Source organism: Vitis vinifera, chromosome 18 (genome assembly GCF_030704535.1).
Source record: "Vitis vinifera cultivar Pinot Noir 40024 chromosome 18, ASM3070453v1".
NCBI classification, from domain to species: Eukaryota; Viridiplantae; Streptophyta; class Magnoliopsida; order Vitales; family Vitaceae; genus Vitis; species Vitis vinifera.
In genome coordinates, this window is record NC_081822.1 from 35,211,716 (window position 1) to 35,282,997 (window position 71,282).

Sequence of the window (71,282 nt, forward strand, 5' to 3'; positions counted from 1 at the left end):
GGATAATTGATTCTGGTGCTACAGATCATATGACTTTTGATTCTAGATAGGTTTCACCCCTTAGACCTTCCTCACAAAAAATTGTTTCCATAGCCAATGGTAACACAACCCCAGTCATTGGGGAAGGATCCTTAACTCTTACTGATACTTTGAATTTGGATTCTGTCTTAGTTGTTTCATCTTTAGATTACAATCTTTTGTCAGTTTCTCAAATCACCGCAGCCTTATCTTGTATTGTCATTTTTTGGCCTGAATTTTGTGTGATTAAGGACATCCAAACAAGACAGACGATTGGTTGTGGTATTAAGCGGGGAAAACTCTATTACTTGGACTCGCAGTCAAAGGATTCAAATAAGTTGCAACAAGCCTTGATGGCAGATGGATCTGAGGGGGAGAAGAAAAAGTCTGAAATTTGGTTGTGGCATCGACGTATGGGACATGCTTCCTTTGGTTATTTAAAAAAATTGTTTTCTAGTTTGTTTGCAAAGAGTGATATTTTTGGTTTCCGTTGTGATATTTGTGAATTGGCTAAAAGCCATCGTATTTCGTTTCCGTTAATTTTGAACAAAAGTCTGTTTCCTTTTATGGTTATACATTCTGATGTTTGGGGCCCATCCAAAGTCCCAACTTTGAGTGGCTCACGTTGGTTTGTTACTTTTATTGATGATTGTACCAGAATGACATGGTTATGCTTGATGAAGACCAAAGATGAAGTGAACTTGTTGTTTAAAAAATTTCATAAAATGATTGAAACTCAGTACAATGCAAAGGTTCAGGTTCTGCGTAGTGATAATGGTGGAGAATATCAAAGTTCTGATCTTCAAAAGTATTTGGAAGGACATGGCATCATTCATCAGACTACTTGTTCCAATACACCCCAGCAAAATGGAGTCGTTGAACGGAAAAATCGGCACTTGTTAGAGGTTGCTCGTGCTTCCTTGATAGCAGCAAAAACACCGATATCTTATTGGGGAGAAGCAATCACATCTGCCGCATACTTGATCAATCGGGTACCTTCCAGCTTAATTAACTTCCAAACACCTCTCCAAACTCTTACTAATGCCGTAGTTGCCCCAACTGTCCCAAATCTACCTCCTCGTGTTTTTGGTTGTGTGACATTTGTGCATCTACACAAACACCAACGCACCAAGTTAACTTCCCATGCATTGCAATGTGTGTTTGTTAAATATGCATTGCACAAAAAGGGATATCGAAGTTACCATCCTCCAACTCGACAAATGTATATTACAATGGATGTGGTGTTTCATGAAGATTCGATGTATTTTTCATCTGAGTCTGAACTTCAGGGGGAGTACCATAAGGAAATTCAGACTCTCGATTATGATTATCATATCTCTAAGGAGAATGAATCTGGATAATCTGAACTAGTGAACCAAGAAGCGGGTGAGTTGGATATGAGTGGTCAACAATTTGGGTCCGAAGATGTCTTCACTGAAATACCAAACCAATCGTCGTCTGTTGAAGGTGTTCTTAATTTGGAATCTGATCCATTCATGAAACGGTTACCACACCGTCATAATAGAGGTATTCCTAAACCCATATATGAACCTGAATTGTCTACCAAAGTCAAATATCCCATAAGCAACTATGTGTCTAACCATCGTTTGTCTGAATCAAATAAGTCATTTGTAAATCAATTATCTACTGTAGCTATTCCTAACAGTGTGCAGGAAGCCTTAGCTGATCCAAGGTGGAAAACAACCATGAATGAAGAGATGAAATCATTGCAGAAGAATGAAACATGGGAACTCGTAGAATGTCCACTAGGAAAGAAGCCAGTTGGGTGTTGTTGGATCTATACTGTGAAGTACAAGGCAGATGGTAGTATTGAACGATTTAAAGCAAGACTGGTAGCAAAAGGGTACACTCAAACTTATGGAATTGACTACACAGAGACATTTGCACCTGTAGCTAAGATCAACACAGTTCGAGTATTACTGTCTTTAGCTACAAACCTAGATTGGCCATTACAACAGTTCGATGTGAAAAATGCCTTTCTGCATGGCAAGTTATTTGAAGAAGTATATATGGATCTTCCACCAGGATGCATGGTGTCAGAAAAGCAATGTCAGAAGGTGTGCAAATTGAAGAAGTCATTGTATGGGTTGAAGCAATCCCCGAGAGCATGGTTTGGAAGGTTCACAAAGTCAATGAGAGCTTTTGGCTATCGTCAAAGTAATTCAGATCATACTTTGTTCCTGAAAAAGCAACATGGTAAGATTACCGCACTCATCGTATATGTGGATGACATGGTAGTTACAGGAAATGATCTTGAATAAAGAAAAACTCTGCAAAATTATCTATCTAGAGAATTCGAAATGAAAGATCTAGGTTCTCTAAAATATTTTCTTGGGATTGAAGTTTCTCGATCACGTGAAGGAATTTTTCTGTCTCAAAGAAAGTATGCCTTAGATCTTTTACAGGAGACTGGAATGTCGGGATGTCAACCTGTTAATACACCAATAGAAGAAGGTCTGAAATTGTGTGTTGAGCCTAATCGAGTATCAACCGATAAGGGAAGATACCAGAGACTTGTGGGGAGATTAATGTACTTAGCTCATACAAGACCAGATCTTGCTTATCCATTGAGTGTAGTGAGTCAATACATGCATAATCCTGGAGAGCAACATATGAATGCAGTTATGCGTATTTTGAGGTATTTGAAGAATGCTCCTGGGAAGGGAATTTTGTTCACTAAAAATGTTAATCATCAGAGTATAGAAGTATATACTGATGCTGATTGGGCCGGTGCAGTGGATGATAGGCGATCTACATCTGGTTACTTTACCTTTGTAGGTGGTAATCTTATGACATGGAAAAGTAAGAAGTAGAATGTCGTCGCTCGTTCAAGTGCAGAAGCAGAATTTAGAGGTATGGCTCTAGGACTCTGTGAGGCATTATGGCTAAGACTTCTCTTACAGGATTTAGGTTACCTATCTAGGCAACCAATCTGATTGTTTTGTGACAATAAAACCGCATGTGACATTGCTCATAATCCAGTACAACATGATCGTACAAAGCATGTCGAGGTGGATAGATTCTTCATTAAGGAAAAGTTGGATGATAAGATTGTGGAATTGCCTAAGATTCGATCAGAAGATCAATTGGCTGATATCCTTACCAAAGCTGTCTCAAGTCAAGTGTTCTCAAAATTTTTAGACAAGTTGGGCATGTGTGACATCTATGCACCAACTTGAGGGGGAGTGTTGAGATATTAGGAATGCTTTCCTTATATTATTGTTTCCTTATATCATTTAGTGTTGAGATATTAAGAATGTTTAGATATTAGGAAAGTTGAGATATTATAAATATTAAGATATTAGGAATATTGAGATATTAGGAAAGTTGAGATATTAGGATATTAATTGTTATTTCCTTGTATCATTCCTTCTCATTCTTAGAATGGTAATTACCCTATATATATTCTCTGTACATGAACGAATGAAAGTATGAATGGAAAAAACTACCATTTATCAATTTGAAGTTTGAGACTCAAACCTATTCTCCAGTCAATCCTTCTTCTTTCCTCCATTTCTCTTTCACTCCTATTCTCCGTTTCCCTTTCTCCTTGTCTCCGTTTCTCTTCCAATATCCCAACTTTTATTTATGATGGTTGAACTATTTCTTTCTTCTAAGATCAAAACATTACTCATTGACACCAAAATCCAGACTGTGATTGTTGTAAAGATTCTTAGTTAGGGTTTCAGTTTTTGTTTTAATTTTTTTGTTCTTTTTTATTTTTTGCATTCTTGGTCTTCTGTGTTATTGTTTATGTTTTATTTGGTTTATGGGAAATCATAGAATTTATGAAGGTTTTGGCTTTAAAATATCAAAAAAATATTAAAACATAAATGACCAAAAAAAAATAAAATTGAATAATGTTAAGTTTTTGGTCGAATTTTTGTTTGACCGATTTTCTTATTTTCTCAATTTCTGATTTTCACAGTGAAAAGATGAGAACACTCAAGAACACTAATTGAAAACACCGAGAACATCTTTTTTTTTTTTTTTTCTTTTTAGAACATTGGCAAAAACACGGAAAACATCATTTTTTTTGTTTTTTGAAAACCGGGCTTTAGAAAACACGAAGAAGACATGGGAACAAAAAACACTCTCTTATTAAACACATTTTGTGTGTTTTTTGTTCTCAAAAACGAAAAACTATTCTTGAAAACATTCACCAAACATGCCCTATTTTTTTGCAGTAATTCTTTTTCTTCTTTTTCTTTGCGGGGGAGGGGGAGGAAATTTTGGCGAGCTGTTAGAAAAGGAGATCTTGTGGCAGTTGGAGTTTAGGTTGCCTCATGTTCTCTCCCTCCCTCTCTTTTTATATTTTAGTTTCTTTGCAATAACTTGAACTAATTTCCTTTGAGAATTTCGATGTTCATTTTCCCACACTTTGTTTTTGTTCCTAAATTTAATCTTGCTTTTATGTCTTTCAAGTAGTTATTTAGGTTGAGGAAAGAGGGCCTTAAGTCTTCCTTTTTACCCTTGAAATGATCTTCTCACTTTGGATGATTATTGATTTAACTAGCTTATAATTTGGTCCTCTTTATTTTTTATTGAAATCGTCATACCTTGATGTTGGAAATTGAAGATTCGGGCCCCTTTGATGGAGTGTCTAGTGGAGTGTGTGGGCATAGGAATGAATTAACAGAGACGTGAAAGCTTTGATCAGTCCATAAAATATGAATGAAAGGTTATCACCAAAAATCAAGCATGCATGCATTGATAATAGACAAGTAAATGAGGGAAAATGAACTTCAAATCTTACTTGGCAACGATACTACTATAATGGGATATTCCTCAGCATACTGGTTATTACTTAATTTGGTATCAATAACTATGCTAAAACCTTGCCCATTACTGAAAATGGATAGGGAATAAGCAAAAATATTATAATATGTTTGTAATTGATTCCTTTCATCATAGTAAATCATTGCCCAAATTGGCTTAGTTAACTAAATGAAAACCCGATTTCTTATATTTCAAATGAACCAAAAAGGATACAGTAGGAAACAGCTATGGAACCAATATGTAAGAGGATAAAAAACAACAACAATTTTGATTGAAAGTAATCCTTGAAATAATCAATGGCTAAATACATCTGGTTGAAATAATCAATGGATTCTGAGACACAACAATCTCATACCATCATCATATGACCGCATCCCTTCGGCCATGAGTTGCCAAACCAAGCCTCCACCAATTCCTCCACTTCTTGCAAAGTTGTAGATGTTGGTATAAACAATATTCAAAAATGAATCCCTTGCACTTAGACTTTTATAAATTAATTAAACATGTTTTATTTAAAATTTTAATTCTATTGTACGAAGGAATTAAGAAAAAACTTTTATTCTAGAAAAATATCAATTTTAACCTAAAATAATTTAGTATATACTTTATCAATGGTAAAATTTTAATGAACAGATTTTTATTTTATAAAAAATAAAAATGAATAAAAAATTATAAAAGTTTAAAACTCACTTAGCTTGAAGTGGCTAGTTAAATATCTCATACTAAACAAATTAAATAATTTTTATATGAGCAGATAGTACTTCAAATGAAAAATGAAGAGAAGTTACAATTACTTGTTAAAAAATTGACAATACTTAATTTATCATGTAAGAATCAAAGAACAATAGCAACTATTCATACACTCTTGTTGTAACAAAACTTATGATTATTTTTCTTCCATGTATACGAGGTTACTATAAATTCATTTCCCACTTGTCATGTGATTCAAATAGAACCTACTAGATGAAATTTCTCTCAACATATTTCCACATCACAATTTTTCTTTCATTTTTGATTTTATTTTGAATTTGCATTGAATAAATTTCAACCATAGATACACACTAACAATATTTAAATAAAGATGATAATGTATTTAAAATTTTAATAAAAACTGAGTTGAATTTTTCAACTTACATTTGATTTCCTTCTGTTCACCTAATGTTGGCATTAAAATGCCAAAAAATAAAAATAAAAATCATTGTCTTCGGGATTTTTTCTTGTGAGCTTATCCTCAAACTTTCTTTAAAAACTAAGTTGATTATTGTTGTGCTCACTTAATGTTTGCATTAAAATACTAGAAACTTATTCTTGTGAGCTTATCCTTGCACCTTCTTCGAAAAATACAAGATTGGATAAGAACAAAAACTTCTAATAAATTATATTTGACATATTGATAATTTAATGGGAAAAAACGTTAAATTTTATAAATGTAAAAGGATGATATAGTTGGATGACACATTTATACAAACATATGAAAAGAACGTTTATAGTCAATAAATGAAAACCAGGTAAATATTCAAAAGGCTAAAATCATAATTGATTGGAGCAAAAAAAATTAGTTCATCCTATATTTATTTTTTATCACCATATTCTTATCGAGCTTCTTAGGCATCAAATATAAAAATTCTCTATTTAAAATCAAAATAAAATAAATAAGATATTGTCAACTGTAATTTTAATTCAACTATTTTTGTTGCTAGCTAGTTCCTTGATTTTTGGTACTTCGATTTCTCAAATAACACAAAATTTCATTTGAAGGGAGCACTCATTAACAACATGAAATTCAAAATTACATATGCAACAACCCAACCCCAAGCTTAAGTAAATTTGTAATTTTATTAATTAAGAAAATAAAAACTTTGGGCTATTTAAATATAATTGGATTTTAATTTTGAGTTTGGGTTCAAGTTAAAAAAAAATTAATGAGCCAAATAAATTAATTGGGCATTTATATTCAAACAATTAATCTTTAGTATTAAGATTTAATTGAATTGAAAAAAAAATAGAAATAAGATAATAAAGGGAGTAAAATAGTCATTTCTCATTAGAAACCTAGGTATGAATATTCACTCTTCTTTACAAAAGTCTTTTTGTATAGAGAGCAAATGTAGGGTTTGAAATCAATCTTTGAATGTAAGCACGTATAGATTTAATATTTACTTTCATTTTTAATTTTCATGGGAATTATTAAATATGATCAAATTTTATGAAAAAATTAAATAACATAGGATTCTAATTAATTATAAAGTCACTACCATTAAAAGTCTTGTGGAGTCTAATTTTTAAAGTGATATGAAAAAACAAGCCCATTATACGTGGGTCGGTTCTTGTTTGGGCTTTCTTAGTTTGCTGCATTTCTAGTGTGTTATAAATGGGCCCAGCTTCGCCTGATCCTCATATCGTTATTAGCAAAGCTTTAGAATGTCTTATTATTACATGGTTGGATATTAAAATCTTGGCGCAGCCCATTTATAATACCGTCAATGTTTTTCTTTTTCTTTTTCCTTTTTTATTTTGGAAATATGTAGGAGGGTGCCCTTTTAGAGTGTACAAGTTCTGGGGCCCATGATTATGTTGATGGAGAAGATTAAGGAAGACCTCAAGTCCATCGTCTCTATAAAAAGCGTACATAGTAAATTCCTTGCATATGAATCAGCCTGTTTGATGTGGGGCGCAACTGCTATCGCTACAGCTGGTGATGTGTTGCTAGTTGCTGCAGGGAATGTGCTGCTGTGGCTGCTTAATTATATTGGTGCTGCTGTTGACGTTGTTGCTCCCTCTTCAAGAATATGGGTACAAGGCGAGAGGAGGGCTTACCCAGATGAAACCAGAGCAATCCAAGACACAAAACTACCGTGCGGCATTTCATCAACCAGGTGGTGGGCATTATCAACTGAAAAAATATATCAACTGGAGTTTATTATTTTCTATATATTGCATAAACTTTAAAGATATTATGGTCCGTTAACATTGAAAATTAATTTATATTCATTATTTTTATAAATATAATATCAAATATAAATCAAAAAGTATAAGTTACAAATTTCAAAGGGTGTTTATGAGTGGATCAATTTTTGGTCTCAATTAAAAAAGCTAATTGAAAATAATATAAATATAATATGTTTTTATTTTATTTATTTATGGTGAGGATTATAAAATAAATTGTTATTTTTTAATTTTAAATAAAGTAAACAAATAAGATAAAATAGAAATTAAAATCAAAAGAAAAAAAATTAAAAATCAAACAATATAAAATATTGAAAGTGATTGAATAAAAAAGAAAAAGTTTACAACTCAAATAAGATCAATCTAGAAAATACATTACATATTAAAATATACGCATAAAATGCATTTCATACTGTTAGATGGTAAAAGTCCAAGTAAAAAATCGTAGGTTGATGACCTGAATTGCATAGGTTGCTTTCAGACCATTGGGACTTGTTAGGGTTCAAAGTCAAAAATAGGACTAATAATATTTAGTAATATCATCTCAAGCCTATTCCAAAATATGGCAACATGGTAAAATTAAAAATTAACATAATGCTTAATAATTAAAAAAAAAAAAAAAAACCACTGCCCAGATTGGCATAGTTAACTAAATGAAAACCCGATTTCTTATATTTCGAATGAACCAAAAAGGATACAGTAGGAAACAACTATGGAACCAATATGTAAGAGGATAAAAAACAACAATTTTGATTGAAACTAATCCTTGAAATAATCAATGGCTAAGTACATCAGGTTGTGTTTATAAAGTCCTAGTTCATAAGCACTAAATTCTAATGCTAACACTCTCCAAGTGCTTTCAGCCTGCTGCTTCAATGCAAGTACTCCATATGCGCGCTTGATAGTAACTTGCGCTTGATAATAACTTCTCATGTCCTATATATTTATACCCGATCAAGGACTGCCATTTTATTAGATTGTTGAGTAATGACGCTGCTTGTTGAAGGATTTTGAGACAGAACAATCTCATACCCATCATCATATGACTGCATCCCCTCGGCCATGAGTTGCCAAACCAAGCCTCCACCGATTCCTCCACTTCTTGCAAAGTTGTAGATGTTGGTATAAACAGCATTCAAAAATGAATCCCTTGCACTTAGACTATATCCCGGGTCTTTGCTTGATTTCCCAAATTCAGAAAAAACCATTGGCTTATTTATTATTGTCTCTGAGTCTGTCAAATGGCTCGTCATCCATCTTAGCATGAAAGCCATCTGTGAGCTGTCATCCTTCCCAGACAGCCTATTGGAAATCAGGCATACAAGATGTTAACTTCAACATGCATGTTCTTAATAAACTTATAATTATAATTGTTAGCGAGAAGTAATTAGAATGTATTACTCACCAAATATCAGGATATGCATGTATGGTTGAGAAATCAATCTCCTTAATAAGATGATTGCTAATAAAATCTGTGCCAACTTGGTAACCAGGGTTTATTGCCTTCTTTTCTGGCATTGAATCTCCATAGAATCCTTCCATGCCTACTGTCAACAAGTGATTGCTGTCAATGGATTTTACAAAGCTTGCCATTTCTTGAATCCATCCCTGTCATATTGAAAATTGTGATTAGTTTAAGGAAGCACTTCTCGACAATTATAAACATGTGCACCAAAGGCTACCAACTAATGTTATGGGGTGTGTCAAGGCTCACATTTAGGGTTTTTCCAGAGTAATCAACTTGGCAGCGTGGCTCGTTTATCAGTTCCCATGCCATGATTGTGGGTCATCTTTGTAAGCAACTCTGGTGATTGTATTGATCCTTGTTAGCACTCTCTGCAAGAAATTAAGCCAAAATTAGTATCAGGAATCAAGTCATTAGGAAAAACAATGCCTGCCAGAGTCTTCAGCAAATCTAAGTTAGGTATTTATAATTTGTACCTTAACGTGGTTCTTATAGTAGCCTTTCACGACTTCATTAGCGTAAAAATCATCATCACTGTTCACTGGAGCACCAGCATTTCTAGCCCAATTCACGTACTGAGGCCTTCCTCCAAAGTCTTTGTAGTTGTTGCTCAAACTCAAAATCAAGCGGACTCCATTCTTTTTTGCTTCCGAGATCACAAAGTCAAGTCCCTGAATATTTGTTGTCATATTTAAGTATCAAAAGAGTTAGTAACTTAAATCTATACATAAATGGCCAAAAAAAATTTAAAAAAGGATTTCTGGAGATGTTGGAACCTGAAAGACACGCTCATCATAAACTCCAGGAGATATTTGAAGAGCTTGGGTGCCTCCATCGTTGAATGCCCATGTCCTACAGACACTCAGCCGTGCAGCTGCAGCCTGGCTAAAAACATCCGACACTTTACTCCTTTGGCTTGGATCTGCAGCCACGTTCATCATCCAGTATGAGTTAAACCCGTTGAAGAAGAAAGGGGAACCATTGAGGATGAATTGAGTATTTCGAGTTTGAACAAATCCCGAAGATTGAAGAAGTACTCTAGCTTCACAAGCTAGGGCAATGAGTAGGGAAAGCACTGAAAAGGAGATGATTCTACTGAAGTAGGCCATTGTAGTAACTGGGTTTTGTTTTAGGAATTCTTGTTGGTCTAGATATGAAGCACTTGTGTTGAGTTTGCTGCTTATTTATAGCAAAAAAATGGAGAGAGGAATTTGATAATTTAGGAAAGCTTTTAGCAGAGGAGAGGCTGCGTCATATTCCATGTGAAATCATGAGGAAAATTGAGAGGTGTAATCAGTAGAGAGAGATTGTGAAGAATGAAAAATTAGAGGAAGAAGATATCGTAGTTGAAAGTGTTGGTTAAAAGTTAGTTGAAGAGAACATGGAATTGTTAAGGCAGTTATAATTAAAGATTTAACCGAAATTCCTTAAGATGAGGCTCAAAATTTGTTGTTAAATATGGCAAATATGCTGCTGATGGTTTCAATCCATGTGGGCTGTTAATGACAAAGCCATCTGTAGCCTACCAAGAAATTAAAAAAACTGTGCCCCCTGGATAACCTCATATTCCCTTCAGAAGTTGTTACTTTATCTATCTCACATGGTGTGAGGCCAACCTACCTTCACAATGATGAATCAACACATGGAAAGTGTCACATGACTAGAACATGGACTGAATTTGGGCATATGATAAAATAAATATAATATCTTAATATGTACTTTGCAATGGGCTAATATATATATATACTAGATATCATTTTTAATATCTTCACCTAATTATTTGTTCCTATATAATTCTTTTTTTTTTTTTAAAAATAATCACTATTCAACAATCCAGATTTATGTATTAGAAAGCTTTAGTTCAAAACTCATGTGACCATAATGAGATGGCTGAAGTACCATTTTCAAATCTTTTTCAGGGAATGTGGGAGTTATTCGAGGGCCATTTTTAAATCTTGAGAGGCTGCAGACAGCCATGTCATCAACGGCCCACACATGTTTCCTATGTTTAGTAAGATATTTTGACCCACATCTCATCTCTCATCTCTCATCTCTCTCTCTCTCTCTCTCTCTCTCTCTCTCTCTCTCTCTCTATGTATGTATGTATATACTAAAATTATTTGTTGTGGAAGTGCAACTTTTTGGGGGAAAGGGGGAGTTATTCTACCGCCATTTTTAAATCTTAAGGGGCTGCAAATAGCCATGTCATCAACGGCCCACATGTATTGCAACCGTCAGCTGCATGTTTCCTATATTTAGTAACATATTTTTATCCTTATCTTAATGAAATTGCTATTGAATCTTTAATCACTGATGCCTCAACAATTCCATGTTCTCTTCAACTAAAACTAACCAACACCTTCAACTGCCCTATCTTCTTCCTGTTTTCCTTCATTGTTCACAATCTCTCTCTACTGATTACACCTCCCAATTTTCGTCACCATTTCACGTGTAAAAGCTTTCCTAAATTAGCAAACTTCTCTTTTCATTCTCTATCTATAAATAAACAGAGAACTCAACGCAAGTTCCTCATGCGATCTAAACCAACAAGAATTCCTGAAACAAGCCCACTTAGTGTAATGGCATACTTCTTGTAGCCCTCGTTTGTAAAGCTAGAGTGCTTCTTCGATATTCAGGATTTCTTCAAACTCAAAAATACTCAATTCATCCTGGACTGTTCCCCTTTCTTCTTCAATGGATTTAACCCTTACTGGATGATGAACGTAGCAGCAGACCCAAGCCAAAGGAATAAAATATCTGTTGTGTTTCAGTAAACTGCAGCTGAATTTTTGGAAAATTTTGTGAGCACTATATTTTTGGAAAGCAAACAAGAGTAGTGATATTTGAGACTGCAATATTCCACTGTACTGAAGGTATCTTAGATTATTTCCATGCAGATGATTTGGGATCAGCCTGAGTAGCATCTTTAGAAGGTATGCACTATTTTGTTTCTTTTGTTGATGACTTCTGTAGAAGGGTTTGGCTGTATGTAATGTAAAAGGGTTGGGGTGTATGCCATGAAAACTAAGAATGAAGCTTTGGGAGTGTTTTTTAAATAGAACGAGATGATTGAAAGTCAGACTAGTTGGAAGATCAACTATCTAAGATTAGAAAATGGAGGTGAATAAAAAAAGTGATCCATTTCTCCATGTCAAAATGAGAGCATTGTTCAACATTTCACAATTATGACATCGTTGGAAAAGAGTACTCGATATATGTTGCCAAATGATGGAAAAGAGTACCCGATATAATTAAAGGTAGAACTCTTATTAAGGTACGGTCTAAAAAACCTGCAAATGATTATGATTCCTTATTAAGTTTTTGGTTGTCTTTTTTTATGTGAAGGAATCTAAATTAAATTTGAAAGCCAAGAGATCATTATTCATGGAGCTCTGTATAGGTGTGAAAAGATATTATCTTTGGTGCCCATAAATCTAAATTAACTTTTGATAAATCTTCTCTATTGTAACAATTGTTGATACCTCGCGCTCCTGGTGTTTCACGTAGTTGCCAAATGGATGGATGCGCGACCTCAACCAAAATAGGTTCTTGATTCAGTCGTTATACCTACAAAAAGGGCATCCGGACGGGGTGTCCGGATGCACCCTCCGATGGTTTTGTTAGCCATGGTTTGGGAGAGGGACAAATCAGTTGACCTTTTACTAGGTATAACAAGCTTACTTCCTCTGTGTGAAGGTTGATATATATAGTTCCAGGAGCATTGTTCCTCTCATTAATGGTGGGGAGATATTTTATGTTTGTCATGATGACATTAGGTGGCAGCATGACCATCATCACCCTACGGGCGGCTGACAGGGATCGTGACAGGTGATGCGGCTGTCAGAGATCGTGGGAAGTGATCATGTGGAATGATCGTAGGAAATGACTTGTTGTCACTTCATCCTGTCCTCTCATCCTACAGGTGGCGGAATGTGGGCCATGACAGGCTGTTGTGGTAACGTGTGAGACTTGCTTACTTCAGTCAATAATCCGGACCATTGTATCCGGATGGCATATGTTGATCATCCGGATGTATTGTGTAAGCCGTCCGGATGATACGTTTATAAATGTCGTTTGATCTTCCTTGAGGTAGTCCGGAAAAGCGTGCCATGTGTGCTTTATAGGAAGATCCGGATGAGGGTGACTCGGATGACAATTAGTGCCATGTGTCACTGTAAGATGCGTGCCACGTGTCACTGCAAAATGCGTGCCACGTGTTCTCGGAGGGAGGGGTCCCTATAATGCCCCCATTTTTAACTTGCCTATTTTGCCTGAGCAAAAAGGGTGGTTAAAAAATAATTGGTTTTTTTGAAACCGAAGTCGACTTTTTGTCTGGTTGGGCCACTGATTCGTGCCCAATTGGTGTCTCAGCTGATTCGTGTCCAGCTGGTGCTCCTTGATTGAGGGATTAATCAACAAAATTTGTAACCTATAACACCATATACTAGGGTAGCAAAGAAAAAGCTACTATAGTATAGTGGCTCTAGGATCGTCCACTGGGAAAGATTAACAAGCTATCAATGATACCAATTCCAAGTGAATTGGTTTTGTTTCATTTCATGGTTAGCTTAAGAAGTAAAACACAAACTTTGATTGGTAAAGGTTTAGACTTAAACTAACTAACATAACAGAAGTTTGGAATAATTTAGGAAGAAAAGCATTCCTTTGAGATTTAGGTTCACTGGGGTGGTTCCTCATGCAAAAGACACGGCTCTGGTCAGATGGTTCATTTCCTCGCGTTAGAGATTCAACATATAGTCAATTCTCTAATTGGTGATGTACAGAGACTCCTTCAATTAGATTTCACTTTAATTCTCTCAATGATGCAACTTGCAATGGTTTAAGCCTCTCACTAAGCCTTAACCATTCAAGGTGATCTTTAACCTTGGATTACCCGTCAAAAGCTCGCAAGAGATAACTAATGGATGTCTCCTAGGAGTCTAAAAGCTTACCAAGTGTTGACTATTCTAAAAAATCCTACCTTGAAGTCACCTCCCAGAGGCTCGCAAGGGGTAAACTAGTGCATTTCCATGGTTGGAAATCACTTGCCTTACCAAGTGTTGGCCCAGGTGACTTTAAAGTGTTTTAAGTTAACTAAAAACATAAAAATCACTAAAGGATTTCACTTTCTCTTCATTAATAGCTAAAACCACAGAGCTTTGCATTCTTGCACTTGGAACCTTCCTCGGCAACCTTAGCTCCAAGGAATTAGAGGTTTAGTTACTCATTTTCTAGGGAAAACTCCTCAGAGAGTTCATAACTTAGTAAGAAAATGAAAATACAAAGTGAGAAGGTAAGGCAGTAGAAAGAAAATAAACTTTACTTGCTTACCCAAACTTTTACAGAAGGAACTCTTCTCCGAGAACAGGCTCCCGAGAGGTATATATATGAACATAATATAAAACTAATTATTACATAGATATTTAGTCTTTTTACTAACTTAAAAACTAAGGAATCATGTAATTGGTGGCTTACAAGGAGTATTTTGGGATTTAGACAACAAAAATCTAATGGAAAATATCTCCCAATGTTGGTAGTAAATATCGGGAGGCTTCAGGAACCATTTCGCAGGAGAAAAATGGTGTCTGCGAGATTTCGCAGACACTCAAGAGGGCTGCGAAATAATTTCGCAACACCAAGCTATCTTCACAGGGCTGCGAAGTTGGCTTCCACCTTGAGGTTCCCAGCTTCCTTCTCGCGGCATAAATCGGGCATCGTCAGAAGGAGAAACATCACACTGTTCAAAAAGGCTGCGAAATCACTTCGCAACAAAAGGGTGATTTCGCAACACTTTGCAAAATGCTTCCTTCAGCTCGGAGTGATTGGCTTGTAATGGCTACAACTTCTTCGTTTCAACTCCGAATTGCACACCGTTTGAAGCATTGGATTGTTGACTTCCTGAGCTTTGAAATGATATATAGCATGCATCATTTGGACATCAGAAAGTGCTCCAAAAGTGGCTGCTACGACTGTCATCAAGAATATGCTTTATGGCAGATTCTTTTTGCTTTTTCTCCTTGCAATCCGGATTTACTCTTGGCAAATGACTTCTCAACTTTGCCCAAGATTCCTCAAAGCTCTCCTCAGACTTGACTTGCTTTGGTGATCAAAATACTAACAAAAACACCAAAACTTACACAAAGTGATCAAAATTGCTTTAAAGGATCCTTAACATGCCAATTGAGTTAAAAGACCTAAACTACTACTCAAAAGTGTTTAAAAGGATTAATTATAGATCAAATAGCACTTTTTGAGTAGTAATCAGCCACGTGGCGAGTGGGGGTGCGGGAGCCAAAAAGGCTTTTATGATGAGCCGCCGACTCTGGGTATTCCCAGGCAGCATGTCGTTTCAATGATGGCGTTGTTGGGCGTTTGGCTTTCCGAAGGGCTGTCCCCTTATAAATAGCATACTGTGCCCACTGTTACTTTTTTCCTACTGCGTTTTTTCTGAGATTGCTTCTTCTTCCTTTTGTGCTCTTCTTTACTTTTTCTGAGTGAAAAAACCTTAGAGTTTTTCCTGCTGGTGCTTTTATGTCGCAACAACAACCTTTCTTCTCCACATTTCCATTTGGTACGTGCATTTTTGTTCTTGTTTTCCCTTTGTTGCGCTTGTTTGTTCATTAGCTTGGTTTCTGACTTGCTTTGGGCAAATCGCTTGCGACTGTGTGTTGAATGTTTGGGATTTGTTGGTTTTCTGGGTTTTTTTCGAGGGTATTCTTGACTGTTTTGGTTTAGGGTTTGTGAGTTTTCTGGATCGCTTGTGTTTAACCGTTGCGCTTCTTGTATGTAGGTTTTTGATTCAGCTTTGGGCTAAGAAATGTCTTCAAAGAAGAAAACTGTTTCATCTACTCGGGTCGGCGATGCTCATGAAAAAGCGACGGACAAACTGGATGTGAAGGAATTCCAGGACCGGTTCTGCATTCCAAATGGCGTGATTGTGGAATTGCTGAATGATGAGGAGGTGTTTGTGCCGACTGAGAAGGCTGAAAAAGATACTATCATCTTCTCAAAGGAACAATTCAACGCGGGGCTCCGGTTCCCTCTGCCGGCGTTGTTCAAGGAATTCCTCCATTTCACCCAGATTCCACCCGCCTTCATTCATCCCAACATCGTCCGGGTGCTGATGAGATGCAGCATCATAAACATGCTGTACAACCTCGACCTCACGCTGCTGGAGGTGTTTTTTGTCTATTCTCTGAAGAAGGTAAAAAAATGACATCTTCAGCATGTCCGCTCACTTGCCCTCCCTTCAATTGGTGACGGAGCTGCCGGACTCGACGAAGGGAGGTGCGAAGGGACACGTGGTGGTCCGGGGTGCATGGGCGGGGTCGAAGCATCCGGCGAGGCCCTTATCTCCAAACTACTCCTTAGTGATTCCGGGTAAGTTTGCTTTGCGACTTTTGTCCGGCTTTTACTTTGTTGTCTTTTTGTTGATTTTTCCGGACGGTATTCTCATCTTTTGTTGCTGTCAATGCAGGTCCGGAAAAGAGGGGCCACATCGTGGACTGGGTGGAAAAGACGTCTTTTGCCTGTCTCAATAAGTTATTTGAGATAGACGCCAAGGAGAGGCACTACAAGACGCTGCTTTCTATGCGGAATCTAATGGCGGTCGTCCGGAAGTCCCAGGATTATGTCGTCAATATTCTCTCCAGGAAGCTGCCAAAGGAGGTAGTGCCTGGGGAGCATTATACTATGAAGGATCTCCCGATCTACCAGGAGTTTAAAGAGGCTGACGCTGAAAAACGCCGAGCACTCCTGGATGATCGGGAGAAGAGAAAAAATGAAGGAACCCTTCGGAAAGCTCCCGGACAGAAACGCGGCGCAGCCTCTCCTCCAAAGAAAGCTCCAGCGAAAAAAAGGAAGCTGGTGAAGATGGGAAGAGAGTGAAGGAGCCCACTCCTCCCAAGGAATTTGCTCTTCCGCCAATTACTCACGAGGCGGAGGTAATAATAGAGGAGCCAGTGAACCCTGCTCCTCATTCTATCTCAAGCGGACCTGGACACGTCGCGGGGTTGAACCACTCGAGTACCTCCTTGGTAGCGGTTGCCCGTCTGGCTAATTTGGCTGAGGAAGCTGCGTCCATAAACCATCCGGGCTCCCCTAATCCGGATGTCGATGCAGCTGAAGCCGTTTGTGCGACCCCGATGGAAGAAGCAGGGGCAGAAAGCCAGAGTCAGCCCTTTGACGATCCGGACCGTCTGACTCTTGTTCTGGTGAAGGGGCCACCTTCAAAGAGGCCGCGTTCGGCGCGCAATCTAAGGTCCGGATTCATCGGGCGGCTTCAAGATCGTCAGCAAGAGATTGAAGTTAGTTGCTCATCCGCCTACGACGCTCATCCGGAGGGGGGCGAAGTAGAGATGGCAACTGAGACTCCAGCCGTCCCGGTGATGGTCCCGGATGAGGTTGCACCTAGGGAGACCCATTCGGCCGTAAATGTTGAGGCCCCGAATCCGGAACAAGAGTCGCCTTCTGTCGCCTCATCAGGTGGGGATCTTGTTAATGACGCGGCTTGCACATCCGCTAGCCCTTTTAGCTACGCGGAGTTGGAAGATAAGCTGAAACAGATTCCACCCGGTTTGACTACTATCATACCTTCAGCCAAGATGTTCGAGATGGTGGAAACGGTATACTGTTTTTGTGATTCTTGATTCTTTCTCATTCTGATATGTGTTTGTGGTGTGATTTATAACTTTGCTTTTCTCGTTTGTGCGCTTGGATGCAGCTGGTAAGTGGTCTTCGCGGCATGGCTCAACAACACGATTTATTCAGTGACTTGCTGCGAACCATTGATTATATGAAGGCCTTCGCGTCCCGACACAAAAATAGTGAAGATCAGCTGCGCCTGAGACTGGCGGAGGCTGAAGCCAGTTTATCCACCGCTCGGGGGGAGAATGAGGCCCTCCGGGCGGATTTGGCTGAACCAAAGAGCCGAGAGGAATCGATGGAGGCCCGCCTGCATGAGGCAGAGGATGAGATGGCCCGGTTGAGGGGGGAGGTGAGGCAACTCCAGATAGAGGCTTCAATTGAAAAGAAGCAGAAAGAAGATTTGCAGCTGCGCTTAACAGCGCAAAAAGAAGAGCTAGAGTGGGAGTTTGCTGCAGAGAGGGAGGAACTTGAAGCGGACTATAAAAAACAAGTGGATGATACGTTCATCTTCGGCTATCGCTGTTGTATGAAGAAGAATGGCATAAAGCGAGATGTCCCTTCAATTCCTCCGGGTGAAGAGAAGAAACTTCTTGACAAGCCTGCTCCCTGATAGCTTTTCTTTTTGCAATTTTTTCCGTAATCTTCTTTCTGTATTTTTTGTGTTCCGGAGACCTCCTTGTACATACATTTACATATATCAATAAAACACTTCTTTTTTCCATTTGAACTTGTCTTGCTTTTTCATTGATAGTACTGTTTTAAATTGGACACATTCCATGGTCTAAGTAACGGAGTTCCGTCTAACTTTTGTAAATGATAGGCTCCACTTTCACTTGCTTTAAACACTATATAGGGTCCTTCCTAGTTAGCTTGGAACTTCCCTGCGCCTACTTCAGCAGTGTTTTCAAAAACTTTTCTAAGGACTAGTGTACCATTTTTGAAGCTTCTGGGCTTTACTTTGCGATTGTAATGGGCGGATGCTCTTTGTTGATAGTCTGCCATCCGGATGGCTGCGCTCTCCCTCACTTCATCTGCCCAATCCAAATTTCTTTCTAATTCCGTGTTTGCATCGTTCTGCTTTGCCGCGTCAGTCTGGATGGTAGGTAGACCTATTTCAGTAGGAATGACTGCATCCATTCCATATGCGAGGGCGAAAGGAGTGTTTCCTGTTGGTCGTCCGGGTGTGGTTCGATAGGCCCATAGGACGCCGGGTAGCTCCTCCACCCACTTTCCTTTGGCTTGTTCAAGCCTTTTCTTTAAGGCAGTGATTAGGGTCTTGTTTGTGGCTTCTGCTTGCCCATTACTTTGAGGATATCGCGGTGTGGAGTATGAATTCCGGATGTTCAGCTCCGAACAGAAATTCCTGAATGCAATGCTGTCAAATTGTGGACCATTGTCAGCTATGATGGTTTGCGGGATTCCAAAACGGCAAACAATGTTTGTCCATACGAACTTGGTGACATCTTTGTCTTTGATGCTAGCATATGCTTCAGCTTCCACCCATTTACTAAAGTAATCAGTGGCGACAAGGAGGAACTTTTTCTAGGCAGGCGCTGCTGGGAGGGGTCCTACTATATCCATGCCCCACTGCGCAAAAGGCCATGGGCCTGAGACTGACTTCAACGTTGCTGATGGCATATGTGGAATGGGAGCATACCTTTGACATTTATCACACCTTTTGACATATGCTGCCGCGTCTTTCTTCATTGTTGGCCAATAGTATCCTTGCGAATGAGCTCTATGTGCCAGAGATCGTCCTCCCGAATGATTCCCGCATATTCCCTCATGCAACTCAGCTAACACATACTGGGCCTTTGAATGCCCTAGGCACCGAAGGTAAGGTCCTGTGAAGGATCGCTTGTACAGGTGCCCCCCAATCAGGGTGAAACGGGCAGCTTGCACCCGGACTTTGTGTGCCTGTTTGAGATCTCCGGGTAGAGTGTCTATCTGGAGATATTCTGCGATGTCATACGTCCATTCTTACCTGTCCGTTTGGTTTGCCTCAATGGTATTGCAGGTGGAAATTTCTGTGACAGGGGTTGGGTTGCACATGTATAGGCAATAGAATGACTTCTTTGATAGGGAGGGAGGCAGCTATGCCGTCCAAGGCGTCAGCGCGCCTATTGTCAGCTCGCTTGATTTTTTCGATTGTCCATTCGGTGAATTGCTGCAAGGTGTTTCTTACTTTAGCTAAGTATCGCGCCATGCGTGCGTCCTTAGCCTCATATTCCTTCTGGACATGCCTTACCACGAGTTGTGAGTCGCTATAGATCCGGAGTTTGGAGACTGATAGAGCAAGGGCGAGGTCCAATCCGGACAAGATGGCCTCATATTCTGCTTCATTGTTAGAGGCAGAGAATCCCAACCGGATGGCTTGCTCCAAATGCTCCCCAGTTGGGGACTGTAGTAGGAGCCTAACTCTAGAGCCTGATGAGCATGAGGCTCCGTCAACTCGCAGAGTCCACCATTCTTGTTTACTTGATTCGTGGTGTTGGCTGGGTCTTCGGGAATATTCTAGCATGAAGTCAGCCATTACTTGGCCTTTCATGGACAATCTGGGTTGGAATTCGATTCCAAACTCGCTCAATTCAATGGCCCATTGTAGCATTCTCCCGGTTAAATCTAGCTTGTACAGAATGTTGCGAAGGGGCTGGTCAGTTAGTACGATCACTGGATGAGCTTGGAAATAAGGGCGGAGCTTCTAGGCAGCGCTTCGAAGGGCTAAGGCTGTTAACTCCATTTTTGAATATCTGGTTTCTACGTCTGCCAATGCCCTGCTGACGTAGTAGATAGGTTTCTGCTCCTTAGGTGAGGGGCAGCGGAATAGAACGGCGCTGATTGCCCATTTTGATACAGCCAGATACATGTATAATTTCTCTTTTGGGATGAGACTGCTTAGGATGGGTGGGTGCATGAGACAGTGTTTAATTTTTTCAAAAGAGTTTTGACAATTGTTCGTCCATCCGTGTGTTCCAGCCTTTCGTATTGCTACGAAGAAGGGCCGCAACTCATCAGTGAAGCGGGCTATGAAACTCCCTAATGTAACGAGCTTGCCCGTGAGGCGTTGCAACTCCTTCTTGTTCCTGGGGGGAGGTGTTTCCATGACTGCCTTGATTTGGTCTGGGCTCACCTCTATCCCTCTTTGGCTGACCATAAAACCCAGAAATTTGCCAGCACTTACGCCAAAGGCGCATTTGGAAGGATTCAGCTTCATGCCATACTTCCTCAAGAGGTGAAAAACTTATTGTAAATGAAGAACATGCTCCTCTTGGGTTTTGCTTTTAACCACGATATTATCAATATATACCTCTACTGTGTGACCTATCAGAGGTTTGAAGATCTTTGTCATCAGTCTTTGATAAGTGGCGCCAACGTTTTTGAGTCCGAACGGCATGACTTTGTAGCAATAGAGGCCGTGTGGCGTTATGAATGCTGTCTTTTCCTCGTCAGCTGGGGACATGGGAATTTGGTGATATCCGAAGAAGGCATCCAAGAAAGAGAGCATCTCTTGCCCGGCAGTGGAATCCACAATTTGATCTATTCGTGGCAAAGGAAACTGTCTTTTGGACATGCATTATTGAGGTTGGTGTAATCTACGCAAACCCGCCATTTTCCTTCTTTTTTGGGTACCACCACCACATTGGCTAACCAATCCGGATAAGCTACTTCTCTGATGAATCCGGATTCCAGCAATTTGTCAATCTCATTCCGGATGACTTCTTGTCTATCCGGGTGAAAGCGCCTAATTTTCTGTTGGACGGGTCTGACAGTTGAAAAGACGTTAAGCCTGTGAGATGCAATAGAGGGATGAATTCCCTTCATATCAGAATGTGCCCATGCGAAGATGTCATGGTTTTGTCTGAGAATATTTTGCATGCTCTGAGTTTCTTCGGTTGTCATGAGGGAACTGATGTTCGTGAGGTGAGTGTTTTCCTCCGAAATTTGGATTGTTTGTAAGGGATCTGCTGTCGGGGGATCTTTGTCCGCCGGACCCAATAATTGCTATTGGTCATGTGCATGGCTGGGTTCAGGGGGAGATGCATCTTCCTGGTTGGCCCCTGCTTCTCGTGTTATCTGATAGCATTGGCGAGCGGCCAGCTGGCTGCCATACAGGTCAATTTGCCCTTCGTTGGTGAGAAAACTCACCATTTGATGATATATAGAGGGGATGGCTTTCATGTAGTGTAGCCATGCGCGCCACAAGATGATATTGAAGGGTGATAACTCTTGTACCACCGAGAATTGTACGTTGAGAGTGACTGAGCCGACTTGGACCGCCAGTACAATGTCTCCCAAGGACGTAGTTGATGATCCGTTAAATCTGGACAAGATTTGTCCAGGGTTTTCGAGGCCTGCGAGACTGTGTCCCATGTGGCTAACGACCGATGCTTGTATAAGGTCGGCCGAACTGCTTGGGTCAACTAAGATACGCCGCACATCGAAGTCTCCTATTTCCAGGGACAAGATGAGGACGTCGCGATGTGGCTGCAGTGTCCGGGTGGGATCTACTGGTGGGAAAATGATTGTCCCATCTATGGGGCGAGGGTCCCCTCCAGTTAGCCCAAGCCGGATGGAATTGATGCGTTCGCGTATTGATGCGGCCCGCAACAATTTTTGCCTCTTTCGCCTAGAGTCGTACTCCTCGTCAGATGGACCTCTGTTAATATAGTTTATAACGGCCTTGGGGGCGGCTGGGGCCCTGGGGGCTCTAGGATTGTGATGTTGAGAAGTGACTTTTCCTTCAGTATCTGAGCGGAGATATTGCTTTAGATGTCCTGCCTTGATGAGCTTCTCGACCAGATACTAGAGGCTCCTGCATGTTTCTGTCGTGTGACCGTGTTCCTTGTGGAAGACACATCTCTTGCTATGATCCCTTGTGGATGGGTCTGTTCCTTGGGGTCTTGGCCACCTGAAGTCAGACAAACCTTGGATCATAGGGAGAAGTTTTTCATATGATATGGAAAGAGGCGTGGGGGGCGGCCTATCCGGGAGACTCGGTCCCTCCTGCCTCCGATCGGACGACCTTGGCCGATCCGGAGGTTTAGCATTTCTCTCCGCGTCACCTCTAGATGGTCGTCCGACAACCAAAACTTGTTGGGTGGCTGCACGCACGTCATCTTCGAGCATCGAATATTTGTTGGCTCGTCTGAATAAGTCATCCATCGTTGTAGGAGGCTTTTTAGCCAGTGATTCGAAAAATGGAGTGTCTGGACAGATGCTTCGCTTGAAGATCTGTAGGACAACATCCATATTGCAAGCCTCTACTTGAAGTACGGCTTGGCCAAACCGCTTCACAAATTCCCTCAAGGATTCGTTATCTTGCATTTTTATGTTCTGCAGGGTGCTGATATTTTGCTTGTGTCGAGCGGAGCACAAGTATTGTCCCACGAAAGCTTCGAACAGGTCCCTGAAATTGCCAACAGAGTTGGGAGGTAGGTGATGAAACCATGAGAGGGCCTGTCCTTGTAGGCTGGCGGGAAATACTTTGCATAGTAGTGCATCGTTGCCAATATCAAGTGTCATGAGCTGTCGATAATGCATGATGTGATCGAAGGGATCGCTAGTCCCATCGTATGTGGAAAATTTTGGCACGAGGAATCCCCTTGGGGGCTCGTAATGGATGATATGAGAGCAGAAGGGCGTGGAGAGCATGTCATCCAGCCTTCTGCTGATGGAGCTAATGGGTGGCTCATTTGGGAGGTTTCCCCCAGCCTGCTGTACCGCTGGGTGCGAATGAACTTTCCGCATCACGGGGGTGACTATGGGGTCACGATGCGGGTGTACGTTCTGCACCATGGGGGTGGCCATGGGGTCAGGGCGTGGTGCCCAGGTTGTGGCTACTGGTGGCCTTGACCTTCCAGGCTCTTGTGGGCCTAGTCTTGTGCGCATTGAATTTGACAACTGAGGTCTTCTATCGAGTTGTCTTTTTGCTGAAAAGTGAGTAGAGTCTGAGCTTTCCTCACGGGGAGCTCAAGGCATAGGCGTGTGTGGCTCATGAGGCCTCACGTTGCATGCTCCTGGGATGGCTCCTGTGGTCCCAGGATATATTGATTCTGGTTCTTGTTGAGGCCTCGAGTTTGCTACTTGGCCTCTTGAACGCTGACGTCGAGGAGGCCCTGATGTTGAAGCCTGGATGCGTAATACAATGTTTTCTTCTCTCAATCTTTCTGTCTCCTAGAGGAGAGCTTTCAGTTGTCGTTCGCTTGCCAACTGTCTTTTTTCGATGGTCTGACGCCATTCAAAATCATCTTCCTCTCTCCTACCAGATGAACGACTTCGGGAAGGTGTGGCCATCTTTGCTAGTGACTGAATGAAAAAGTTTTCCCACAGACGGCGCCAATGTTGATACCTCGCGCTCCTGGTGTTTCACGTAGTTGCCAAATGGATGGATGTGCGACCTCAACCAAAATAGGTTCTTGATTCAGTCGTTATACCTGCAAAAAGGACATCCGGACGGGGTGTCCGGATGCACCCTCCGATGGTTTTGTTAGCCATGGTTTGGGAGAGGGACAAATCAGTTGGCCTTTTACTAGGTATAGCAAGCTTACTTCCTCTTTGTGTGAAGGTTGATATATATAGTTCTAGGAGCATTGTTCCTGTCATTAATGGTGGGGAGATATTTTATGTTTGTCATGATGACATTAGGTGGCAGCATGGCCATCATCACCCTACGGGCGGCTGACAGGGATCGTGGCAGGTGATGCGGCTGTCAGAGATCGTGGGAAGTGATCATGTGGAATGATCGTAGGAAGTGACTTGTTGTCACTTCATCCTGTCCTCTCACCCTGCAGGTGGCGGAACGTGGGCCATGACAGGCTGTTGTGGTAACGTGTGAGACTTGCTTACTTCAGTCAATAATCCGGACCATTGTATCCGGATGGCATATGTTGATCATCCGGATGTATTGTGTAAGCCGTCCGGATGATACGTTTATAAATGTCGTTTGATCTTCCTTGAGGTAATCCGGAAAAGCATGTCATGTGTGCTTTATAGGAAGATCCGGATGAGGGTGACTCGGATGACAATTAGTGTCATGTGTCACTGTAAGATGCATGCCACGTGTCACTGCAAGATGCGTGCCACATGTTCTTGGAGGGAGGGGTCCCTACAACAATCATGTGAAGAAAAATTGTTCTCAAGAAGAGAAGACTATGGTACTTCAAAACATGTGGAGTTCTGAAAACATCAATTGACCTAGAAAATGTCAATGAGACGACTAGTAAGTAACCTTGAAATGTCAAATAAAGATATCATACATGAAGAAGATACTGCAACTCAAGTACTTCCACAATAGCAAGATTCAACTATAGTTACTAGACCAAGAAGAGATATTCAAATGCTTACTTGATTTGTTGATATGATAGTATATGTATTTCCAATAATAGATGAGGATGTACTTCTTCTTACAAAGAGGCAGTGAAAAAATAAATTTAGTAAACATTGGAGGCATGCAACGGAAGTAGAAAATGTAGTCCCTTCAAAAGAATGAGACGTGGGAGTTATCTCAACTACACAAGGGTAAGAAAAAAATTGGAAGCAAATGTGTATATACAAAAATAAGACAATTTCTAGGCTAAGGGTTGTCCTCAAGAAGAAGGCATTGACTATGATGACGTATTTTCTCCAATGGTAAAGTATTCCTCTATCCAAATTTTGTTAGTCTTGGTTGTATTGTTGGACCTTGAACAAGTTCAGCTTGATATAAAAACAACATTTTAAAATGGTCATGAGAAAGGAGAGATTCATATGAATAAGCCGGATGGTTTTAAGGTTGTCTGAAATGCAAATTGAGAAATTCGCTATATGGATTAAGCAACTCCAATCCAAGCTAGACAATAGTACACAAAAAATCAATTTGATCATAGTGTATGTTTTCGCAATCTATATGATGGATCTTTCATATACTTGCTCCTATATAATGATAATATATTGGTAGCATCCAACGAAAAATGGAAATTGAAATACTGAAAACTCAGTTAAGTCAACAAAATGGAATAAAAGAAAAAGAAAGATTCTTGGCACAGAAATATGCAAAGATAGAGTCAAAGGCTAGGGTAGTTTGACACAAGCAATATTTGAATAAACAAGCACGTACAAAGTGGCATGACTAAGTAATCCAAACATGTAAGTACCCACTTGCTTCTCATTTCAAGCTTGGTGGCATAAATGCAAAACATGAGTACCTATCGCAAGTTCCTTGTTCTAAAGCAGTAAATAGCTTGATGTATGTTATCATGTGTATGAGGCCTGATATTTCACAAGTTGTTAGTTTGGTTAGCAGGTATCTGGATGATCTTGGTGAAGGACATTGGCGAGCTATGAAATGGATTTTACAATATGTACATTCTGCACACTTTAGATGTTGGCTTGGTTTTTTAGTAGGATGATGGTATAGGTAAATGTACTGTTAGTTATGTCAATTCTGATTATACAACTGACTTAAAATAAATGTCAATTAATTATAGGTCATGTATTTACTTTTGCTACAGACTTGCAAGTTGGAAGTCTACTCTATAATCTTATAGTTGCCTTGTCAAATAGAGGCAGAGTATATGGTATTCTCTGAGGTTGTTAAGAAGGTGATTTGGTTACATGGACTGCTTTAGAACTTTGAAGTTGTTCAAAAACGTATTAGTGTGTATTTTGGTAGCCAAAGTGTTATCACTTAGTTAAAAATCAAGCTTATCACATACATTTGAAGCATATCAATGTTCAATTTGACTTTTTAGTGAAATTATTGAAGGAAATATTTACATCCAAAAAACTGAAACTGCAAATAATCCGGCAGATATCTTTATTACGGTGGTACTAACATTCTAGTTCAAGCATTGTTGAACTTGATTTAAACCTTGGAGTTTGAATGCCTTTCGGGTGTACGGGCATCTAAAGGTTCATTTGGAGGAGATGATAATTAGTTCACTTGTGAAGAAGAATTTTGGTAGTTGGTAGTAGAGGACTAATTTGCCAAGGTGGAGATTGGTCAGTTTTTGACTTAATTAGTGTTTGTTATTTTTTTGGAATCCTTGTCCCACATGATTATAAATTGGTTTTGCTAGGGTTTCAGGGCCTATAAATAAGTCTAAGTCCGCGCCACTGGCTTATGAATTGGTTTTGCAGGGGAAACACACCAAATACTTTGCTCCTTTGGCTTGGGTCTGCTGCAATGTTCATCATCCAGTGAGTTAAACCCATTGAAGAAAAAGTGGGAGCCATTGAAGACAAAATTTAATATTTCGAGTTTGAACAAATCCTGAAGACTGAAGAACCCTAGCAACACCGGCTAGGGCTACAAGATGAAAAAGCGCCAAAAAGAAGCGGATTCTACTGAAGCATGTCATCGTGCCTAATTACAAGGTTGGCTGATGAACATTAATTGTAAATATAAGATAAGGCTCAGAATATGTTATTAAATATAGGATGGCCTTTTGATGACAAAGCTATTCTCAGACTCCCAGAAATTGATGGAAAAGCTATGAAATGCAATGACTAGTGCAAGTTTGATCCAAAAATACACATTTATAGACAGACATTCCGATAGGGTCCAATGGAGTGTGTGGGCATAGGAATGGATTAATGGAGCCATGAAAGCTGTAATCAGTCTATGAGATACAAATGGAGGGTTATCACCAAAAATAAGCATGCATGCCTTGATAATAGTGGTTATTACTTAATTTGGTATCAATACCTAGCCTGTTACTAAAAATGGATAGAGAAGAAGAAAAAAATATTATAATATGTCTTTAATTTGGTCAGTATATCTTTACACTGTTAAAGAAGAGAATTAAGATTTAAAACTTCTCTTCTGAAGTTGAGTTACGTACAGCATTTGCAGTTTGAGTTTAGAACAACAGATATCAAAACTAAAAATCTTTTCTCTTATGCAATAACAACCACTTTTTCTTAAGATGCTTATGAATTAAAATTTACAAGTGCATCAAGGGGCAGTAGTTCTGTAAATTGATTCCTTTGATGACAGTAAACCATTGGCCAGATTGACGTTGTTAACAAAATTAAAACCCAATTTCTTATATTTGAAAATGAATCAGATAGGACAAAGTATGAGGATCAAAAACAAAAATAAATATTACAATAATATTTATTACTTCTCCACATGACCTCATCAGTTGCATATTGCTTCTCCACCTAATAATAATAATAATAAAAACAAAAAAAACATAGTTTGATTGAAATGAATCCTTCAATAATCAATGGTGAAGTACATCTGGTTGTGTTTATAAGGTCCTAGTTCATAAGCACTAAATTCTAATGCTAATACTCTCTTCAAGTGCTTTCACCCTGCTGCTTCAATACCATTACTCTATATCTGAGCTTCATAATAACTTTTCATATCCTATATATTTAGACGTGGTCAAGGGCTATCATTTTATTAGATTGTTGAGTAATGATGCCGCTTGTTGAAGGATTTTGAGACAAAACAATATCATATCCATCATCATACGACTGCATCCCCTCGACCATGAGTTGCCAAACCAAGCCTCCACCAATTCCTCCACTTCTTGCAAAGTTGTAGATGTTGGTATAAACGGCATTCAAGAATGTATCCCTTGCACTGATACTATATCCCTGGTCTTTGCTCGATTTTCCAAATTCAGAAAAAACCATTGGCTTCTTTATTATTGTCTCCGAGTCTGTCAAATGGCTCGTCATCCATCTTTGCATGAAAGCCATCTGTGAGCTATCATCCTTTCCGGACAGCCTGTTGGAAATTAGGCATGCAAGTTGTTAGCTTCAACATATTCTTAATAAACTTGTAATGATAAATGTTAGAGAGAAGTAATTAGAATGTATTGCTTACCAAATATCAGGATATGCATGTATGGTTGTGAAATCAATCTCCTTAACAAGATGATTGCTGATAAAATCTGTGCCGACTTGGTAACCAGGGTTTATTGCCTTCTTTTCTGGCATTGAATCTCCATAGAATCCTTCCATGCCTACTGTCAACAAGTGGTTGTTGTCAATGGATTTTACATAGCTAGCCATTTCTTGAATCCATCCCTGCCATATTGAAGAATTGTGATTAGTTTAAGGAAGCACTCCTCGATAATTATAAACATGTGCACCAAAGGCTACCAAATAATGTTATGGGTGCGTGTCAAGGCTCACATTTATGGTTTTTCCAGAGTAATCAACTTGGCAACGTGGCTCGTTTATCAGTTCCCATGCCATGATTGTGGGGTCATCTTTGTAAGCAACTCTGGTGATTGTATTGATCCTTGTTAGTACTCTCTGCAAGAAATTAAGCCAAGAATAGTATTAGGAATCAAGTCCTTAGGAAAAATTCGTCAAATCTAACCTGATGTGAGTTCGGAATTTATAATAATTTGTACCTTAACGTGGTTCTTATAGTAGCCTTTGACGACTTCATTAGTGTAAAAATCATCATCACTGTTCACTGGAGCACCAGCATTTCTAGCCCAACTCACGTACTGAGGCCTTCCTCCAAAGTCTTTGTAGTTGTTGCTCAAACTCAAAATCAAGTGGACTCCATTCTTTCTTGCCTCCGAGATCACAAAGTCAAGTCCCTGAATATTTGTTGTCATATTTAAGTATAAAAAAAGTTAGTAAATTAAATTTCTACATAAATGCACAAAAAAAAAAAAAAAAAGATTTCTGGAAAAGCTGGAACCTGAAAGACACGCTCATCATAAACTCCAGGGGATATTTGAAGAGCTTGGCTGCCTCCATCGTTGAATGCCCATGTCCTACAGACACTCAGCCGTGCAGCTGTAGCCTGGCTAAAAACATCCGACACTTTACTCCTTTGGCTTGGATCTGCGGCCACATTCATCATCCAGTATGAGTTGAACCCATTGAAGAAGAAAGGGGAACCATTGAGGATGAATTGAGTATTTCGAGTCTGAACAAATCCCGAAGATTGAAGAAGCACTCTAGCTTCACAAGCTAGGGCAACGAGTAGGAAAAGCACTGAAAAGGAGGTGATTCTACTGAAGCAGGCCATTGTAGTAACTGGGTTTTGTTTTGGGAATTCTTGTTGGTCTGGATATGAAGCACTTGTGTTGAGTTTGCTGCTTATTTATAGCAACAAAATGGGGAGAGAAGTTTGCTAATTTAGGAAAGCTTTAAGCAGAGGAGATGTTGAGTCATATTCCATGTGAAATCATGAGTAAAATTGGGGAGTGTAATTAGTAGAGAGAGATTTTGAAGAATGAAAAATTAGAGGAAGAAGATATGGTAGTTGAAAGAGTTGGTTAAAAGTTAGTTGAAGAGAACATGGAATTGGTAGGACGGTAATAATTAACGATTTAGCCGAAATTCCTTAAGATGAGGCTCAAATTTTGTTGCTAAATATAGCAAATATGCTGTTGATGGTTGCAATCCATGTGGGCTGTTAATGACAAAGCCATCTGCAGCCTACCAAGAAACAAAAGGAAAAGCCTCTGGATAAGCCCATATTTCCTTCAAAAGTTGTTACTTCATCTATGTCACACTATCACATGGTGTGAGGCCAACCCACCTTCACAATGATGAATCAACACATGGAAAGAGTCACATGACTTGAACATGGACTTGTGGGAGTCCGGGCAAAGGTTTGAATATTGGATTGAACCAATCAAAGAAAAATGAAAAAGAAAACAGGAAAAGAAAAATCTAATAGTCTAATCCATTGTAAACCAAAGTGATTCTAAAATTGGAAAAATTATCAGGTCAGAATTTTAATTATATATATATAATTAAAACTTATAGATTCTTCATTTTTTCTGTTTGATATTCACTTATTAAAAGATGATGAGGATAAAATGCAATGTATTAATATTTCTAATTTTATTACATATTTAAATGTTAAGAAGATATATTTAAAAATGAAATAAAATTATGCAACTTTAACTCCAACATTAATGAAAAAAGAGAGGGCAGTCGAAGTCGACTTTATTCTATAGCCAGAATTATTAATTCAAAGATGGGCTAAAAACATGAACCCAACGGGAGGAACCTTTTTTGTGGCTGGATATCATTTATAATATTTTCACCTTATTTGTATCTATCTAATTCTTTTTTAAAATAATAATAATAATAATAATCTCTATTCAGCATTCCAGATTTTTATATTAAAAAGCTTATGTTCAAAATTCATGTGACCATATGAGGTGGATAAAGTACCATTTTTAAAATTTTCAGGGAATGTGGGAGTTATTCAAGGGCCATTTTTAAATCTTTTGAGGCTGCAGACAGCCATGTCATCAACGGCCCACATGTATTGCAACCATCAGCCGTATGTTTCCAATATTTAGTAACATATTTGAGCCTCATCTTAATGATCTTATTTATATATACATATATAAATAATTCAACATCTGTATGATATCATACCCTAAAAGTTTTTGTTGAGTCAGTCATGTGAAGCTGATTTCACACCATATGATCGTATGAGGTGGATAAAGTGCAACTTTTTGGGGGAAAGGGGGAGTTATTCAACCGCCATTTTTTAAATCTTGAGGGGCTGCAAATAGCAATGTCATCAACAGCCCACATGTATTGCAACCATCAGATGCATGTTTCCTATATTTAGTGACATATTTTGAGCCTTATCTTAAGGAAATTGCTATTGAATCTTTAATCACTGATGCCTCAGCAATTCCATGTTCTCTTCAACTAAAACTAACCAACATGCACCTTCAACTACCCTATCTTCTTCCTCTATTCCTTTCTTGTTCACCATCTCTCTCTACTTATTACACCTCCCAATTTTCGTCACCATTTCACATGTAAAAGCTTTCCTAAATTAACAAACTTCTCTCTTAATTCTCTATCTATAGATAACTAGAAAATTCAATGCAAGTTCCTCATATGATCTAAACTAACAAGAACTCCTAAAACAAACCCACTTGGTAGAATGGCATACTTCAGTAGAAGCAGCTTTTTTTTTTTCAGTGCTTTTCCTCTTCTTGTAACGCTAATCTGTGAAGCTAGAGTGCTTCTTCAATATTCAGGACTTTTTCAAACCCAAAATACTCAATTCATCCTGGACAGTTCCTCTTTCTTCTTCAATAGGTTTAACTTACACTGGATGATGAACGTAGCAGCAGAACCAAGCCAAAGGAATATGATATCTTCTGTGTTTCACTAGGCTGCAGCTGAATTTTTGGAAACTAGGATTTTGTGAGCACTATATTTTTGGAAAGCAAACAAGAGTGATATTTCAGATTGCAATCTTCCACTTTACTGAAGTTATCTTAGACTTTTTCCACAAGGATGTTTGGAGATCAACCAGAGGAGCTTCTAAAGGAGGTATGTACTATTTTGTTACTTTTGTTGATAACTTCTCAAGAAGGGTTTGGGTATAAGTCATGAAAACTATGGATGAAGTTTTGAGAGTGTTGCTTAAATGGAATGAGATGATTGAAACTTAAACTAGTAGGAAGATCAAATGGCTAAGATCAGAAAAATGGTGGTAGATAAAAAAGTGGTCCATTCTCCATGTCAAAATGAGAGCATGTATAGTTCAACATTCCATGGTTAGAGATACACCACAGAAAAATGGGAAAGCAGAGTGAATGAATCGAGCATTATGTATGTTGTCAAATGATGGAATGAACAAATAAAGAATTTTGGGTTGAGGCAGTTGTTTAGGCTTGTCATCTCACCAATTGTATGTCATCAATTATAATTAAAGGTAGAACTCTTGTTAGGGTACAATCTGGATCGGAAAACCTATAAATGATTATGATTCCTTATCACTTTTTTGTTTCTTTGACTTTTTTCATGTGACGGAATCTAAATTAGATCTGAAAGCCAAGAGATTATTATTCATGAAGCTTAGTATAGGTGTGAAACGATATCATCTTTGGTGCCCATATTTTAAAAAAGAAAAGATAGATTTGAGCAAAGATATAACTTTTGATGAATCTTCTCTATTGAAACGTGACAAGAAACTTGTTCGAAAGAAGAGAAGACTATTGTACTTTAGAACATGTGGAGTTTGAGACAACATCAATTGACCCAACAAATGTCAATGAGACAACTAGTAACCTTCAAATGACACATGCATGAAGAATATACTTTAGGTTAAGTTCTTCCACAATACCAGGATTCAATTGTAATTACTAGACCAAGAAGAGATATTCAAATGCCTATTTGATTTGTTGATAGGATAGTTTCAACAAAGAGTAAGAAATGCAGTGAAAAAAATAAATTTAGAAAGCATTGGAAGCAAGCAATGGATGAAGAAATGTAGTCCCTTCAAAAGAACAACTACGCAAGGGTAAGAAATAAGAAAGTTTCAAGGCTAAGTTGGTACCAAGGGATATCCTCAAGAGGAAGGCATTGACTATGATGACATGGTTTCTACAATGGTAAAGCATTCCTTTATCATTGTTGCATTGTTAAGTCTTGGTTGCATTGTTGGACCTTGAACAAGTTCAACTTGATATAAAAACAACATTCCTACATGGTGAGGAGGAAGAAGAGATTTATATGAATCAGCCATATGGTTAAAGTTGTCAGAAAAGAAAATTGGGTATACAAATTGAGAAAGTTGCTATATGGATTGAGCAACTCCAAGAGCATAGCACACAAAAAATGAATTTGATCATTGTGTGTGTTTTTGCAAGCTACATGATGGATCTTTCATATACTTGCTCTTATATGATGGCAACATACAAATAGCATCTAAGAGAAAAATGGATATTGAAATATTGAAAACTCGGTTAAATAAAAAATTTGAAATGAAAAGAAACATTCTAGGCACAGAAATTTGCAAAGGTAGAAGCAACGCCAAGGCTAGTTTGACACAAGCAATATTTAAAGAAACTAATACAAAGTGGCATGACTAAGTAATCGGAACACGTAAGGTACCCTATTTGCTTTTCATTTCAAGCTTAGTGCAACTTCATCTCCTAGCATAAATGCAGAACAAGAATACATGTCGCAATTCCTTATTCTAATGTCTTAGGCAGCTTGATGTATGTTATCATGTGTATGCAGCCTAACTTTGCAAATTGTTAGTTTGGTAAGCGGTATGCGAATAATCTTAGTAAAGGACATTGGCAAGTTATGAAATGGATTTTGCAATACATCATGCAAACTTTGAACGTTAGTTTGGTTTTTCAGCAGGATGATGATATTGGTTAGTGTGTAGTGAGTCATGTCAAATCTAATTATACAACTGACTTTAAAAAATATCAAATTGACGATAGTTTATGTATTTGCTCTTGCTACAGGACAAGTAAGTTGGAAGTCTACTCTATAATCTACAGTTGCCTTGTCAAAAAGAGGCAGAGTACTTTGAAGTTGTTCAAAAGCATATTAGTTTGTCTTTGATAGCCAAAGAGCTATTCATTTAGCTAAAAACCAAGTATATCACACACATTTGAAGCATATCAATGTTCGGTTTTACTCCGTAAGTGAAATTATTTATTAAAGGAAATATTTGTATCCAGAAAATTGAGACTGCTAATAATCCTATAGATATGTTTATCAAGGTGGTAATAACAATCAAGTTCAAGGGTTATTTGAACTTGATTAATATCCTGAGAATTTGACTGCCATTCGGGTGTATGGCATCTAAAGATTTATTTGGAGGAGATGATGATTACTTCACTTGTCAAAGAAGAATTCTGGAAATTGGTAGTGGAGGACTAATTTTCCAAGGTGCATGGAGAACTTAGTTAGTGTTTGTTACTTTTTGAAATTCTTGTCACCCATGGGTTATGAATTGGTTTTGTTAGGGTTGGAGGGCCTATAAATAAGTCTAAGTCCTTTGTCTATCTAAGTGGCTTTAGCCAATATTAATCTGGAGAAAGCTGTTTGCCAACTAAGCCTCCTAGTTTGATATTCATCCAAGTTTCGTAATTTTCTGATTTAAAGATTATTGGATTAGTTTTGTAATTTTCTGATTTGGTTGTTAGTGGATTAATTGTTATTTATAGGTAAAACTGGGTAGAGAAAGACAGAAAAGGTTGACAATTTAGGAAAGCTCTCAGAGGAGAAGCTGAATCATTTAACATATGAAAGGATGAGGTAGTTGTCTTCTGAAGTTAAGTCACATACGCACATTTGCAGTGGAGTTTAGAAGAACAGATACCAAATTTTGAAATCTTTTCTCATATTAAATAGCAACCTTTTTTTTGTAACATTCTTGTGAATTAAAATTTACTAGTCCATCAAGGGACTGTAATTTTGTAAATTAATTCCTTTGATGATAGTAAACCATTGGCCAGATTGGTTTAGTTAACAAAATGAAAACCCGATTTCTTATATTTTCAATGAACCAGAAAGGTTGCAGTAGGAAAAAGCAATGGAACCAATCTGTATTTAGGATCAAAAACAACAATTAATGGTCACCGAATTAGGAGCACCTACCATTTCAATATTCAGTATGATACTGTTTGATAACTTCTCCACATGATCTCATCAGTTGTATCTTGCTAGCATCACATAATATTAAAAACAACAATAAATTTGATTGAAACGAATTCTTGAATAAATAATCAATGGTGAAGTACATCTGGTTGTGTCTATAAAAACCTAGTTCATAAGCACTAAATTGCTAACACTCTCTCTAAGTGCTTTCAGCCTGCTGCTTAATTAAGCGCTTTTATATTTATACACGATCAAGGGCTATCATTTTATTGGATTGTTGAGTAACGAGGCCGCTTGTGGAAGGAGTTTGAGACAAAACAATCTCATACCCATCATCATATGACTGCATCCCCTCCGCCATGAGTTGCCAAACCAAGCCTCCACCAATTCCTCCATTTCTTGCGAAGTTGTAGATGTTGGTATAAACAGCATTCAAAAATGAATCCCTTGCACTTAGACTATATCCCGGGTCTTTGCTCGATTTTCCAAATTCAGAAAAAACCATTGGCTTCTTTATTATGGTCCTTGAGTCTGTCCAGTGGCTCATTGTCCATCTTTGCATGAAAGCCATTTGCGAGCTATCATCTTTTCCTGACAACCTATGCAAAATTAAGTAAGCAACTGGTTAATTCGCTTTGACTAATAATGATATTTAATAGCCATAATTATTTAGCAAGTATTGCTTACCAAATATCAGGATATGCATGGATGGTTGTGAAATCAATTTCCTTAATAAGATGATTGCTAATAAAATCGGTGCCAACTTGGTAACCAGGGTTTATTGCCTTCTTTTCTGGCATTGAATCACCATAGAATCCTTCCATGCCTACTGTCAACAGGTGTTTGTTGTCAATGGATTTAACATAGGTTGCCATTTCTTGAATCCATCCCTGTCATATTGAAAACATAATTAGTTAAAGGAAGCACTCAAATCAATTACAAACATAAGCACCAAAGGCTACTAATGTGATAGGTGTGCAGAAAGGCTCACATTCAGGGTTTTTCCAGAGTAATCAACTTGGCAACGTGGTTCATTTATCAGTTCCCATGCCATGATAGTTGGGTCATCTTTGTAAGCAACTCTAGTGATTGTATTGATCCTTGTTAGCACTCTCTGCAAGAAAGTATCAAAAGCAAGTTATTAGCACACAAATATTGATTCATGATCTACTAATTATATCTCAAGGAAAGCAAATGTGCAGTATAGCAACATTCCATGATGAAAGCTCATGGTTTGGACTCTCAAGGAAAATTTAACCCTAAAGTTAGGTATTCATAGTTGTACCTTGACATGGTTCTTATAATAGCCTTTGACGACTTCATTAGTGTAAAAATCGTCATCCTTGTTCACCGGGGCACCAGCACTTTTAGCCCAATTCACATACTGCGGCCTTCCTCCGAAATCTTTGTAGTTGTTGCTTAAACTCAATATCAAGCGGACTCCATACCTTTTTGCTTCCGAGATCACAAAATCAAGTCCCTGAAAATATGTTAAATTTAGTCATGCAACCACTACTACTGCATTTGTGCCAAAAATGTTTTTCTGAATGCAAAAAGATGGGCATTTGGGAGTAGTACAGACCTGAAAGACGCGCTCATCATAAACTCCAGGAGATATCTGAAGAGCTTGATTGCCTCCATCATTGAACGCCCATGTCCTACAGACACTGAGTCGTGAAGCTGTAGCCTGGCCAAACACCTCAGATATCTTATTCCTTTGGCTTGGGTCGGCTGCTACGTTCATCATCCAGTATGAGTTAAACCCATTGAAGAAGAAAGGGGAACCATCCAGGACGAATTGAGTATTTTGAGTTTGAACAAATCCTGGCGATTGAAGAAGGACTCTAGCTTCACAGACAAGGGCTAAAAGAAGGAAAAGCACCGAAAGAAGGCTGCTTCTACGGTAGTATGCCATTATACGAAATGGGTTTGGTTTAGGAATTCTTGTTGGTTAAGATGTGAGGAACTTGCATTGAGTTTTCTGGTTATTTATAGACAGAAAATGAAGAGAGAAGTTTGCTAATTTAAGGATGCTTTTTGCAGAGGAGAGGTTGAATCATATTACATGTGAAATGGTGACGAAAATTGGGAGGTGTAATCAGTAGAGAGAGGTTGCGAAGAATGAAAAACATAAAGGAAAAAGGTATGGTAGTTGAAGGTGTTGGTTAGGTTTTAGTTGAACAGAACATGGAATTGTTGAGGCGTCAGTGATTACGGATTCAATAGCAATTTCCTTAAGTTAAGGCTCAAAATATGTTACTAAATATAGGAAACATGCATCTGATGGTTGCAATACATGTGGGCTGGTGATGACACGACTATTTGCAGCCCCTCAAGATTAAAAAACGGCGGTTCAATAACTCCTACTTTCCCCTAAAGGGTTGCACTTTATCCATCTCATATGATCACATGGTGTGAAATCAGCTTCACATGACTGACTCAACAAAAAATTTTAGGGTAGTGATATGATACAATACAGGTAGGAGCAAATGGGGTCAATGCTAAATATGAAAACACGAGTCCATTGCAAAGTACAGAATGATAGAGAACCCTTGTTCAAGCCATATGACTCTTTCCATGTGTTGATTGGTTATCGTGAAGGTCGGTTCGCCTCAGACCATGTGACAATGTGACATAGATGAAGGAACTACTTTTGAAGGAAAGATAAAGTTAGACTGGGCTCTTTTATTCTATTTTATTTTATTTTAAATTCTTGGTAGGCTGCAGATGGCTTTGTCATCAACAGCCCACATCGATTGCAGCCTTATCAGCAGCCTATTTCCTATATTTAGCACCAAAATATGTTTGGTTTTGGAAATTTTGAAGGAGGAAAATGTGAGGGAAAATAGATAGAGAAAAAAATGGAAGAAAAAAAAAGTGAAAAAAAAAAGTATGTTTAAATCCAATAAATTATTTTTATATATTTTTTTAAACTCATTTTACTTATTTCTTTATACCATATAAAGATTAAATAATTTAAAAATATATAAATTTTTGACATAAAAAACTACTTTTTTTTAACATTTTTTTTCTTTGTTTCGTATTTCTTAGGAGCCAAACATAGCCTTGAGGAATTTTGGTTAAATCTTTAATTGTTAGTGCCTTAACAATTCCATGTTCTCTTCAACTAACTTTTAACCAACTCTTTCAACTTCCATATCTTTCATTCCCTATTTTTTTCATTCTTCACAATCTCTCTCCACTGATTACACCTCCCAATTTTCCTCATGATTTCACATGGAATATGACTAAGCCGCTGCTCTGCTAAAATCTTTCCTAAATTAGCAAACTTCTCTGTCTTCCTCTCTCGATTTTTTTGCTATAAATAAGCAGCAAGCACAACACAAGTGCTTCATATCCAGACCCACAAGAATTCCGATCCTAAAACAAAGCCCAGTTACTACAATGGCCTACTTCGGTAGAATCATCTCCTTTTCGGTGCTTTTCCTACTTGTTGCCCTAGCTTGTGAAGCTAGAGTACTTCTTCAATCTTCGGGATTTGTTCAAACTCGAAATACTCAATTCACCCTCAATGGTTCCCCTTTCTTCTTCAATGGGTTTAACTCATACTGGATGATGAACGTGGCTGCAGATCCAAGCCAAAGGAGTAAAGTGTCGGATGTTTTTAGCCAGGCTGCAGCTGTAAGGCTGAGTGTCTGTAGGACATGGGCATTCAACGATGGAGGCACCCAAGCTCTTCAAATATCTCCTGGAGTTTATGATGAGCGTGTCTTTCAGGTTCCAGCATTTCCAGAAATCCCTTTTTTTTTTTTGGTGCATTTATGTATAGATTTAATTTACTAACTCCTTTGATACATATGACAACAAATATTCAGGGCCTTGACTTTGTGATCTCGGAAGCAAGAAAGAATGGAGTCCGCTTGATTTTGAGTTTGAGCAACAACTACAAAGACTTTGGAGGAAGGCCTCAGTACGTGAGTTGGGCTAGGAATGCTGGTGCTCCAGTAAATAGTGATGATGATTTTTACACTAATGAAGTCGTCAAAGGCTACTATAAGAACCACGTTAAGGTACAAATTATAAATACCTAATTTAGATTTGCTGAGGAGTCTGGCCGACATTGTTTTTTCTAATGACTCGATTCCTGATACTAATTAATATTGGATTAATTTCTTGCAGAGAGTGCTAACAAGGATCAATACGATCACCAGAGTTGCTTACAAAGATGACCCCACAATCATGGCATGGGAACTGATAAACGAGCCACGCTGCCAAGTTGATTACTCTGGAAAAACCCTAAATGTGAGCCTTGACACACCCCCATAACATTAGTTGGTGGCTTTTGGTGCATATGTTTATAATTATCATGGAGTCCTTCCTTAAACTAATCACAATTTTCAATATGACAGGGATGGATTCAAGAAATGGCAAGCTTTGTAAAATCCATTGACAGCAATCACTTGTTGACAGTAGGCATGGAAGGATTCTATGGAGATTCAATGCCAGAAAAGAAGGCAATAAACCCGGGTTACCAAGTTGGCACAGATTTTATCAGCAATCATCTTATTAGGGAGATTGATTTCTCAACCATACATGCATATCCTGATATTTGGTAAGTAATACATTCTAATTACTTCTCGCTACCAATTATAATTGTAAGTTTATTAAGAACATGTTGAAGCTAACATCTTTTATGCCTAATTTCCAATAGGCTGTCTGGGAAGGACGATAGCTCACAGATGGCTTTCATGCTAAGATGGACGACGAGCCATTTGACGGACTCAGAGACAATAATAAAGAAGCCAATGGTTTTTTCTGAATTTGGAAAATCGAGCAAGACCCGGGATATAGTCCAAGTGCAAGGGATTCATTCTTGAATGCTGTTTACACCAACATCTACAACTTTGCAAGAAGTGGAGGAATTGGTGGAGGCTTGGTTTGGCAACTCATGGCTGAGGGGATGCAGTCGTATGATGATGGATATGAGATTGTTCTGTCTCAAAATCCTTCAACAAGCGGCCTCATTACTCAACAATCCAATAAAATGATAGCCCTTGATCATATTTAATTTGAGCAGTCCATGACTAGTGATTATTGAAGCAATTGGGGACAATGAAGCAGCTGGTTGAAAGCACTGAGATTGATAGAACCTTAGCATTAGAATTAGGCTTTAGAAGGTAGTGTTTTCAATGTTGGTGTATTGATGAATTTTTTTCTCAATTCTATGACAAAGGAATTCTTTATCAATTTTATTACCTTTTGCTTAGCTGATGTTTCTCGATGTGATAATATCTATAATATTTATTCGTGGCTTTGTAATGGAAAAGCAGCCCTCACAACATGCATGTACTAATTGAAATTATCAGTCTCTAAAGCTTGGTAATTTATTTGAAAAAGCCATTCCAAGTACTGGCTAAGTGGGATTCAAGTAGAATTTTGCATCAGATAAATTGATGCAAAATCCTAATAATGGATCATAAAGTTGGGATAGATTGGGTTTCAATTTTGAATAGAAACTTGACATATCCTGCCATGCCCCCTGAATATTCAAATTTTGTATGGAACTGAGGCTTACTAAGTAAATGAATGACATGCAAAATAGAAAAAACGGATGTAATTAATTAAACCATTAAGAATATGGGTAAAAAGAGAATACTAAAAGGAATCTCAGATAAGTTTTCAGATGAATATTAATCAAACCAATTATACAAAAGCAAGTCAAACAAATGGAGGGCCAAAGAAACTATTCTTCAACCATTCCATATAAACCAACCGAGATGATGACCTAATTTATACTCATGAAAAGTCCATCTTGGCCTTCCCTGAAACGCTTCCTGCCCAATTTGCAGATACACCTGAAAGTGGAAGGTAAAAAAATAATGTATGTGTCCATGGTTAAAAGAGAAAGATTGATGCATGTGATGTCATAAATATGACCTAAAAATTCTGGTTACGTAATGGCATACGAAGCCATATGAAGCCAACTCATTTTCATACGTAATTTCCATTTTAGCAAACTGGATAGAGATGATCTATAAATGAAAGGGAGAATTATGTTTTGGGGGTAGATGGGCCCCCAAATTAACAAAAGGTCCATGTAACTCTTCAAATTGAGCCCAAGACCCAATGAAAATATGGAAATTGAGTTGAAGGATATCATCCTTCAGTATTTCCAAAAATGCCCTTTGTTGATTTTGAGAAAAAAAAAATTAATATTTTTGAAAAATACTTTTCTTTAATTTAATATTTTAAAAAAATACTTTTATGTAATTTAATATTTTTTAAAATACTTTTATTTAATTTAATATTTTTTAAAAATAAATTTATTTAATTTAATATTTTTTGAAAATAAATTTATTTAATTTAATATTTAAAAAAAAATTAATTTAATATTTTTTTAAATACTTTAATTTAATTTAATATTTTTGAAAAAAAAATTAATTTAATATTTTTGAAAAAAAAATATTTAATTTAATATTTTTGAAAACTACTTTTATTTAATTTAGTATTTTTGAAAAAAAATTAGTGAAAAAAAATTATTTAACTTAATTTTATAAAATATTTTATATGTGTTCTTAAAGGGTATATTTGTCCGTTATTATTTCATATCATTCATCTCAATTTAAAGAGTTATATGGACCTTTTGTTAATTTGGAGGCCCATCTACCCCCAAAAGATAATTCTCCCTAAATGAAATCACATTAATTAAAGGGCATAACTTATATATGACATGTTTCTGCTCTTGCACACCTTGGAATTAGTCTTGGGAGAACTCGTTGTCAAGACCTAAATGTTAGATTAATTACATGAACCGACATGAAAATGGCAGAAATCATAGTCTGTAGTCTATTGGATATATTTTGTGCGTCTGACTGCATCTATTTTACCATGTAGTGAAGGCCGTCAAAAGTACTATTCTTGAAATTTGTATTGAAGTATACAACATTCTAGTTTCTTTATGGCTAAACGGTCATTATTGTTATTGCACTTAACGTCAAATAATTGAGAAAGTATGAAAAAAATCACTAGGAGATTAATCAATCCCAACCTCTGTTGATGCTAAGTACTATACCCTCATATATTGATTATCAGAAAAGATTCGATCAGAATAATAAAACCAAAATACTCTCATTCCATAACATTGAGAATTATGGGAGGTGAAATACATAGGGTTTCTTATTAACTAATAAAAGCCCTAGCTTCTAAGCATCAATTAAACTTCTATTACTAAGACTCTGCATCTTTAGCCTCTTGAAGATAGCCGTACATGGGGTTCAAACCATACTAGCCATGGCCTGCTCACATATGATCAAGGGCTGCCATTCTTCTAGATTGTTGAGTAATGACACTGCTTGTTGATGGATTTTTGGATAGAACAATCTCATATCCATCATAATATGATTCCATCCCTTCAGCCATGATCTGCCAAACCAAGCCGCCACCCATTCCTCCACTTCTCGCAGAGCTGTATATGTTTGTATAAACAGCATTCAAGAACGAATCCCTTGCATTTATACTATATCCTGGATCCTTGCTTGATTTTCCAAATTCAGCAAAAATCATTGGCTTCTTTATTATTGTCCTAGAGTCTGTCAAGTGGCTAGTCGTCCATGTTTGCAAGAAAGCCATTTGTGCATTATCATCCTTTCCATTCAGCCTATTGGAAATTAAATATCCAATCCATTAGCTTCAACTTGTCCTCAGTAATTAGTAACACTAAAGAAAAAAGGATTAATTAAAATGTAGTACTCACCAAATATCAGGATATGCATGTATGGTTGTGAAATCAATCTCCCTAATAAGATGATTGCTAATAAAATCTGTGCCAACTTGGTAGCCGGGGTTGACTGGCTTCCTTTCTGGCAGTGAATCTCCATAAAATCCTTCCATACCTACTGTCAACAAGTGTTTGTTGTCAATAGATTTAACATAGCTTGCCATTTCTTGAACCCATCCCTGTCATTGAAAATTTTAGTTAGTTCACTGAAGGGATCAGCTTTCCTTGAATCAATCACAACTACATGCACTAAAGTCTATCTATGCTTTGGGCATCAAGGCTCACATTTAGGGTTTTTCCAGAGTAATCGATTTGACAACGCGGTTCATTCATAAGTTCCCATGCCATGATTGTTGGGTCATCTTTGTAAGCAACTCCAGTGATTGTATTGACCCTTGTTATCACTCTCTGAACAAAAGTGAAACAAAAAGTTGGTAAAAAAACCAAAAAGTATGTAATGTTCAAGACTTTTATGTCTATAATTTGTACATATATATACCTTGACATGGTTCTTATAGTAACCTTTTATGACTGCATTAATGTAAAAGTCATCATCATTGTTAACTGAGACACCAGCACTTTTAGCCCAATTCACATACTGAGGCCTTCCTCCAAAGTCTTGGTAGTTGTTGCTCAAAGTCAAGACTAAGCGGATTCCATTCTTTCTTGCCTCCGAAATCACGAAATCAAGTCCCTAAAAAACAAAAGTATAACAAAAGTAGCATGCATAAGTATTCCAAGTTCATGTATATTAGTAACATTATTTACTCAGGCCAACTACTATTCAAGACTTGGAAAACCTGAAAGACGCGTTCATCATAAACTCCGGGAGAGATTTGCAGAGCTTGGTAACCTCCATCGCTGAATGCCCATGTCCTACAGACACTGAGACCTGCAGCTGAAGCCTGTCGAAACACATCAGAGACCTTATTCCTTTGGCTTGGCTCTGCTGAGATGTGCATCAACCAGTATGAGTTAAATCCATTGAAGAAGAATGGGGAACCATTCAGGATGAATTGGGTGTTTCGGGTTTGAACAAAGCCTGAATTTTGAAGAACCCTAGCTTCACAAGCTAGAGCTGCAAGAAGAAAAAGCCCCCAAAAGAAGCCAATTCTACTAAAGCATACCATTGTGCTTACAAGATTGGTTGATGAATTCCCAAAGGGGGGATGTGGAGAACTGTGTTGAGTTTGGCAGGTATTTATAGGGAAACTAGAGAAACAAAGAGAAAAGGATTTGTTCATATAGGGAAGCTTGTAGGAGAGGAGAGCCTTAATCACATGACATGTGAAACGGAGAGAAAAGTTAGCGCCTAACCCATAATGAATGAAGAGAGATTAATGTCAAGGAGGAAGAAGAAGATGAAGTTAGTTGAAGGTGTTGGTTAAGTGTTAGTTAAAGTGAACATGGAATTTTCGAGGCAATTAAAGATTCAACAGACATACCTTAAGATAAGGCATAAAATATGTTACTAAAAATAGTAACCAGCTTACGGCAGCATACATGTGGGCTGTTGTGGACATCCTCCGAGAATTGAAACAAAGGCCTTGGGAATTGGAATACCTGCAACTTTCCCATATAAAGTATTCTTACTTTATCCGTCTCATATCCTCATATCCTCACATCTTATGAAAGCAACCTAGTACCTCGATGATGAACGACCCAACACATGAAAAGACTCGTATGCCTCGCATGAACTTCATTATACAACTTTTCATTTCATACAATGTAACTCATATTCAGTATAATCTCATTGTTGATTTTTTTTCTTCTTTACTTCGGCTTAATGATATATCAAATTTTATTCAAGATATACCATATGAAATGAAGAATGTATTTAACCCCTTTGACATAAATGAAAGTAAATAATCTTCAAACATATATGATTGGGCAAGGAAATATAGGTCGATGATTACGATCATTAGTTAATGGTAAATACCTCTTATAACATTCATATAGTGTATCTTAATGATGGTGATCTCAATATAAAAAATTTAAAATTAAAATAAAATAATATATTTATAAAAATACTATAATAAAAATATTTTTATTTTATTTACTTGTGATAAGCAAATCTTTGAGTAATATCAATCTTATATCCTAAACCTAAAAATAATAAAACTTAACTTTTAAATCTAAATTCTCAACTATTAAATGTATATTTTAAATTATGAAATGTATTATTTGTAGAATATTGTTTTCTTTATTGTATATCAATGTTATATTTAATTTACTCCAATTAATTATCTATTACATATTATCAACTTCGTGTTTAATGTATTTAAGAAAATGATTAAAACAAATAAATATGAAAAGATAAGATGTAAAAGAAAATTGAAATTAAATAGATTTTACAATTTAGAGAAAGTGTAGCCACTTCAATATATATATATTTATTTATTTTTTTTAAATATCAAAGTAAGATGTGGAGACATGAAAAAAATAAAAACAGAAAATGATGTTAAAGCATGATGTAGAGAAGGCGATTGGGAAGGGAGGAGTGATACTCATTTTTCCAATTTATTTTGTATTAAAAAGAGGTCACCTGGAACCAAAATTAATGTACTTTAATCAATGGGATTATCGAAAAACGTTTTTTTTTTTAAAAAAATCAGGGCATGTCGACATCATTCTCCCTAAAAAGTATAATGTGAAAGTTGGGATTATTGAAAAATACATTTTTTTTTTTTTCAAATAAGAGTATATTAACATCTTTCTCCTTAAAAAGTATTCTCACTTTATTCATGTCCCATCCTCACATGGTGTGAAAGCAACCATTTACCTTCACTATGATGAATGAGCCATTAATGCACGAAAAGACACATGCCTTTGTGACTTTTTTAAAAACAATCTACAAAATATGGTGGGCCATTATATATGATCTATTTATGGGATAAATTGTTGTAAGAAAAACATCCACTCAAGAGGTAAGTCATCATGAAGCGTGACCTCCTTTCTATAACCCCATTTGGGTCGGGGGTTTTTAAGATAATATATTTGTTTAGCTACACTACATAAATCCAAGTGATTCAAAAATAGATTGAAATTCACCACCTCCATCATACCAGAAAATCTTGATTTTTACATCCAATTGATTTTTTATTTGCCATTAGAATTTTAGGAAACAAGAAAAAAAAAAGTTAGATTTCTTTTTAATGGAAAAATCCATGAAATCAAGTGCAATCATCTACAAATAAAGCATAATATCTATATTTTTTACTTGAAGCAATAGGAGGAAGGTCCCATTGGTCACTGTCAACGAAAATCTGAAACTTTATTTAAAAGAATTAATAAAAGGTAGTTTGCAACTTTTACCCATTTGACAAGAGGAACAAATACTAGGTATTTTGATCCATTTGGAAATATCAATTTTATCTTTTAAAGCTTCAAATAATCTTTAGAATGAGATGTCCAAGTCTTTGATGCCGAATGGTTGAGGTTATAGTGTTGCTTCTAATAACAATTAAGGTTTCTTCTTATTTATCCTCGAGTGCATAAAGTTAGTCACATCATACTCCCTCACGAATATCTTTTTGCTTTTATCCTTTATCACAAAACTATTAGGATCAAACTCAAAAATATATACAAGAACTATCAATAGTGAGTTGCCTATAGAGATATGAGTTTTTCTTTAATTTAGGTACAATAAAAACATTATTTAGTTTTAGGACGCTATATATCATGTTGATTATGTAAGTTGGTATTACCAATGTGAGAAATTTACAAACCTTCTCTACTATTAGCATAAATCATATCACAACCCTTCTAATTATTTAAATTTTTTAGTAAGTTGGAAGAACAATAAACGAATAACATGATAAACAAAAAAGAATTCCTTGCTTGATTTATTTTGATTGTGGCAATATATACAAGTACATCAAATAGTCTATAAATTACATTGATTAAACAACTATTGAAAGGCTGGTCAATCAAAAGGAAAAAAATTATGTTAATGTTAGGGATGATTGAAAGGAAAGTAATTCAAATAATTTAGGTAGTGACAACAGTATTGAACTTTCTATTATGATACTTAATCAATAAGATTTGGACTCATAATATATAACATGCACTCTAACATCCTTACTCGCGTCTAGGCTCACTTGAGGTTACATGTTGATTTAATAAATTGGGAAACAAATATATATATAATGATAAGATTCAAACATATGACCTCCAACCAAATGAAGCTCTAATACCATATGGAATAATCAATGTTCCTAAAAATTTAAGTTTGAAGAATTATGCTCACAATGAATACTATGCACTCTAACAAAATCAATGCCAATAGTCTATTCTCCAATTATCAATCTAAAAATTCTTTAAAAATTAATGTAACTTCCGATAGTGTTTTTTGGCAGATGCATGTCATTTTCTTGATAAGAAAATTTTAACTACACACCTAGCAAAAGCTCCTAAGTTAAAAAAACTACCCAAGTTTCTAAGAAAAAGAAACAACTAGCAATTAAAATTTATAAATTACTCTCACACATGCACGTTGGGTAGGACACAGTTTTGTGCAAATTTGAAAATATAAAACAAATAAAAGGTCACATTCATATTGAAGGTTAGAGAATGAGGATCTCTTATTTAAAATCTTAAAGAATATCTTAAGTAGTTTTAAAAAATATAAATGTAGGAGAGCTGAAACATATGGTTTTTTTTATACATGCAACAACTTTAAACAACTATGGATTTTAAAATTTGAGTCAACTTCTAGTTACCTTGATTCAAGATTGACCAGCTTTGATGCACTCTTGATCCTGCCATGTCAAATGGGTTTCCTGATTTGGTTCCTCGGGCAGTTACACAATAAAAGTTAATAGAGTACTACTAGATCTTCTTCTATTTTTCATTTAAGTAAATCTTTTTTCAATTTTTTTAGTGAGGTCTGAGGAGCATTCTATGTTCGAAGAAAAAAAAATAATGAAGTTAAATAAAAGTCAATTAATCTAATGAATGTATCAAATTTTATTCATGTGGCATAATGTAAAGGGCTAAGCAAATAAATAAGTAGCCAAGAGGTAACAATGTATTTAATTAAAGGTCAAAGATATTAAAAATAAAAATGATAGTAAAATGGGTTTTTTCACGTTTCCATCCCGCTCTTAATAAGAAAAGTTTGAAAAAAAAAGATAAACTTAAACTAAGTTCAATGTATATTACTTTATCCCTTTTATATATATATAATTATTATTATTATTATTATTATTATTTTTATACATATAAAATTAAAAATCATTTCCTATTAAAATAAATTATAAAAATTTATAATATTTATTTTTTATATAATTTAAATTTTTAAAAAATTAAAAAAATAAAAATCAAATGAATAGTGGTAGAGCAAGTATGGGAAATTGTCATGTTCTTCCCCATTTAATTATTTTCTTAGGGCAAGATAGTTTGATCTATCTCAAACTTGCATTGTCATCCCCTATTTAAAATGATCTAATTCCTCTCTGGACGTAAGGTAATTATTTAACATATACTTTTATGATTTTAACCTAAAAATCTCTACCCTTTAGCCTCATATATTACATGAGAATTCCATTAAAAAAAAAAAAAAAGTAAGAAGCCATAAATCTAACAAATTAATACACGGGTCACATGTTGAGAGAACAGAAAATGAAATCTAGCAGCTTCTAGTGGGATGGAGAAAGGTGCTAGTGCAAAGCAAGTGAAAGGCCCAGACCCTTTGCACCAGAAATGGGGGAGTGGATAGGGAAAGAAAGATGGTTGGTTGAAACTGCAAATCTCTACACGGGATTGGTGATCTAATATACTCAAATTCAGGGCATTTCTAATCTAGAAAAAAAAAAGGCTAAATATCAAGGAAAAAAACAAAAGAAAAATAGTAATCTAAAAATAGTAAAAAGCCATATATCTATTAAATTAATGCATGGGACGCGTGTCGAGAAAACCGGCAGTGAAATCTAGCGGCTTCTAGTAGGATAGAGAGGTGTAATTGCAAACAAAAAGTGGATCCATGTGCCAATGCACTAAAGGAAATGAGGAAATGGATAGAGAAAGGAAGATGAATGGTTGCAACTTCAAATCCTTCCATTGGACTGATGATCTAAAAAAGAAGAAGAAGAACCATACACATGTGATTGTGGACAGTTGCATAGTGGGGGCCGGTACTCAGAGAATTAAAGAAGCTAGGTTTGTTAGGTTTTTGCAGTGAATTGAGAGAAAAGGCCGAGGGGACTCTCCATGAAAGTCTTGCGATCTTATCTCAATGCAAAGTGAAGGAAATGGGTAAGTGCTTTGTGGGTTCATTTCATGGCCAATGAAATTGAGGAGAAGCCCAAGGGTGACGAGGGACAGCTGCATTGCATGTGGAGTTAGTTTGATGACATATCGTACCATGCAGTTCAATGACCTTCTCTTTATGGCGCCCACTGTTTCTTGCATTTTGTCCAAAGGGATTCTCTTTGTTTCACACTATTTTTGGATCAGAAATTTAAACCTTTTTCAACCACCACTCTATCATTTGTCCGGCGTCTTAATACCAAGATGACTAGCAACTGAAACTCCTCTCTATCCTTAATATCTACCATATATTTGGAGTGTTTCAATGTGGCTTCTATCCCATCATCATCAATTATTTTGGAGCTATTCCGGTATGTTTGATCATTAATTATCATCTTTTCCTGAGTCTTTAATATGTTTTTCATTCTTCTAACTCTCAGTGCTACCAATTCCCATAATTAAGATTTTGAATCCTATCTGTCTAGCCCTAAAATCAATAAAATTTGGGCCAAAAAAATCATGAAATTGCCAAAGAAAGAGCTTAGTGGTGTTTGCCAAAAATGTGCCCTAGGCCACCTTGCCATCTAGTTTCGTTTTGTGCACGTAAGCTAAAAATGAGTCTTTAATTTCTTGCAACCACTGGATCTCCACTTCTCCTATCTTAATGCTTCCATGTGTCCTAGGTCTAGGGCAATATTTTGGAAGATATAAAACTCTCATTTTGTATATGAAGAGAAGTTTTCCTGCATCCCTCAGGAGCCCTTAGTTTCTTAGTTTTTCTTCTCTTTGATGTTATAAGTTGGTTTAGCGTAGGGTTATAATCCTACTTTTACAGTTAAAAATCATTGTTAAGCTTTCATCTTTATTTATTCAACGCATTAAATTTGGTTTTTCATAGATAATGTGATTTTCAGTGTTTTTATTTAAAATATTTTTAATAAAAGTGTTTTATTTGAAAGTGTTTTTAAGATAATTATTTATAAATTATTTTTTCAAAAACACCATAAATAATTTTTCAATATTTAAAATTATTTCTTAGATTTGAAAAACCTTTCTTAAAATTTGTCAAACACTTAATTCTTTTTTTTTTTTCAACATTTTTAAAGTAGAAGTATTTTATAAAATTTCTATAAAATGGACTCTAAATACTTGTTCTAGTTTGATTTTATTGCATTTTTTAAAATTCACAACTCGAATAGATTTAGTTATTGGTAAAGGGGTTCGTAAATCTACTCTCTTGAATTATTTACTTTTGTAGGCATTAATTTTTTGTTAGTACTTAATCTCCCTCTTTTTATTATTAACACTTGAAGTTTTAAACCTTCACCTAGGATCCAAGGATAGGATACTCAAAGATGAGTATAGGCTAAGTGTTTGTAGAATAGTTTATGTGAAATTTCAAGATTTGGGCCATGGTAGAAAAAAATGGGCATATTTCTAATTTTAAAAAGAGTAGTAATTTGGTGTAATAATGGGAAGTTATGTTAGCAATAGCTTTTCAAAAGTGTTTACCATATAAGAAAGTTAATTAAATTTGATAGAGAAAGGCAAAATAGGAGTTATTAGAATAATACAAACGAAAATTCAATATAGTTATTTAATACAATCAATTATGAAAATTTAGTGAATTTTTTAGATAAAATTAAATAAATTAGGTATTGTTTGGATACACTTCATTTTTTTATTTTTAAAAAATAAAAAATAAAAAATAATAGTAATTTTTATATAAAATATAAAAACTCTTCATATAAGAGGTATCGATATATTTTATGTTCCTAAAATTTTTTTTTTTTAAATTTTAATTTATAGTGAAAACTTTCTTTTTAAATTTGAGGTAGTAAAAATTTTCTAATACCTAATTTTTTTAATAGTTTTTAAAAACCGTCTTGAAGGTAAATTTTTAACACTTCATGCATTTTATATGAGAACTACTATTAATTTTTTTATTTTTAAAAATAAAAAATAAGTAGTACATCAAACAAAACCTCAACTTTTATATAAATAATCAAATATGCTTAGATGATTAATTCTATGGTCTTTTATAAGAGAAAGGAGAGACGGAGAAGAGTAGAGAGAGAAAGAAAGAAAAAGGGTCCAAAGAATAGTGTTTATGACTTATGAGGTGAGAAAATATGCTATTTTTCTATTGTAAATATGCATAGCTCCTTCAAAATACCTCAAATTGAAGGGTTAAATGGGCTGGCTAGGCCAGGCCAAAGGCCAGAATTTTGGGCCAATAATGGGTGGGCCCAAACAGTCTGTATATCCACTTCATATCAAAATATGTCACTTTTATTTATTGAAATAAATGATGACAGTGAAGAAATGAAGATGAAAAAAGATTGCATCACTTGGACTTGAAAATTGAGGTAGTATAGCCCACCTTCAAAACTGCCTTTGCTTGAATTTCTTAAATTCAAGCAAATGATGTTGGACTGACCGTAACCTAGGAAGACTGCCTTCAAAATCTGTTCATGTTCAAATTGAACTTATAAGTTTGCTTGAACTCAAGTGGGAAAATTTATAAAAAATAAAAATGGTGTTTTCTAATAACATATTTTAATTGTTTTCAATTGTTTTTACTTGTTTTTTAAATATTTTTTCTAAAAAATAATGATATAAATATTGGAAAATGATTGCAAATATAATCATAGATAAGTAAAAAATATTTAAAAAAATGTAGAAAATAGATTAAAAAAAATTTAAGTTCCCTAATAAATTTTTATTTTACAAAACATCATAAACTATTTTTCAAAAATATTTTCGAAAACACTTTCTAAACATAAACAAAGTATTAATTCTCTACTTTCTTAATTTGATTCCAAGCCAACCCAATTCGAAGTATATTCACCATTAACATTATCTTCAATTAATTACCATACTGTATAATTTTATTTTTGTAATATACATTATTATCTAGACTCCTATTTTCTATATTTTTTTCTCTATTTTTTTTCTTTTTTGCCACTGATGCACACTTGAAATAGAAACCACCATTTGTGCTTTTCATCAATGGTAATATTCTTAGTCAAGATAGCAACAGATTCACCAACCTCAACAATGAAAATTAAGGACAACAAAAATTCAAAGTAAATTTTTTTCTAAATTCATCTCAACATACATCAGACTGCCAGCCTTTTATTGAATATATCCTACTCTACTACGAAGAACTTTAGCTTCACGAGGCTCGGACTTCAACACACTTGACTAGTTCTATGGATATAATAGATCATACTTTGTTTGATAAATCAAAGGTAAAAAAAAAAATGACCCAGATGATAATGGATTTGAAAATCCATCCATTCAGCAGACCATGACGAAAAAAGAAGACCATAGTTGAGATGAGGCCAGGCCTTCAAGGAACCGACTTTCCATGTTTTCTTCCGAGCAACATATGGCGAAAAGTCGTCATTTTATGTGACTGTGCGGAAATTACACCCCTTGTTGAGGCATCTTGTGACAAGATTATACCATATCCATCCCCATATGAGTCCATCCCTTCAGCCATGAGTTGCCAAACAAGGCTGCCGCTGATCCCTCCTCCGGTGCTCTCAAAGTTGTTCATGCTTTGGTAGACTGTGCTCAAGTACTGATCTCTTGCACCCAAGCTGTATCCTTGACCTTTGCTTGATTTCCCAAATTCAGCCATGACCAGTGGCTTCTTTAGTATTCCCTTTGAATCTATAGAGTGACTCTGCATCCACCTTTGCATAAAGGCCATCTGCGCAGATTCATTTTGTCCAGACAGCCTACAATAACATAATCTTTGATCAGATATGTTCAACATGAATTTGGTATTAATTTATGCTACTTATATGGCATGTTATTAACATATAGTGGAAATTTTTGGGACAATTGTGTTTTGGGTCTAGTTTGGTCCAAAAATTAAGTTTTGATTAAGTTCATCATTTAAGTTCAAGACTTATAAGAAGTGTGAAAATTGAGAAGAAGGATATGAATTTTTTATCTTTCCAAAAATGACATTTGTTGACTATGAAAAAAAGAAAGTAGAAAAGCATTAATTTAAATTTTATTCCTTTTGTAAACCTCAATAAAATTCAATATAATTTATTAATTTGGAAAAAATACACTCTTTTCCAAAAAAAAAATAATAAAAAAATTATTATTATTATTTAAAAATCAAACATCTTGAAAAGTATATATTTTTAAAATTATGTATATAAAAATAACTAAAAATATGTCAATTTTTTTTAAATAATATATTTATATAATATATTTTTTTTAAAATAGTTTTCTAAAAATAATAAATTTTCATAACAATTATTAAAAAAAATTCAGATAAAAAAATTTGTAAAAATGGTAGAAAATAGTTTTGAAGGGTATATTAGTCTCTTCATATTTTATATCCTTCCCATCAATTATGCAACTTCTATGGATTAAAGCTTAATTTTTAGGCCGTCCAAAACACAATTGTCTTGAAATTTTTTCAGGTTTTTAGTTAAACTAAATAGGAGTATTAGGGTAATGAATTGAAGTACCAAATATCAGGATATGCATGTATGGTGGTAAAATCTATCTCTTTGATGAGATTGTTGCTGATGAAATCAGTGCCAACTTGGTAACCAGGATTGTTGACCTTCTTTTCGGGCATAGAGTCGCCGTAAAATCCTTCCATGCCTATTTCAAGCAGGTGGTTTTTGTCCAAAGATTTCACAAAACTTGCCATTTCTTGAACCCAACCCTGTCATTCGATTGTAAAGCTTAGCCAAAAGAAACCATATTCTATAGATTTCAGTACGTTAATTTCGAAAAATCAGTTCATTTCTCTAGTCATATATAAGATTTGTGAGTATCAATGCTTACATTAACCATTTTTTCTGAGGAATCAGCTTGGCAGCGAGGCTCGTTCATCAGTTCCCATGCCATGATCGTAGGATCATCTTTGTACACAATTCTAGTGATGGTGTTGAACCTCGTAATAACTCTCTGGCATCGATGTTAACCGAGCGATAAAGTTAGATAAAATCGAATTATTTCTCTTACAAAACAAAGCATATTTGCATGAAAAATAATGTGCTGATTGTCATACCTTAACATGGTTTTTATAGTATTCTTTTACCGTTGGGGTTGTGTAGAAATCATCCTCTCCATTAACATTAACTCCTGCATTTCGAGCCCACTCAACGTACTGCGGACGTCCTCCATAATCTTTGTAGTTATTCACAAAACTTAAAATCAAGCGAATCCCATATCGTCTTGCCTCCGAGATCACAAAATCCAGTGCCTGAATTCCATTAACAATCAGCTTCCATCTTATAATTAATCAAGTAACAGTGATAGCAACAATATGGCATTAATTTTGAGGTTATTAGGCTATACTTGTACCTGAAAGACACGTTCATCGTAGGTACCGGGCGATATCTGTAGCGCTCTATCGCCTCCATCGCTAAAAGCCCAAGTCCGACACACCGATAAGCCAGCATCAGCAGCCTCCCGGAAAGTGTTCGAGACCTTATACCTCTCACTGGGCTCAGTTGCAACATGCATCATCCAGTAGGAATTGAAACCATTGAAAAGAGAAGACGACCCACCAAGTACAAACCGGGTTCCCTCTGTTCTAACAAACCCTCCATGAGAATGAACCCTAGCTTGACAAACAAGAGCCAGAGTGATCAAAACTCCCACGACATAGCCAACCTTATGGAACCGAGACATTAGGCCTTTCTATAAACGAAAAGTATTAGGTGGAATTCAAGGGAAGTTCTGGTATATGAGTGGATTCATGGGGCAACTACTTATAGGCCTTTTGAGATAAGGAAATGTGCTAAAAATAGAAAACCCAGAAGAAAAAAAGTAGGGTTTTGGGATCTTGAAGGGTCAAAAATTGCGGGTTTTGCTAAAAATAGTAAAGAGCTCAAGGCTAATCGATGTGGTTGCATGAAAAGGGAGCAGAGAGGAAGGCAGATGGTTGAAAGGTCCGGAGAATCAACATAGGGTTTGGTGTTCTTTTCAGTGAAGTTTCTAAATATAGAGAGAGTGTAATCTATGTGGTGTGCATGTGGGACTGATCTGAGCAGTGACTCTTATCCACCACCTTCAAATCCATATTTTCACATTACTCATCTGGATAAGAGTTCTCTTGTGCAGCGGTTTTTGACTCTTACTTCCACTGTCGAGGATGTTTGGGGTATGTTCCGTTAACTTGTTTTCAAAATCAGTTTTTTTGTTTTTTACAATAAAAAATTTTGAAAACATGTTTAACAACAACAAAATAGAAATACTTTTTTATTTCTATTTTGAAAATAGAAAACAATATTTTATAATAATATTTTTAATTATTTTATAATAAATTTTTTAATTATTTTATAATAATATTTTTAATTATTTTCAATTATTTTCACCACTTAATTTTTTAGAACTATTGAACTAATTATATAGATATAAAAAATAATTAAAAGTAAACTTCTACGAATAAAAATTACTTTTAATTAATATTTTAAAACTTAGAAAATAGTATAAGAGCATTTTTACATAATATCATATAACAGTTTTTAAAAACAATTTTATTTAAAGAAAAAAAACACTTTCCAAATATACCCTTAACCTTTTTATTATTACATAAATTTTCATCATTTGGTAAAATTTAAGGATCATTTTAATTTGAATTTTTTTTAAAAAAATTATTGAAAATATATTAATTAATTAATTTTAGTTTAAATATATTGATAGAATAAAATTAATTTGAATTAAACTTGAACTAGATTTTTCCAATTAGTATAATCTTTTAATACAATTCAATTTATGATCTTATTTTAAACTATCATCAAATTTATTAAACATATTGTCAATTTAATTTAAATTTTTAACATATTCTAAAAAGAAATTTTTTATTTTTGGATATAATTATAATATGATATTTTAAAAAATAAAAATAAAATAAATCTTATTATATAGGATGATTTAAATTTTATGAAACTATTAAATCATATTTGGTCAATTGGTTGCATTTAGGTCATCAAAATCTTAGTCAGAATTCAACCCAAATAAATTTCATGTTACAAATATTTTACCATAATTTAATGTACTAAAAATTCTTATCCAAGTCTATTCTAACATGTCCATTCAATAGTTTGAATTGAAATGTGGATGATGGAGCCAACTTACCAAATTCCACCCTAACGTAAATCATGCATTGTATGTGTATAATATACACATCACCATGCCAGGTGTCAGCATATGAGAGGTTGATTGAATGACTAAGCTATATATAGCCACATAGGTGTATATGCTCTCATGCATTCGTTATGGCGGTGCATGCATGGAGATGGTGGTAGAATCTAAGCCTTCCTCACCCTTTGACCCTTTGACTTTAGGATTATAAATTCTTTTTTTTTTTTTTGTCATTTGTCCATATAAATCAATAATTAAAAATATTTTTAAAATGAATTAAAAATATAATATTTGTAAGCAATAAAGGGAATGATAAATAAAAGTGAAAAAAAATATTAAAATCAACATATTTTATTGTCTTATTCGATAAAAGAAAAAGAAAATTGAAATAGTATATAATTTAAATGTCTAAAAAATAGAGGATAAAAGAAAACTCTAGAAGACAACATCACGATTCTTATCTAATATAAAGAGGGGACTCTAGTTATCCACATAACTTGTTGGTTGATAAGTATCATTTCCCTAATCAATAGTGAATGTATCCTTCATTATATTTGGAACATGGATGATGTAAATTAGTTGATGGGTAGAACAACAATCCAAATTGATCTTTTCTTTCGAATTTGAGTTTGGGTTCATCATGTTAGAGTCAAGTTGATTGCCTTGTATGAGTCAAATTCAACTTGGATTTAATGCCCATAATGACTCTTTCTCTAATTTATAAAAACAAAATTAAATTATAGATAGCACAACATTTTAAGATTATAGCAAAATCGAACTCTAGAAAATAAAATTATCCATAGCATAATAAAATATGATTTTTTTTCTTTAAAATTATTTGAAAAACATGTAAATATAAATATTATTATATATAATAATATAGATTATAAATATTATTAAAATATTAAAATTTGGCTCCTCGAATGGTGTAAATGGTTGATTCCAATCTAATAAAACAACTTCACGTAAGCTTTATCCAAGTATTAAACCCAACCCATTTGAGGCCTTGTAACAATGGCTGGTTGGACCCAAGAAGTAGTTTTGGTCTTAAAAATTGTAATTAATTCATATAGCATATTTTATTTACCTCCATTAAGGATTTGATTAAATAAATCTAATTTTTATAGGTTTGAAATCTCATCATATACCTCCCTTATTTTGAATAGAAGGGGAGAGAAATAAAAATAAGAAATGAAAATGATAAAGGCGGTATTTATGAAATTTTAAATCATAGAGATTAGATGTATTTAGTCGAAATCTTAGAAAAAATGAATAAAATTATATATATATATATATATATATATATATATATATATATATATATTTGTTTGATTTGATTTTGATCAATTGTATTTAAATAAATTTATACTATTCATGGAATCAATATAGAGATTTTCTATCCACCTTATTTTAAATCTTTTAATGTCACTTTTAATACTACAAAGCAACCAAAAAAAAATTATAAAAGAAAAAAAAAAAAAAACATCATAATCAACTTATTCATCGATTCTTTATCCGATCGATCACTAAAAGTTATCCAATCAATCCAATAAATTTTGAGACAGCAATTGGAGTGTTATAATTCAATATCCCAATTTCCAAGTAAAGCCTTCATTGGATGGGTATATTCAAATTATCAATAATGATGGGTAACTTTATGTTAAGTTGGGATAAGGATATAATAATGGTTCCAACTATTTTAATAAATTTAGATACAAAAGAAAAAGTATGAAGAATATGTTTGATAATATTTAAAAATAATAATTTTTAAATACCATTTTTAAATTATTTTTTAAACTAAAATTTTACCTGAAAATTCAAATATAGAAAATATTTTTCTCATCTTATTCTTTAAGAATATTTTGTGCTCCTTGTCTATACAATACAAAAGTTTCTCAAATATTAGTCTTCATATTTTCAATTTTTTTACTAGAATATTCTATCAAAAAAAAAAACATAGGAAAATATGTCAATTTATTCTTAAAAATATATATTTTCAAAATAAAGCCTCAAAAAAAATATTTTTAAAATATATTCTTAAAAAATTATTTTTAGTCAAAAACTTTTAAAATGTGTTTTTCAAATTTAAACTATTTTCAAATAAAGTTTTCAAGAACTTAAATTTCTTCTCTTTTTTTTTTTTTTTTAATGAATTAGGTATTTTTCAAATGAATTAAGATATTTTCAAAAGTTTGAATGAGACCATGTATAATATGATGTTTAAATTTTAATTTTTATATGAAATTTTAAATTTAATTTTTTTATTTTTTATAATTAAACAATATATATATATACACACATGTGTGTGTAAATGACAAGATATAACATGATATACAAGATAAGAATTGAGATTATATATAGATAGAAAGGATGAAACTGAAACTCTGCTCTCTTTGTTAAAGAAGCTAGAGAGAGAAATTGAATATATATATTGTTCAAAGAACTCTATTACAACAGATGGAAACAGGTTGTAATAACAATTGGTACAACTAAAATACAATTGGTAAAATAACAAACCAATAACAATAAAGCTAACAAATAACAAGTGGGTTTCATCTCGAGAGATCAGTAACTAACTCCTCTTTTCTTGGCTTATCATCCCCCTTCAAGTGAAAGGGTCTTGGGAGTTATACAAAGCTGAGATTTGAGGGATAAGAACCATGAACTTGTGAGATGCTTAGTCAATAAATCTGCTGGCTGCTCTTCAATGGGAACAAAGTGCAGTTGTATCTTTCCTCTCATGACTTGATCTCGTATAAAATGAAGGTCTATTTCTATGTGTTTAGTTCTAGCATGAAACACAGGGTTCTTTGCCATATGGTAAGTACTGATATTTTCATACCAAAGTAGAGGTATTGTAGGTATTGGCACACATAGCTCTTGCAGTAAGACTTCCATCCAAACAATCTCAGCAGTAGCGAAAACAAGGCCACGATACTCAGACTCTACACTGCTGCGAGACACTACTTTTTGTTTGGTAGAGGACCAAGAGACTAAGTTACCTCCTAGATAAATGAGATATCCACTTGAGTTCTGCCTATCATCAAGGTGAGCACCCCAATCTGCATCTGTGAATCCCTTTATTGTCAAGTTACTTGAAGGACTTAACAGGAGCCCATCTTGCATTGTTCCTTTTAGATACTGAAGTATTCGTTTGATTGAGAGCCAGTGAGCTGTGGTTGGTTGTTGCATAAATTGGCATGCCTTATTGACAGCAAAGGCTATATCAGGTCTTGTCAAGGTAACATACTGAAGTGCCCCTACTACACTTCGATAATGAGTAACATCTGCCATAGGACCTCCATCAAATTTAGACAAGTTCTTCCTAATAGCACCAAGTGTTTTTGCCGGTTTGGTATCAAACATTTCAGTTTTATGAAGCAGATCTGAAATGTATTTGGTTTGGCTCAAATTCATAGAGCCTTCATTGTAAGAAACCTCTATATCGAGAAAGAATGAGAGTTGACCCAAGTCTCATAAGGCAAAAACTGAATCAAGTTTAGCTATGAGAAAAGAAATTTGTGTGGAGGAGCTACCTGTTATGATTATATCATCAACATAGACAAGAACTATCAAAGTAGTGGCCTGACCAAAGTGTAGAAACATAGAACTATCAGTCCGAGACATGTTGAATCCCCACTGAAGAAGAGTAGAGTTGAGTCTTTGAAACCAAGCTCGTGGGGCTTGTTTCAAGCCAGATAAAGCCTTCTTCAATCTACACACTCTATTTGGGAATTGAGTGTCGAAGTATCCAGGAGGTTGAGACATATAGACTTGTTCTTCTAACTCACCATTGAGGAAGGCATTGTGAACATCAAGCTGCCGAATTTCCCACTTAAAACTGAGAGCAACAGTAAGTATGATGCGAATAGTGGCAGCCTTAACTACTGGACTAAAGGTCTCAAAATAGTCCAGACCATGCGTCTGATTATATCCTTTTGCCACAAGCCTGGCTTTATACCTCTCTATACTCCCATCTGGCTTATGTTTCAGTTTATTCGCCCACTTACAGCCAATCACATTGACATCAGGTGGTTGTTCAACAAGATCCCAAGTATGGTTTCGATGAAGAGCAGCAATCTCCATTTCCATAGCTTTAGTCCAGTTTGGATCTTTGAAGGTTTGTTTGAGAGTAGATGGTTCTGAAACCTTTATGGCAGAGAGATCAAGAATGGTCTTTTTCTTAGTTATACCACCCATGGACCTTGTTGTCATTCGTGGAGTAGGAGCAGTGACTTGAGGTTCTAGAACAGATTCAGGTGGCAAATCTATAGTAGGAGAAAAACTAGATGTGTCTAGAGGTGAAAAAGAGTCTGTAGGAATAGGACTTTCACTTGTGGATAGAGAATGAGAATCCATGGAAGCATGACTGATATTTGAATCTATGAGAAGATATGGAGTAGGAAAAAAAGTAGGAGCTATAATGGTAGGGGTAGAGCCTTCTGCTGAAGTATCATTAGAAGAAATGGAAGACTTGGACTGAGCAAGTGGGAAAGTTGATTCATCAAAGACCACGTGGGGAGTAATATAGACTCTTCCAATTACATAATTAAGACATAAAAACCCCTTGTGATTCAAACTATAGCCAAGAAAAAAACATTGGACAGATCGGTACTGCAATTTATGAGTGTTGTATGGCCGAATGAAAGGATAACAGAGGCAACCAAACACACGAAGAGATTTATAATCAGGATGCCTTCTAAAAAGAGGGAAGTAAGGAGAGTCATCCAATTACATAATTAAGACATAAAAACCCCTTGTGATTCAAACTATAGCCAAGAAAAAAACATTGGACAGATCGGTACTGCAATTTATGAGTGTTGTATGGCCGAATGAAAGGATAACAGAGGCAACCAAACACACGAAGAGATTTATAATCAGGATGCCTTCTAAAAAGAGGGAAGTAAGGAGAGTCATACTCGAGAACTTTGCTTGGCATTAGATTGATAAGAAAAGTTGCCATCTGAAAAGTGCAATACCAGTACTTCATTGGTAAGGAAGCATAAGATAACAAAGCCAACCCAGTCTCAACTACGTGTCTGTGCTTCCTCTCAACTCTACCATTTTGAGTTGAGTTGTATGGATAGGAGAATCGATGGGCAATACCAACTGCTTGAAGAAAAGACATAAAAGATAGAAATTCTCCACCATTATCAAATTGTAAGCACTTAATTTTCGTGTCAAACTGATTCTCCATTTGAAGTTTGAATCGCTTAAAGATGGGAAGGGCTTGATCCTTTGTTTGTAATGAATAAAACCAAGTGTACCTGGAATAATCATCTACAAAAAGAATGAAATATTTCGCTTCAAATGTAGATTTAACTGAGGCAGGTCCCCAAATATCATTATAAACAAGTTCTAAAGATTTAAATGCATGAAAATTTGAGAGCTGAGTGGGTAGTCTATGACTTTTAGCTAACTGACAATCAGAACAAACAGTAGATTTATATTTCCTAGAAGCAACATTACAAGTATTCATGACTTTTGAAACAATGTCAGAAGCAGCATGGCCTAGTCTATTATGCCATAACTCTGCTTTATTTTCAACAGTACTAGAAAAATGGGAATGAAAAGCAGAAGCATTATTAATACTACTATAAGGTTTCTTGTTGCTAAACATAGGAAACTTGTAAAGCCCATTTTCAAGCTTGCCTTGAGCAAGAACCATCTTCGTATGTCGATCCTTTACAAAGAAAACATTAGAATGAAACTCAATCAAGGCATTATTATCTAAGCAGAACTTAGCCACACTAATCAAATTAGCTGAGATAAAGGGGACATGAAACACCTTCTTGAGTTGAAAAGAATGTGTATGAGAATGAAGCTATTTAGAGCGAATATTGGAGATGGAGAGATGCTTACCATTACCAATAGTGACTCTATCTGTTCCCGTGTATGGTGAAGTACTGGTTCGATTCCCCAAATTCTGAGTCAGATGGTGACTTGCTCCAAAATCCAAATACCAACTCTCATCTGCAGGACTATTAGAAGAAGAAGCAACCATAGCAGATATATTGTTTTGATTCCCATTATTCAAAGAAGGAGAAGTAATAGTCTGACCACCTTGAAAAGAGATATCAAACCTGTGATAACAGATCTGAGCAGTGTGACCAAACTTACCACATAACTGACATTGAGGTTTCTCACTTGGATTGGAATTTTGCCTTCCACCTTGTCCATTTCTACCTCCACGTCCATGACCTCTGTAGGTGTAATTATTGTTATTTGGAGCGTAGCCTTGTCCACGACCTCCATTAAACTTCCTTCCACCACCTCTGTTATTAGAGGAAGAGGCATAATTGGCAGACATTTGTTCAATCGAGCTTTGTTGCTCAAGATGATGCTCAAAGGCTAATAATATACTATGTATAGCTTCAAGAGAGATATTATCATCTCTAATGTTGATAGCAGTAACAACAGCATTGTAGTCGAATCCAAGACCTCCAAGAAGATTCATAACCTGATCTTGTTTTGAGACGGGTTCTCCAATAGCGGCTAGATTATCAATAGCTTCTTTGATCTTCATTATGTAGTCTATCATCGACATTGATATTTTCTTTGTGGATTGTAATTCGAGTCTGAGTTGCATTATCTTAGCTCTTGAAGAAAATGAAAAAAATACTTTCCAAGGCATTCCAAGCAGAGTGAGAAGTATTATGGCCTATGATCTGTGCCATGATACCTGGTGTGAGCGACGAGTAGATCTAGTTGAGGATTGTTCGATCTTGTCTCCTCCAAGCAACAAAAGCTGGATTGATCACTCCTGGACTCAAATCTTTCTTCGTATAGATAGAGGTTCCATCAATGAAATCCTCAAAGCCATTAGCAAAAACAACATTATCAATCTGAGATCTCCACAGGATGTAATTCGTCCGATCAAGTTTCACAAGCAAAGTGTGATTAAGCATCTGATAGGAAGGAATGGACGCCATTGTTGAGCTTTGTCCAGATCCAATCGAACCAGAGGAATAAGAAGATTGTGTCGAAGTAGAGGTCATGTTTGGATCGAGAGAAACAGAGAGAGTGAGAAATAGAAGAAAAATTCACACCTTGAACGTGAGCTCTGATACCAAGATAGAAAGGATGAAACTGAAACTCTGCTCTCTTTGTTAGAGAAGCTAGAGAGAGAAATTGAATATATATATTGTTCAAAGAACTCTATTACAACATATGGAGACAGGCTGTAATAACAGGTGGTACAACTAAAATACAGTTGGTAAAATAACAAACCAATAACAATAAAGCTAACAAATAAGTGGGCTTCATCTCGTGAGATCAGTAACTAACTCCTCTTTTCTTAACTTATCATATATTATATCTCATGTTTAGGTGACCATAAGATAGGATAAATTATCCTGTGACTTATTTTATTTTTTATTCAACTAAATACAAAATAAGATGAGTAAGATAGATTATTCAACTTTGTATCATCCCATGATTTATTCATTATTCTAATTCATTTTCTTCATTTTTTTTTTAAAAATTCTTTATATTAATCATTTTGAAAAATAAAAAAATTTCATTAAGAAAGTAAAATTATAGTTTGAAAAAGAAAAAGAAAAGTGATATTAATACATGTATTATTTAATATCTACAAATTTTTTTTTATATATTTAACAATATAATTAATATTTTTATTTATAAATTTCAAATATTTTAATTATGAATATCATTAATAAAAAAATACTTGCTAAATGATAGGATATAGAACGAGTGATTTTCAAATAATATTTTTTAAATAAATATTAAATATTAAGGTAAAATATGTTTTTTCATTTAATTTTTTAATTCTTATACAAATCAAACATAAGCTTGTACAACATATTCATTAGATATATCCTAAATCCTAAGATAAGCATATTATCATATCTTGCCAACCTAAATTTATTAAGATTCCCAAAGAGAGCTATAAAAAACTAAACCAGAAAATCCCATATGGATTAGGTTTTCGAAAACAAGATGAGAAAATACCAAGAAAAAACAATCAATTCAACGACTAAAAACACAAGTTCATGCAACCTTGACTTGGTTGAATGGACTTGCATGCATGCATGCCACCAAATCAAAGCAAACTTGAAGCAATATCCCCCCATCATATTGATTATCAATTTAGAGTAAGAATCAAGTTTTGGATACCATACATTAATTAAATTCATAACACTAAACACAATGCAATGCATTAAAAGACGTGAGAATCATTCATTTCTATTATTTATAGTTGATAAAATCTCTGTTATTTCAACATTCAAACCCTTCAATTTGACACTAAAGCACTGTCCCAAAGGGATCTCCAGTGATGATGGGTAGGATTATTCATGGCTTTTTATCTAATCAACCCATTTTTTTAAGAGCAAATATTGGAGGGTTTGACTAGGGTTTATAAGAAAGTGTGCTGTTTCATGGTGTACTGTGTGGGATTCTTGGAACGGTGTCTGGGTTTTGAGTAGTGGGAAATCAACAATTTTTTTTTTAATTTAAAAAAAAGGTAAAGTATTTGATTTGTATTATTATTTTATCCGATTAATTCAACGAGTATGAGTTGTTTATATGCCATTACTTCATCTTAATTGATAGATATTTTGTTTTTTATGTTTTATAATATATTTTAGAAAAACATGGGTCGGACTTTTTTATTTACGTACCCACATGCGAGTTATAATAAATAAATAAATAAAAATTTAATATTTAAAAAATTGAAATTTAACTATAAATAAATAAAATAAGTGGGTGTTTGGTAAATAAACTTAATAACTTAAATCACTTAATAGTTTAATTTAAATAATTAAATAAATTAAGTATGTTTACTAAAATAACTTGGTTGTGTTACTTAAACTCAAAAAATAGTTTAAGTAATAAATATAAATAGATAACTTATTTTTAAGACTATATTTTTATTTTACTTTTCAACCCTATTTTATCTTAACTATTTCCATAATCGATCTTCTTTTATATTTTAAGACTTCCACTATTATTTAAATTTTTTATTTTAATTATAATTTATGAAGATAAATATGTTAATTTAACGATTTAAAATAAAATTTAAATTAATTTTATCAAACAATTGTAATACTTAAAGTGATAATGAAGTAATAAATTTAAGTCAATAATTTAAGTATAATTTAACTTAAAACTAATGTAATTCATTAACTAATAAGTGTTAAGTTTTACCAAATTCCCTCTAAGTTTCCAAATTATTTATCTTCATTCCCCCATAATAAATAAATAATACCAAAACCGAGTTCTCCATGATATAATATTTTTTCAATTTTTTGAAATATTATATTAAAAAAAATTTAGAAATTCATGCTATATGTATTAAATATATCAAATACCCATCCCCTAGTTAAGAAGCCAATTATTACGGCATGTATGGCCCAAAATTGGATAAATTAGTAAGAATGGAAGAAAGGATAGAAAAGAGGATCAAGTCCCAATTCCATGCGCCGAAAAAAATCCAAGGCTCGATGACAAAAGTAAAGAAAAATGTAATGTGTGTCACACACCCTTAGACATAATCATTAACAAATTTACATTAATCCTAATTTATAATAAAGTTTGTGGAATGGGATACTAAAAGATTGGTTTTTTGTTGACCTACTTTACCTTAATTAATGGGTATGAGATTAGCTCTAAATGGGTTTTTTTTTTTTTTTTTTTTTATCTTTTTTGTTCTTTGGGGCCCAAAGTTTCTTTGATTTATTATTGTTAAATGCAATAGCAAAAATAAAATAATTTTACATATTTTTCAAAATTTTACTAACATATTTAGATTCTTAAACATAATTTTGTTTCTAAAACACAACTAAAACTATTTTTGAGAATTTTGGAAGCGGTTTTAAAAATGTTATTAAACAAATCCTATATTTCTCGGTTTTATTTATTTACATTTCAAAATATTAAATCTTTAAAAATAAAGAAAATATGGTTGTTTCTTAATAAGAATATTTAAAAATAATAATTTTTTAATATAAATTTATAGTACAGTTTACAGTGTTTATCTTCAAATGTTTCTTAGAAGTGATTTTTTTCAAATCTAAATTTTTTTAAAAAATATTTTTAAAATAAAAAGCGTTTTCAAAATCACTCGTAATCCTAAAAAAGCCTTGAAAATAAAAATTCATTCCCACTTTTCTTATAAAGTTAGGTACCAATATATCAAATTCAACCCATCATCCCCACCGTTTAGAATTCCTATCAAATCAACACCTAACTTTAAAGAAAAATAGGCCAACCCCTCCATTACCCCACTTCAAAAAAAATCAAAAAAAAAAAAAATCGAAAATCAAATGTCTTAGTCCTAAAGCATCGGAAGAAAGTGGATAAGAGGAAATCCCAAGAAAGAGAATCAAATGAAAGCAACATACCCCTAAAAAGCAACCAATTATTCATCCCCACACTCTTCACTCTCCATTCTTCTCTCCTCACCGATTTCGTAGCGCTATCCATGGCCCTCTTTTCCCGCCATTCTCGCTTTCCCCAAATTTATTTCTTTAAAAATTTTAAAAATAATAATGATAGTTATAAAGTAGCCGTTACAATAGCGGTTTTTTCGGTTAGTGTTTGCAACCCTAACCGAAAAGGACCAAAATTTAAGCCATTCTTTTTACCCATTAACCACCAATTTTGATGGGTGGTCGGGCACAAGCCTGGCATGTTAAGTGCCATTTCATTATGGTGATTTTGTGATGTTGTGCGTTGCTGGTGTATGGTGGTAATGGTGGTGCCGCATCTGGCACCGTTTGATGGTGATCGAATGGTGTGGAGTGGTTGAAATTTAAAAAAATACGTTGTTAATATTTTTCCACGAGTTTAGGTCTAAGAGCAATAGATGACGGTGGAAGAACTCGACTGAGTTGACTCGGTGAAGTGTGAATGAATGGGTCAAATGTTATCGATGATTAAGGCTATTTTGTTGGAATTGATTCTAGATGAGAATGTAACGGGCCCCTCTTTAAATTGAGTCATTTATGAGTTCTAATATTTTAGTGAAGTAAAAATTTAATATTTTCTCTTATTTAAAGTATAGCAATGGTGAAAATCCACTTTATCGTATTTCCCATATATGCTATTTTCAAGTCATGTTTGGTATACAAAAATAAGAATTAGGAATAAACATCTCATTTTTTATCGTATTTATATAACTTAAACGATAATAAGAATAAAATAAAAAATTAATTCATTTTATAGGTGAGATTTCAATTCATCTCAATTAAAAGGTATTTTGATTTCTTATTACAAATTATTTTTAAAAATACTTTGCAAAAATTAAATATTTAAAGACTTTTTTAAATAAGTTGTTTTTAAAAATAAATTTTTATTTTGATTTTATAAAAAAAACACAAATTCTAAATTCTGTAAACTAAAATTAATTCATGTTTTATTAAAAATAAAAATAATTTTCAATTACAAATAAATTAAAAATAAATAGGTTCTAATAAAATATGAATATTAATAATATAATAAAATCATAAAATCATAAATTATATATTTTTATAAATATTATAAAAATATAGATATTAGTATTAATTGATTTATTTTAAAAAAATAAATAATAATAATTTCAAAATTATTTAACTTATTAATAAATTTAATACAAAATCTCACTTAATTTGAATTTCATTTTGTCCAATGAAAAAAATGGAAGAATAGTTACCTATTTTATTTGGTTTTTAAAAATTATTTTTAAATGACAACAACCAAAATAGTGGTATAAAATTTTTAAAGCAATTTTGTTTTAAAATCACATGCTAGGTTTTCATTACTTAGCTTAAAAAGAAAACTCTCAAGGATTTTTTTAAATGAAAATAAAAAAATTATTTCAAATTGTGAGCTTTTTAAAATAAAAATAAAAAATCAGAAATTATTTTAAACTATATATACAAATATTATTAACAATTTTATTTTTTTCATTTTCATTCTTTTTTTTATTTAATATTAAAATGGAAATAAATTATCATTTTAACTTACATTCCTATGTGCATCCAAACGAGAATTGAAATTACCAATGTCATTTAAATTCAAAAGGGAATAAGAATGAAAACATGAATATTCATTCTCATTTCATTTCTCATTCCAACAGATAAGGACATGCAATAGGTCAAAAGGTGACCTTAAATTGTCAAAAGATATTAGAATAGGCTACAAACAAACCAACCAATCACTGAGTCAACTCAGGAGTTAGGTCCATATCCAACGACTCAACCATATGCAAATTTGCATGGACTCCCTTTTTTTCCTTTTTTTTTTTTCATCATTCGAAACCTAAAATGGAAGACAACATGTCTAAAAACCCGAAGTCCAAACCCCATATTCAAAACCCAATAACTTATCAACAATAAACTAAAGCAAAGCCTTGAAAGGAAAGCCTAATTTTGCGGTGGTGATTGGGGACACAACCCCTTCTATATAAGGGCATGTCCATTGTGGAATCAAAGTCATAGGCTAATACCCATTTGCCCTAAAAGTTCACATTTTGTGTCAACTTATCATGGCAATGAGAAAGGGAGCTTCTTCTCCATGCCTCTTGTTTTTGTTCTTCTTCTTCACTTTGGTGCTCTTGGGGTGCCCTTCCCTAGGGCACCCTAACTACAAAGATGCCCTAGCAAAGTCCATATTGTTCTTTCAGGGGCAAAGGTCTGGGAGGCTCCCCACCGGCCAACAGATGAGTTGGAGGTCCAACTCTGGCCTCTCTGATGGCTCTCTTGCCCGTGTACGTTTCTTTGTCCTTCCTCCCCCCTCCTCGCATTTCATCTCTACAACTACAATTTCTTTCATCATTTCTTTAATATTTTATTTTATTTTATTTTTTATGAATAAATTATTAAATATTTTTCCCATTAAGTGTTGTAACTGTCCTTTCTCTCTAATTTCAAATCAAACGATTGTTGATTTTGTTCTTAACTATGGACGTTTTGTTTGTATTTTTTGAGGTCAAAGGTTAGGGTCAAAAGATTTCTAGAGAAAATCAAAAGGGAAAAGTGGAACTTGGATTCTACATTATCCCATATGCATATAGATCAGGGGTTTCCACCATTTCAGCGGATATTTGTTGCCTGACTAATAGCCCATTTTAAATGATTGTTTTAGTCTACCAACACCCACATGGTAATTATCAAATGCTAAATTCCCCTTTCTTCCCTCCCATTTTCTTGGGAACCAAACATGGCATTTAAGTTTAATAACCTCATTTTGCTGCACTTATACCCAACTTAAACCTTGGATTTTGGTTTTAATACTCTATCCAATCTCATCAAACTTTTCATGACAGGTTGATTTAACCGGTGGCTACTACGACGCGGGTGACAATGTGAAGTTCAACTTTCCCATGGCCTTCGCCACCACCATGCTGTCATGGGGCACCCTAGAATACGGCAAGAGAATGGGGCCCCAGCTACAAAACTCGCGGGCCGCCATCCGCTGGGCCACGGACTACCTCATCAAGTGTGCAACGACTACCCCCAACACTCTCTATGTCGGAGTTGGGGATCCCACTGCCGACCACAAGTGCTGGGAGCGGCCGGAGGACATGGACACGGTCCGAACAGTGTACTCGGTGTCGCCTAGGAACCCAGGCTCGGATGTGGCGGGAGAGACTGCAGCTGCATTGGCAGCTGCGTCCATGGTTTTCCGGAAAGTTGATCCTAAGTATTCAAGGTTGCTCTTGGCAACTGCGAAGAAGGTGATGCAGTTTGCAATGCAGTATAGAGGGGCTTATAGTGACTCTCTTGGGTCAGCTGTCTGCCCATTCTACTGTTCGTATTCTGGGTATAAGGTAAGTTCTCACATTCAGGGTAGTTCTCCACTGGGCCCATCTGGTTTAAACTGGGCTTGGCCTCGTTGTAATTTCAAACAGGCCTTGGTGCACCCTGAACTAGGCTCCCAATCCAATAGTAATACTTGTTTTCTTTTCTAGGTCATCTACCATTTCTCTATCCATGAAAATCAATCTTAACCTTCAAAAGTTGCTTTGAAACATTCAAGAATTTTAATTTATTTATCGAAACAAAAGTGGTCATGTGCTAAAATGGGCTGCTTTTGCAATCACGAATATGGGCTGGAAAGAGTTGGGCCAATCAAATACTTTTTACAAATATGCAGGGCGGCCCAACCCAATGAATCGGCAGCCACATTTATTTATATATAATATAATTTATATATTTTCATAAAGGCGAATTGAATAGAATAATTTCCAATTTTGTTTCGATAGGATGAGCTACTATGGGGAGCGGCATGGCTTTGGAGGGCAACAAACGATGCATCATACCTCAATTTCTTACAGTCCCTGGGAGCCAACGATGCCAGTGACATCTTCAGCTGGGACAACAAACTGGCCGGCGCTCGAGTCCTGCTATCACGGGTATAAAATAAATACATAAATAATTACTAAAAAAATTATAATTAGAAAAATGTTTGAGGAAAATAATGAAGATAAAAATCAACTTTGTCTTGCAGAGAGCTTTAATTGGTAATGATAAGCGTGTTGAGTCATTCAAGCAACAAGCTGAGGACTTCATGTGTAGAATCCTCCCTAATTCTCCTTCTTCAAGTACCAGTTACACACAAGGTATATATAATAATTGCGCAGTTTGTCCATATTTTTATAGAGAGCAGTTTGGAAATTGTTATTATAAATAATTTTTTGTTAAAGATGCAAAAGAGTCTTCTAATTTTAAAAAACTTTAGGCTATAAATAATTTTTTTGAATTATGATAGTTTTTTTTTATAAAAAAAATTTGACATTTCTTTTTTTGTAAAAGTTTATGAAAAAATGGAAATATAAAGAATATAAGTGGAAAAAATTCATAAATATTAAAAAGTTGAATTTTTTATAGCTCTTATATTTTTTTTTTCTCCAACTTGAATATGAGAAATAGGTTTAGATGAAGATGTTTGTTTTTTAATTTTTTTTGTTGAAAATAATTTACTTTCAAACTTTAAATTATTATT

General features: G+C 35.2%; 7 protein-coding genes and 1 pseudogene across 7 annotated transcripts in view; 2 read left to right on the plus strand and 6 right to left on the minus strand.

Moving 5' to 3' along the window:
- Positions 1-8,561: 8,561 nt before the first annotated feature.
- LOC100267156 (mannan endo-1,4-beta-mannosidase 5-like) lies at positions 8,562-10,587 on the minus strand (annotated as a pseudogene).
- A 17,355-nt stretch (positions 10,588-27,942) lies between these two features.
- On the minus strand, positions 27,943-29,954 carry LOC100255129 (mannan endo-1,4-beta-mannosidase 5). Its single transcript, XM_002269987.4, has 5 exons — positions 29,526-29,954; positions 29,227-29,421; positions 29,003-29,125; positions 28,692-28,894; positions 27,943-28,592 (listed from the first exon to the last, which is right to left on the minus strand). Exons 1-5 carry the CDS (start codon positions 29,856-29,858, stop codon positions 28,235-28,237), a joined length of 1,212 nt encoding a protein of 403 aa, XP_002270023.1. The 5' UTR covers positions 29,859-29,954; the 3' UTR covers positions 27,943-28,234.
- A 5,297-nt stretch (positions 29,955-35,251) lies between these two features.
- LOC100261910 (mannan endo-1,4-beta-mannosidase 5) lies at positions 35,252-37,301 on the minus strand. Its single transcript, XM_002272531.5, has 5 exons — positions 36,801-37,301; positions 36,504-36,698; positions 36,210-36,332; positions 35,906-36,108; positions 35,252-35,817 (listed from the first exon to the last, which is right to left on the minus strand). The coding sequence occupies exons 1-5, from the start codon at positions 37,131-37,133 to the stop codon at positions 35,460-35,462; spliced, it is 1,212 nt and encodes a 403-aa protein (XP_002272567.1). The 5' UTR covers positions 37,134-37,301; the 3' UTR covers positions 35,252-35,459.
- A 1,184-nt stretch (positions 37,302-38,485) lies between these two features.
- Positions 38,486-40,445, plus strand: LOC100267094 (mannan endo-1,4-beta-mannosidase 5-like). The gene is given in 6 exon segments (XM_003634570.4): positions 38,486-38,956; positions 39,055-39,249; positions 39,359-39,481; positions 39,589-39,791; positions 39,891-40,009; positions 40,012-40,445. Coding segments are annotated over 6 exon segments (1,209 nt in total). The 5' UTR covers positions 38,486-38,623; the 3' UTR covers positions 40,248-40,445.
- Positions 40,446-42,232: 1,787 nt separating this feature from the next.
- LOC100260218 (mannan endo-1,4-beta-mannosidase 5) lies at positions 42,233-44,276 on the minus strand. The gene is made up of 5 exons (XM_002272308.4): positions 43,757-44,276; positions 43,456-43,650; positions 43,242-43,364; positions 42,933-43,135; positions 42,233-42,836 (listed from the first exon to the last, which is right to left on the minus strand). The coding sequence occupies exons 1-5, from the start codon at positions 44,198-44,200 to the stop codon at positions 42,479-42,481; spliced, it is 1,323 nt and encodes a 440-aa protein (XP_002272344.2). The 5' UTR covers positions 44,201-44,276; the 3' UTR covers positions 42,233-42,478.
- Positions 44,277-52,525: 8,249 nt separating this feature from the next.
- LOC109121661 (mannan endo-1,4-beta-mannosidase 5-like) lies at positions 52,526-52,940 on the minus strand. Its single transcript, XM_019216452.2, has one exon. It carries the CDS (start codon positions 52,924-52,926, stop codon positions 52,561-52,563), a length of 366 nt encoding a protein of 121 aa, XP_019071997.1. The 5' UTR covers positions 52,927-52,940; the 3' UTR covers positions 52,526-52,560.
- A 742-nt stretch (positions 52,941-53,682) lies between these two features.
- On the minus strand, positions 53,683-54,881 carry LOC100265435 (mannan endo-1,4-beta-mannosidase 5). The gene is made up of 4 exons (XM_059734603.1): positions 54,552-54,881; positions 54,286-54,450; positions 54,030-54,152; positions 53,683-53,907 (listed from the first exon to the last, which is right to left on the minus strand). Exons 1-4 carry the CDS (start codon positions 54,879-54,881, stop codon positions 53,683-53,685), a joined length of 843 nt encoding a protein of 280 aa, XP_059590586.1.
- Positions 54,882-68,789: 13,908 nt separating this feature from the next.
- Positions 68,790-71,282, plus strand: part of LOC100248251 (endoglucanase 3) — a 3,616-nt gene continuing 1,123 nt past the window's right edge. The window contains exons 1-4 of the mRNA XM_002269839.5: positions 68,790-69,045; positions 69,604-70,107; positions 70,543-70,692; positions 70,788-70,899. Of these exons, the coding sequence (XP_002269875.2) occupies positions 68,824-69,045; positions 69,604-70,107; positions 70,543-70,692; positions 70,788-70,899 (988 nt within the window). The 5' untranslated portion in view covers positions 68,790-68,823. The remainder of the gene's footprint in view (positions 69,046-69,603; positions 70,108-70,542; positions 70,693-70,787; positions 70,900-71,282) is intronic.

Excerpts from the sequence above, each read along its gene's own strand:
- LOC100255129 (XM_002269987.4), bottom strand. The coding sequence starts at position 29,858 with ATGGCCTGCTTCAGTAGAATCACCTCCTTTTCAGTGCTTTTCCTACTC. Across the intron at positions 29,126-29,226 it reads ACTATAAGAACCACGTTAAG|AGAGTACTAACAAGGATCAA; the intron begins GTACAAATTATT and ends AATTTCTTGCAG. Across the intron at positions 28,895-29,002 it reads ACTCTGGAAAAACCATAAAT|GGATGGATTCAAGAAATGGC; the intron begins GTGAGCCTTGAC and ends TCAATATGGCAG.
- LOC100261910 (XM_002272531.5), bottom strand. The coding sequence starts at position 37,133 with ATGGCATACTACCGTAGAAGCAGCCTTCTTTCGGTGCTTTTCCTTCTT. Across the intron at positions 36,699-36,800 it reads ATGATGAGCGCGTCTTTCAG|GGACTTGATTTTGTGATCTC; the intron begins GTCTGTACTACT and ends ACATATTTTCAG. Across the intron at positions 36,109-36,209 it reads ACTCTGGAAAAACCCTGAAT|GGATGGATTCAAGAAATGGC; the intron begins GTGAGCCTTTCT and ends TCAATATGACAG.
- LOC100260218 (XM_002272308.4), bottom strand. The coding sequence starts at position 44,200 with ATGAACAAATCCTTTTCTCTTTGTTTCTCTAGTTTCCCTATAAATACC. Across the intron at positions 43,136-43,241 it reads ACTCTGGAAAAACCCTAAAT|GGATGGGTTCAAGAAATGGC; the intron begins GTGAGCCTTGAT and ends TTTCAATGACAG. Across the intron at positions 42,837-42,932 it reads CATGCATATCCTGATATTTG|GCTGAATGGAAAGGATGATA; the intron begins GTGAGTACTACA and ends AATTTCCAATAG.
- LOC109121661 (XM_019216452.2), bottom strand. The coding sequence starts at position 52,926 with ATGGCCTTTATGCAAAGGTGGATGCAGAGTCACTCTATAGATTCAAAG.
- LOC100265435 (XM_059734603.1), bottom strand. The coding sequence starts at position 54,881 with ATGTCTCGGTTCCATAAGGTTGGCTATGTCGTGGGAGTTTTGATCACT. Across the intron at positions 54,451-54,551 it reads ACGATGAACGTGTCTTTCAG|GCACTGGATTTTGTGATCTC; the intron begins GTACAAGTATAG and ends AATGGAATTCAG. Across the intron at positions 53,908-54,029 it reads CCTCAGAAAAAATGGTTAAT|GGTTGGGTTCAAGAAATGGC; the intron begins GTAAGCATTGAT and ends ATCGAATGACAG.